The sequence below is a fragment of the Aquila chrysaetos genome, chromosome 8 (assembly GCF_900496995.4).
Source record: "Aquila chrysaetos chrysaetos chromosome 8, bAquChr1.4, whole genome shotgun sequence".
Classification (NCBI taxonomy): domain Eukaryota; kingdom Metazoa; phylum Chordata; class Aves; order Accipitriformes; family Accipitridae; genus Aquila; species Aquila chrysaetos.
Genome location: NC_044011.1, coordinates 1,250,322 through 1,312,025, shown reverse-complemented (window position 1 = coordinate 1,312,025; position 61,704 = coordinate 1,250,322). Strand labels below are relative to the sequence as shown.

General features: G+C 55.6%; 4 protein-coding genes across 7 annotated transcripts in view; 1 reads left to right on the top strand and 3 right to left on the bottom strand.

The window, feature by feature from the left end:
* Positions 1–997: 997 nt before the first annotated feature.
* On the bottom strand, positions 998–22,052 carry TOP2A (DNA topoisomerase II alpha). Of its 2 annotated transcripts, XM_030021958.2 has the most exons (35): positions 21,967–22,052; positions 21,458–21,604; positions 21,186–21,276; positions 20,646–20,709; positions 19,985–20,130; positions 19,508–19,605; positions 18,977–19,189; positions 18,598–18,771; positions 18,289–18,390; positions 17,655–17,792; positions 17,339–17,477; positions 16,898–17,055; positions 16,345–16,470; positions 15,764–15,874; positions 15,565–15,670; positions 14,826–14,935; positions 13,969–14,061; positions 13,374–13,488; positions 12,934–13,055; positions 12,213–12,361; positions 11,260–11,491; positions 10,996–11,130; positions 10,671–10,871; positions 9,904–10,099; positions 8,563–8,654; positions 7,826–7,972; positions 7,647–7,730; positions 6,823–7,020; positions 5,769–5,874; positions 5,329–5,469; positions 4,749–4,899; positions 4,546–4,607; positions 4,100–4,225; positions 2,804–3,027; positions 998–2,500 (listed from the first exon to the last, which is right to left on the bottom strand). In XM_030021958.2, the coding sequence occupies exons 1-35, from the start codon at positions 21,997–21,999 to the stop codon at positions 2,351–2,353; spliced, it is 4,680 nt and encodes a 1,559-aa protein (XP_029877818.1). In that variant the 5' UTR covers positions 22,000–22,052; the 3' UTR covers positions 998–2,350. The 2 variants fall into 2 exon arrangements, with proteins under 2 accessions (XP_029877818.1, XP_029877819.1); XM_030021959.2 differs by lacking the exon at positions 4,100–4,225 and having other exon boundaries at positions 21,967–22,044.
* A 1,538-nt stretch (positions 22,053–23,590) lies between these two features.
* LOC115344763 (collagen alpha-1(XVIII) chain-like) lies at positions 23,591–32,339 on the bottom strand. Its single transcript, XM_041125391.1, has 21 exons — positions 32,323–32,339; positions 32,021–32,111; positions 30,195–30,224; positions 28,888–28,905; positions 28,418–28,633; positions 27,833–28,141; positions 27,587–27,706; positions 27,449–27,502; positions 27,202–27,228; positions 26,692–26,793; positions 26,407–26,451; positions 26,152–26,232; positions 26,004–26,045; positions 25,865–25,892; positions 25,379–25,656; positions 25,152–25,214; positions 24,966–25,034; positions 24,719–24,787; positions 24,331–24,525; positions 24,008–24,120; positions 23,591–23,801 (listed from the first exon to the last, which is right to left on the bottom strand). The coding sequence occupies exons 1-21, from the start codon at positions 32,337–32,339 to the stop codon at positions 23,591–23,593; spliced, it is 2,178 nt and encodes a 725-aa protein (XP_040981325.1).
* Positions 32,340–33,440: 1,101 nt separating this feature from the next.
* IGFBP4 (insulin like growth factor binding protein 4) lies at positions 33,441–43,660 on the top strand. The gene is made up of 4 exons (XM_030023116.1): positions 33,441–33,921; positions 39,968–40,122; positions 40,285–40,419; positions 40,727–43,660. The coding sequence occupies exons 1-4, from the start codon at positions 33,459–33,461 to the stop codon at positions 40,853–40,855; spliced, it is 882 nt and encodes a 293-aa protein (XP_029878976.1). The 5' UTR covers positions 33,441–33,458; the 3' UTR covers positions 40,856–43,660.
* A 4,001-nt stretch (positions 43,661–47,661) lies between these two features.
* The window catches only part of TNS4 (tensin 4), a 19,593-nt gene continuing 5,550 nt past the window's right edge, over positions 47,662–61,704 (bottom strand). The window contains exons 2-13 of one of the 3 annotated variants that reach the window (XM_030021666.1): positions 59,866–60,497; positions 55,312–55,756; positions 54,671–55,101; positions 53,697–53,783; positions 53,051–53,170; positions 52,671–52,763; positions 52,238–52,315; positions 51,716–51,787; positions 50,343–50,511; positions 49,731–49,799; positions 49,440–49,466; positions 47,662–48,873 (exon numbers count right to left, since the gene is read on the bottom strand). In XM_030021666.1, coding sequence (XP_029877526.1) covers positions 48,744–48,873; positions 49,440–49,466; positions 49,731–49,799; positions 50,343–50,511; positions 51,716–51,787; positions 52,238–52,315; positions 52,671–52,763; positions 53,051–53,170; positions 53,697–53,783; positions 54,671–55,101; positions 55,312–55,756; positions 59,866–60,376 — 2,232 coding nt within the window. In that variant the 5' untranslated portion in view covers positions 60,377–60,497 and the 3' untranslated portion in view covers positions 47,662–48,743. Of the gene's footprint in view, positions 48,874–49,439; positions 49,467–49,730; positions 49,800–50,342; positions 50,512–51,715; positions 51,788–52,237; positions 52,316–52,670; positions 52,764–53,050; positions 53,171–53,696; positions 53,784–54,670; positions 55,102–55,311; positions 55,757–59,865; positions 60,500–61,704 lie in introns of those variants that run through there. The other 2 variants (XM_030021668.1, XM_030021667.1) reach the window with 2 other exon arrangements.

Here is a 61,704-nt window from a genome sequence, read left to right as displayed (position 1 = left end):
CTACACACTGACCCCCCCCCCCCCCCCATTTCTGCCAGGAGCAGCCAGAGCACAGCCCGCTGCATGCCCCCTGGCAGACAGGCAGCCCCCCCAGGGGTGCGACTCCAGCCCAGAGAGGCGATTTAGCACAAACCCATCACTTGCAAATAAAACTCTCTCCAGCCCAGGAGCGCTGAGCACATTGGAAACTTCAGCCACCGTTCACTCGCGGCTGCAGAAGCAGAACCTGGGGCAGACGGTCTGTGCGGGCAGACGCTGGGTGCCACACGGGTGTTCACAGGAATTTGGAAACCTCAGCTGTGGAGCCAAGGTAGCAGGTCCAGCCAGTGGTTTTTGCAAAGCCACGGCGTCAACAGCGAGGAACTGGCAGGGAAACAGCACGGGCAGCACCTGAGCCAGCTGCAGGCACTGTCTCAGGCAGGGTCCAGGGCTTGGGGGCAGCAAATGTTGAACCCACTCCCACCCAGGAGCTGCCCCTGGGACAGGCAGGACACCAGTGGGGTTTTCACCGGCCTTTGGCAGCTCCAGCTGAGCGACCAAGGGACTTCCAGCTGACAGCACCGGGTTGTCCTGGCCCAGCGCTGAAGCACCAGCTCCCAACCGCAGGTGGGTGAGTGGGAAGCAGAAGAGACACCATTTGAGCAGACCATGTCAGCAAAGCATGATGGAGCTCCTTTCCGTGGCTCCAAGCCACGGTGACCACCTACACCAACCCTACACACAGACCAGAGCTTCACGGTAGTGAAGCAGAGGGCTTGGCGCAAGCTGTGCAGTGGTCATTTCCATAACAATGCCAAAATTGGCTAAATCAGCACTGGAAATGGTTAAGACAATGGAGATGACCCATTTAGAGCAGTCTTGGCAGCAGAGGGTGGGAGCTGATGGCCTCTTGCTCCTGAGAAAGTCAGAGCTTCACGTACTCGCCCTCAACAAAGACAAGCCCGTGGCTTTGGAGAGCGGGCGCAAGGGAAAACCGAGGGAACAGGCAGCCGAGGACAACTTTTTATTGAGGAAAGCTTGAGTAAAAACACTTTTATTACATAAATATTAAAAAGGACAAACTCGGGACAGCAAGAAAACCACAGAAAATATTTACATAGACAGTCAAGAAATAGTGCTATAGAAATGGCTCTATGAAAAGGAAAACATGACTAGATAAATACTCCAGTGAAGTACTTCTAAGGGGAAGGGGAAGATGACACTTCCCTGCTTCTGCTGAGGAACCCGAGCACTGGAAGCTCTGACCACCCAGTGGCCCTGAGGTGACAAACAGGCCTCACCTCGCAGGGGACTGCACTCATCATGCAGGCTGGCGTGCAGAAGCTGAGGGGAAGTTCTTTGTCCCCAGGAACAAACAGGGAGGAGAAGCTTCATGCTGCTGAGCAGCCGCTCTGCACAACAGCCTTTTCCAGTGCCAAGTATGGCAGCAGAGAAGCTCAGCACGGGGGAACCTGCTGCTTTCCAACGCGTGCATTGGAATAAACGACCGGCTTTCCTGCAAGTTCGCACAGATCCAAAGATCCTTGGATGGCGAATGTCTGTCCTGCCTCTGTCGTCCTCACCAAGAGCCTGTGTCACGCAGCTGGCACGGCAGAGACACCCGTTTCGCTCTGACAGCACAAGGCCTTGGCAGCCACAAGCATCTCTTACCTGAAGATGACCTCTGGGCTGAACTAGCTGAACACGGGGTTTCTTGGCAGCCGGACAGAAGATAAAACTGCCAACACTGAGCACAGTGTGGAGACAAGTCTGCACAAACCTCCCTTACTTAATCTGAATTTAAAAAACCAAAGGCTAAAACTCAACATGGCAGAGGTTGAGCAACAAGGGCCTGCACAGACATAAAGGACTGCAAAAGAGAAAGAAAAACACTAGCATGGAGTTCTAACTGCCTACACCTCACAGGTCTCTACGGCTGTGGAGTTAAAAGCTTATACATTTTATTACTTCTTAAGATATCTAAAGAGAAAGGTATCTATATGAGAGAGTATTTTAAAGGATTTTATATGTTCTAAAGGTCTACTTTAACATTAAAATGACCACAAAGTTTCAAAAGATTCCAGCTAGCTAATGGGTCAGAGGGAAGCGCATCAGTGCTAACTGGACGCATGGCTCCAGTGTTCACGAGAAAGGAGTGGGGGGGTATTTCTGTTTAAACAAATCTAAGTTATTTAAAACCAAGAAAAATAGATCTGTATTCATTTGTAACAAACATTTTTTACTAACTTAAAATCAGTGAAAAGATTTCCCGGTCTGAGATGTTGTTCTTTGGTGAGAGCTTCTCAAGAGCTCTACTAAATGCTAGTTTGTAGATAGGTTTGGATCAGCAGTTTAAAATCTTCATAAAAATTCAAAACATATCGTCCTCATCAGACTCCTCCAAGTACCGGACAGGCTTTTTGACACGTTCAGGCCTGGTATGGGGCACGGCTGCTATGGGGCTGCCCGCACGAGCAGTTGAAACAACAGCAAAGCTATCGTCGTCTTCCCGCTTGGATTTCTAGAGGGAAAGCATAGTCAAGAAGTGAATCATGAACCTGAGCATAAACAGGGAACACTCAATTAGCATAAAACACACCAGTGTGTCACGGGTAAGGCGATTGTTCGGACTGATGAGACCAAACCCACCATCTGGGATAAGTACGTGTGCCCGACCCCCCTTTCTCACCCACCTTCCCCCCACCCAGCAATAAAGACGGGTGTGGCAGAGGGGGTTCTACCCCTACCACACTTTTTCTGCCAGAATAACCGACACCACGCTCCGCGGTACCCCCTCGGCTCTAACGGGTGGCAGAGTACAAACCTTTGCTGCAACTGATTTGGAAGGCTTCGAGCCAAAATCTGAATCTGAATCCGAATCCAAAAAGCTTGGCTGCCTTTTGCTAACTTTCAGCCCCTTGGTCTGGCCATGCTTCTTGTCACCCGCTGCTCTAGTGTCAGAATCCAGGGATCCCTCCACCGCTGTCTTCTTGGATTTAGGTGCAGCCTTTTTCTTGGCTAGAATATCCATGATGGACGGCTGGTTATCTGAAATAGAACTCTGTGTTTAAAGCCTTGTTTTGCTGCTTCTCTTCTCATTTGCAGTTTGTGAATTACTTCCAACACAAATACGGCTCTGCACTATACTGCGAGGTCAGCACACAGGTCGTCTTATTTTGAAGCATGGTTTTCTAGAAAGACTGCTTTTTACCAAGATTATGAGAAATGAGGTTGTTTATCTGCTTAGTTCCACTACATTTAGAGGATCAAATTAAAATGTACCCAAAGCAATTTACAGACTATTTCAGATTGAAAAGTCCCAAACTCTCAAGGCTGTGTGACCAATCTCATACCTTCAAAACTTTTGCACAGGAAGGGAATGAATTTATCATCTGTACTAAACAGTTACTTGTGGAGTTCTTTCTTACCTATATTTTGACATTTTTTTAACAGCATCTTGAAGCATGTCTCCAAGTTAAGCTGAAATGAGCAGGCCATTTCTGAATGATAATAGGCTTTCTCAATTTAGAAGTGGAAGAAACAGCTATTTTGCTGTGAAGTAACATACTATTTTACTGCTGGGATCAAAACCAGCTAGTGATGGAATATGCAAAACAGCTTTCAAAGTTTGACAAAGACTCTGGGCAGTTAAGTTTAAAAAAACCTGAGTCGAATGCTGTAGATTTATGAGGTCGAGCTAGCACTAAATAGATCAAGCTACCCCAAAGAAGCTTTTCTTCTTCCTGGGAAGCAAGCTACCAAGTAGCTTTCTTCCCAAAAAGACATGAAGTAGAACATTGACTGCAAGACACAAATTCCACTCGGATTATTTCTGCCAAGTATTACATAGCACTGTAGGAAGCATTCACTTTTCCTGTTCCCAAACTAAAATTCACTCCCTTCAAGCATGTCTGAGATGAACTAGAACATGGTATCTTTGGAAACAGATGACTTTAAAAATTACAACAACTAGGCAACCTTTACCACAAACCTCAGATCTTTTCTGAAATGAAAACTCAAGTTATTCAGGCCTCTGAATGCCTAGTAAAATCACTCAGATTTGTTTCCCACAGGAATAATAATTGTTAACTAAAAATGATCTTACTAAACTTTGCCTTACCCTTAGTGGCCCTGGCCTTCTTAGCTGCAGCGGGTATTTTAGATACGGCCTTAGTGCGAGACACAGAGACAGAAGGAGCTGCAGAAGCTTGACTCACATTTTCATTAGCAACATCCTGGACTTGAACTGAACAAAGAAAGCAGAAGGTAAGCCTGAAAAAGTCAAATTATCTACTCTGCCTATAAACATTAGAGCAGAAGGAAATAATTTTGATCCACTTTATAAAAAGAACAACTGTTAAAACTGGATTAATCACAATTTCAAGTCAGAAACAGACGAAAGGTCTGGTGCACTGAAACCAACTTGTACCCTAGCATCAAAGTTTCTTTGCAAGACCTTGTGACTAAGATCTGGCCTTTGTCAGTGTTAAGCACTGATCAGAGTGCCCAGTGCACTCTCGTGGGGTTTTAGGAAAATCAACAAGGTTTAGAAGGTCTTGTACTCACCAGGGATAGCGCTTTGCACTGGCTTTTTCTTCGGAGCTTTAGCTGCTCTTTCAGTGGTTCCCCTAGAATAGAAAACCCCAAGTATTTTTTCAACTTATGATGCACTAAATAGGTGCATTGAAGAAAAAGAGCTATTAATTTCTATATAGCATTAACACTAGAAGCACAACTAATTTCCAGTGACTATGTGGACAAATACTCACTTTGGAGCAGCTTTGGGCTCGGGAGAAGGTTTTTCTTTTGAGTTTGTATCCGATTCAGTGTTGCCTTCACTGTCACCCTGAAATTCAGACTCCTCATCTGAGCTAGAGAGATTTGCGTCTGAGTCCGAACTGATTATGGTCTTGACTTTGGCTGATGAAACAACACAGATGTATTATTTTACACATTTGGCAATATGCAGCTCAGTTTCTTTTTCAATGTTTTAGCTGCAGTTATTAAAAAAACAAAGATCTGAATAAAAACAAGCAGATATTGAGCCTGCCAGTGAGAAGACTCCAAATCACAAGTGCATTCTGTGCTCACTTACCAACAACGCATTTGATTTTCCAAGACAACTGTGTAATTAAAACCAATAACCTTATTTTTCTAGTCACCCATTTCTGCTTTTCTTTGAAAAGCATTGTGAAAATCTGCTCAAATGGTAGAAATATTTAGTTGTTATATACAGTAAAATAAAAATTATTTCTGACCAAGATCGCAGACTCTGGGAGCTCTCTAAATAGTCTGTTCAACTTTCTCCTCCACAGACCGCCCCTCTTCTGCATTTGTGTCGTCACTCACCTACTGCTTGGCGAACCAATCTCTCTCTTTGAGGAGGTGCTTCAAAATCAGACTCTGAATCAGACCCTGAGTCAGACCACGGGTTTCGTTTCTTCATTTTCTTTAATGGCTTAAATGGTAGAGTGGCCTGTCTCTTAGCACCTGAAAAACATTGAGAGGCAGGATGAACCAGCAAACTTCCACGTGTACTTCAGGCTCAGCAGTTCAAGCTCACCTTAGAAATACATCACTAAATTCAGAGGATCCTGGCTTAAAGATTGAAGAGAAATAGTAATCTATCCCACTTGACACTTATCCAGGATCACTTTCTCTCTCACCTAGTTTTTCCAAAAATACTGATCTGAGATGTTACTCGTCACCTTCAGGAAGAGGTCAGATAACCAAATTTACAACGCTTCCCCTTACTTTCCATTGATGGAATAACACATAAAAGCATTTACCTTGCTCAGTATTAAGCTTCTGCACTAATCTCTGCTTAAGGCCTGAAAACTCTTTGTCTCCTGATGTGTTTTCTTCCTGATTCTCATCAAATTCATTTTTTTCACTCTGAAGGTACAAGCAGATATCAGATAGCGAGTCAGCTCACACAATTAGAAGAGGCACACAGAGTAATGTAGAAAGGAGCTGCTTATTTTAGACATATGAAAGTCAGTGATAGAAGAAATCTCAGTTTGTGAAACAAACTGCGTGCAAAATTGATTACAGCCAAGTAAATCATGCTTGATCTGTCCCCAGATCAGGTGACTTAAAATGCAAAATCCAACATTAACAAAAACAGGAACTTTGTCCCCACTCCTGAGAGCGCTTTTGTACCGCCTTTGTGTGCTGATGGTATGGCTCTAGGGTGTGTTGAGGATGCAGAATTGAACAGGGTGGGTTAAAAACAACAATGCAAGTTATGTGGAAAAACTGTTAGATGGAACCATCTGTAGGAAAGGAGCAATATGTCTGGCTTACAGGTCAAAACAGGTGAGGGGATATTTTAATTTTCTATGTTGCAAATGGCTGAATGGCATAATGTCAACTAGCCCTATAAAAAGAGTTAAATCTTCTTTATCTCCTTGATATCAAGAACAATACTGTCATTAAGTGGCTGAAGGCCTTACTGGAAATGCAAAGGCTGATCAAGAGAAGTGAATTTACTAGCTGTATTTCCTGCCTGCTAGAGGATTTATAAAATTCCCAAGACACCTAGAACAACCTTACTTGCATCTGCCTTTTCATTTCTAAGCTACCAACCCATCTTTAACATTGCGATACAAGCTCTTGCCAAAAGATTTCCCTCTAAGCCGTCTCCTGATACGTTAGCGAATCTGTTCCCCTTTAGACTGAGAAACATCCATTTCCAGTGTTCCCCATGTCCTAGTATTCTGTCCCTCTCCCTGAAGAGCTGCTTCATCAGGAGAAGTTCAGCTAACAAGAACTTGCCTTTCTTTAGGACTGTATTGAAGAGGACGTAAAGAAAGCTTAAGCATTCAGAATGTTTCTTTTTACCTTTATTTTCTTTTTAGTTCTCTTCTCTGCCTCTGCCTTCATCTCTGCAGTTATCTGAGGAACAACCCTTATGCCATGAGGTGATGGCATTACTTCTGACAGTTGCACCTTCTTCACTTTCGTTTTCGCTCCTTTCACCTTTAAAGGTTTACCAACATGACCTGCAATCTCATCCTGAACTTGCTTGGCTTCCACCACCTGCAGAGGTGAGCATAAAAGAATACAACCATGAGAATACAGAAGAAAATGTACTACTGAAAAAAACCACTATCACAGCCCTTGCAGTAAAGCACTCTATACTTGCTGATAGATTTCCTACCGTCAGTTTAAATGAAGCTTCCCACTCTGCTACAGGTTTGCTCATTTTCAAGGAATGATTTAAGCCAGAGCTGTAGTTTGGCTACTTGGAGCGTAAGAAGAGACACAGGCAGTGACCAGGCATGTTGGTGCACAGACACCTGCCCACAATTAGGGCTCTGTTCAGTGAAGTCCAGCTCCTCCCTCACCTTTTCAGTGTCGAAAAAGCCCTTTGATCTACAACTCTTCAGACTATAACCTAGTACTGGTTTTCTCTCAAGCCCTCCTCACTACTCAGACTGGTAATTGACCACCTTCCAATGGCCACCTTGGTGTTTTGACTTCCTGGACCAAAGCAGTGCTAGTCCTATCCAAGCTAGGAAGGTGAAGAAAGCTTTCATTCTCCTCAATGAGTGCAAGACATAGGAGTTATCATTTTTTGTTTCCTTGTTATGACAAAAAAGTCAACGAAGATCTGTGGATAAGACTACAAGGGAGTCAGTCATCTGTACTGAAGATTGACATACATCAAGTTCTTCAACAAAGACAGCAAGGTCTTCCTTCCACAGATCAGAGGGACTCTTGCACTTAAGGTTTTCCAGCTCCTTTTCCTAAAGGGAATCACAGTTGATAATCAGTCACATATTTTAATCCACCATCAAAAAAATATATAACAATGCTTTTATAAGAAAAGGAAGGAACATACTTTCTTATCTCTCTGCTTACAGAGCTCATCTTTCTTCTCTTTAGTCAGATACCAAAGGGGCATGTTCAGCAGGTAGTTGAAGTCTGGTCCGGTAGCTGCAGCCGATTCTTTGTCACTCTCCTCCTCCTCCTCCTCCTTCTCCTCTTCCTGAATGTGGATTTAAAACAAACATTGTCAACAAATATATTGACATACTAGGGTAGGGTTATTGATCAAATTTGGACTACATCACAGGTACTCCATGTCCTTATGGTGTCCTAGGCTCTTCTAGAACTATTCAGAAATGGATAAAGTTACGTTTCATAAAGCCTCAGCAAGTATTGCACAAAGGAATCAATCTGAAAAAACAATTCTCCAAATCTCTCTTGCTCTACTCTGTTTGGCCTCTCTGTTTTGATAGTCCAGATTTTCTCCTCAGGCTACTTAAAACTGTCATCTTCCTCACAGCCCTTCCACAACTGTGTCCCACAGGTGGAAGGAAACCCTTAAGGAAGAGCAGAAATTGATGTGGCAAGAGGACTTGACCTGACAGACTCAAACCTGAATGACTAGGTCTCAGTGCCTTCTGAACAAGACACTGAATTTTTGCTTGTCTTGTATCTCCTGTCACAGACATACCAGACACGCAAATGAATCCTACAAATTGAAAAGTAACTTGGGCTTCTTCGTACGAATTATGAAGCTTCAGAGATAGGGGCCAGTTCGGATATATTTAGAGAGGATGACTGAAGTGTTACCTTGTTTTGCGATTCCTTCCAAGCCTTCACTGGATCAGATTCATATCCTCTCTGGATAAGAACTTGAATCAACTCTTTCTTGGGTTTGTTTTCTGTAAACAGACATTTCAGGATTGTCAGTTAGTGACCATTACCAATTACTGTTAGGAAAGACAGATGAGCTTTAAATTTTGGATCCCGTGGTTCTAGCAGCTCAGCATCCTATTGGGCTCTAAAATAGCCTTTCCTCATCAGAGGTAGGACATGTGGAAGAGCCTGAAATAATAAATACAGTTAGACCACTGGAAATATTTTTCTTCACTTCCATGTATGCATTTCCTCTGCCCTAAGTAGTTTTTGAACTTAGAAAAAAACCAGGTGTGATGGTATCAAAAAGGTTTCACAATAATAGGCAGGCAGGTGGAGGAAAAAAAACCCTGATAGCACTCAAAGGCTTTGGTATAGCTTGCACCTCATTAGACATCACGTAGGAAACTTATGCTGTAAGTACCCCAACTGGTGGAAATGCTTCAGCTGGAATTTGTCACTTTTTAAGGTATCAGAAGCAATCAACCACAAGACACAAATACAAATGAAACCAGCTCTGTCAGCCTTGGAACTACTTATTACAAAAACCCAAGAAAATGCATTTTGGGGGCAATTATTTCTCTTCCTGAGTCAAGTCAAACAGACACAGGCTGTTGGGATTATTGGGCTGCCTTCAGATACAAACCACGAAGTGCTTTGTCTAGCTGCATCCTCGATGAATGCAAGTGAAATACAGACTGCCTTTTAGACTGAGGTGGAAAAGTTGATTGAAAAATTTGAATGCTGGGAACAAAGATCTGTTTCTTTTTCTAGCTCATGATTCTCAGATGCTGCTAACTTCTTGGAGTATCTTCTAAGTTTGAAACCCCAATCCACTGAGAACATGATTTGGAATATTTTTGCAGAGGTTCACAAAGATAACAGAGGGACATGGGTTTTTAAGAAGTATGCATTTAAACAGAAAACAGTACCCTTTTCTAACCCCACCAGTACTTAACTTATTTCTACTGAGTCAGAAATAGATAGGAATTATTGCTAAACTATTAAAAAAAAATTCTACTCTCAAAATAGAGTCAAACACACAGTAAGAAGGCTGTACGAATATCCCATTTTGATTAACATGTCCATAATGCTCTATAGACCAAGGATACTCTGTGAAGCATTTTCTTCTTGTGCGTTACTGGAACAGAAAGATAAGCTCTGGTGTAGTTTGTTAAAAGCCAGTCTGGGGCTGAGGGGGTGCTGACAGAACTCAAGGGAACACCTAATTCTTCTCCCAGTTTCACAGACCGAGTAACCAAGAACAATGCATACCGATCACAATTTTGCCATCTATTTTCTCCAGGATGAAACGAGCCTGGTTGCTCAGTTTTGCAGACTCGGCACCTAGCATTCCAATAAGCCATTCTTTTCTCAGACTGTAATATCGGAGCCTGAGTTCAAAGAACTCTTTAAGAATATCCTGGGGAGAGTCGTACTTCTTGAGAAAGCCGACATGGTCAAAAAGAACCTAGATGAAAGAACACAAGCATTATGATGATAAAACTGATTTCCAAAAGCACTGAAAATTAGCTATAACACAGATGTGATAGCACAATTGAATTATTAGCCAACAAATTATAAAACCGTAGTGTTGTTTTAGAAATTACTTCGGTTTACAAGCTTGGCAGCAGAGACAATTTTAGAATTTCAAAGTTCTTGAAAACACATAGTAGGGTTAAGGTTACTTGAATCTTAAAGCTATCTGTAGGATAAACATCTTGCATCAAGCTTCACACATTGTCAGAATCCAGACATTCAATAGCGGTGCTGTTGTCACAACAAAGGTCTCTGTAAACTGTGTGATTTCAGATCACTTTGACTCCTTCAGGCAAAACCATACCACTCGGGGCCAGTTCCCAAGCCAGTCTCTTGACCTTTTGAAGGTATATTTAGAAAGCTGATTTAAAACCAGTAACAGCAGAAAAATTGAAGTGAATAGGTTACTGGAAGAGTATTTTTTGTTACACACAGCAATCGCAGCTGTCCGTACAGTCTTTGAGTTAAACCAAAAACTTCCTTCAGCAAAATCTATTACATACCATGGAGTTGCATGTTAAATTTGTTTGGAGTTTGAAGACCTTATGCAGCCCCACTGCTTTAGCTTCCGCTAGTTTTTCTTCAGTCATCTTCACTATAAACTTCACTGTCGTGTCTGTGTGATATTCTTTATAGTCTGTGATTAGTGGGGGTGTCTTCTCAGTCCCATTTAACATTGGCTCCAGAACTTGCTCTTTATAAGTCTGACAAAAGAATCGAAGTCAGACTTATGTTTTCCACAGAGATTAAAAGCTCCAAAACCCGCTAATCACTTTTTGCTTTGCAGGGCAAACTCTACATTCCCAGGGCAAATTCACTGTTTATTACCTGTGTCCATGTTCTGACAGGCAGCTCAGTGATCTCAATGGTTGTAGAATCAAGGATGGACACTTCACCACTTATCACATACTGATTAGGTCCCAACTCATCTATTGTGCCTTTGAAATTTTTGTAACTAGGAAGCTAAGCAGAAAAGGACACTGGATTCAGTTTTGTGTTGATGCTTCAATTTTTAAGCACTTGCATGAAATGCTCCAGTATGTGCTAAATAAACTAACGAGCAAGACATTGTTTTTTAAATACATTATTTACCATTGGCAACGGCTCTTCTCCATCCATCAGACGACGGATATTATTCACAACTTCCCTGATATCAAAGTTGGGGATCTTACAGGACCAACCAGTACCAATCCCTTCTGCCCCATTTATCAGCACCATTGGAATGATAGGCATATACCATTCCGGCTCCACACGTTGATTGTCATCATATAGGAACCTCAGGATATTGTCATCCATTGGTGGGAACAGCAACCGTGCTAGTGGGCTAGAATGAAAAAGAGAATTTAAGCCCAAATTCTTCTTACAGAACAGTGACCACCATGCAAAAAGAACCCCCCAGAAAACAAACAAAACACGTAAATCAGGTTTATTCCTATCAGCCAGCCTTAGCCATACAGCCTGGGTGTCTATGTTAGGAAACTAGGCTTCCAGAGTACACTCAAAACAGAGATGCATCTTCAACGATCTCACTGATCTCTACAGGTTCCATTGACTATATGGGACCCTAAAATCGTACTTTTACATATGTAAATTAGATGTTTAATGTCTGGGAAGACTTCAGTTCTCTGTATACCTTGCTTTAGTACAATCATACATGTGCTCATGTAACAGATTTGATCAAGTTCAACCTGAATGACCATTGGGCCATAGAGACCACAGCACTGTACACTTTCAGACACTAGAACTTCATTCTCCCAAATCAAGTTCATTTTTTATTATCCTACCCAAATTTCTCCCTTTGTTTTCATTCCCATTTCCATTTCCATATTCTCGGCTATACCTTTCTGTTCTCTGGGATGATAACCAAGTTTACATATCTGAATCTAGGATCCAAATCTCACTTCAATTGTTGCTATTCTGAGTATGCAAGTAGTCCAAAGTTTTAAAGGGACAAAGTAAATTCATTTTTCATTTTAGATGCTGTCAAATTGAGTCCTGTAGCATGCTAAGAACATTTAAGACAACATGAAATCTTTAATGCTGACCTGAGCATTGTAAAGATGTATCGAGGGCTGGCAGAGTCTTTCCCACCATGGAGCCTTGTGCCAAACTGACCAATAGGCTGTAGCAAGTTGAGGTTGTTACTGCCCACAAAGTTCTGAGCTAAGTTAATAATAGTCATCATCAGTGATGCCTGCAATAGAGGAAGGTTTAAAGCTAAAAATGCAGAATTCTTCACTGAATGGACAAAGTTAAAGGCAAAATTCTCACCAAGAACAGAATTGATACAGAAGATAAACTCAACTAATAAAATGCTGGAGGAAACTCTCACTGAAAGCGCTCCCCAAGATCCTCTAGTCTGGATGACTAGATATATTCCAGTCACCCACCATATATTGCTATGTACCTGTTCTTGAAACCTCCAATGAAAGATTCTATCGGTCTCCCAAGAGAAGCTTGTTAGCAAGCACAAGAAGTGCTAAACTTCTCCTATTAACATCTGCCTAAATCTATCACAAATAAAGCAGGTTTTTCCCTGTTCTACATTTTGAATGAAATATACTCCCATAAAGTCTAGGTAGGACAGGCAGACTGACCATGAAATTAATAATGAAGTATTAACAGCAGATATACAGCCACTTTGCTTTAGCTTTTATACTCAAACACCTAATCCTGCTTTAGAGACATCTTAACTGCCAAGTCAACAGAAGGGCTTTTTTGCCTTTCATTTAAAAAGCATTTTGCACAATTAGGCCAGGTTCTTACTTCACCGTGATGGTATGAAGACATCTCAGCTACAGAACCAGCCAGCTGAGCAACCTTCACCTCCCGCTTATCATTTCGTTTGAAACATGTGAAAAGAACTTTTCTTTGACCTGGCTTCAAACCTGTATAAAAAAGAAAAGACCTTGTGATTAGAACACACAATGTGTTTCAGTTAGCTTCTGCTCTGTAGAGACTGAGAACTACTTACATACCTAAAGATTCTGCATCAGGAGAGTAAGGTACTTGCAATAATATATTACAAAACGGACAAGACACTTAATCCAAAGATTAAGAAACTTGGGACAGCAGAAAACGGACTTCAGAACACTGACCCTGAAAACTCAGCAGGTTCCCTGATTCTGATGATATGACATACACACACCCATTTAGTAAGTTCTGGGGAATGCACTATGCAGAATCACTATCTTGAAATAACTTACCATCAACCAGTGACGGGATTGATCTTTCATTATCTGAGTTTGAGAACAGCACTAACTCCTTGTTGATGAAGTCATTGTATGTCAGGTTACTAGTATTTTTCCCATATAGGTATTCCTAAGAAAAACAGGTGCAAAATTGTCTTAATTTTAACAAGGTCTAATCTGTTTTTTAGCTCATACTTGGCTAGTTTCACTAAAACGGAAGCTCCTTGTAAGACTAGCTAAACACAGCTCAAGGGCTGACATTCTTAGCATGGCAAAGTGAAACATTGCTTCCCATGATGCAGGCCCATTTTTTGAGAAAAAAGGTCTTCATACAATCCTGCTCGAGTTACCATTTCCCTATTGACAAAGTAATTTGAAAGGTAAGAGTTAAAAACAAAATTAACTGTTGGACAATTGACAATGAGGCCACGCTGACAAGATGAGAGAAGCTGCTGCTCTGCAAAATCTTGCAACATTTTAAGTGTCCCGCAATGCAGTGACTGACTCACTGACTTGAAGCTGTGAGCAGCCCTAGCATACCAGAATGAAGCTGAGAACAGCCCCAGGGAGAGACAGGAAAGCAGTTTCCTTATATACATAAACCTTTTACCTCTGGCAGACCATGCAGCTTCCGTTGTCTTCTGTCCTCCATGAAATTAGTCAGCCACTCCTTTCGCTCCTCTATCTTCTTCTTGCTAAAGGCCTGTATATTACAAAATGAGAAGTAACTCAATTCTAAGACATTCTGTGGTGTGCCCTATTGGACCACTTGAGAAAAAGAAAGCATACAGGAAGAGTTTACCCAGGAGAATAATGTGCTAAACAGGCTGACTTAATAGCCCAAGAAGCGCAATAAAAAGTTCTTGTAGCTAAACATATTTAAGAGCATAATTTCCACCAGTCTTTAGGAGACACGGTAGTTAGGTTTAAATGTATAGATTTTTAACACAATAACATAAAACTAAAGCAGATTTGGGGGGAAATTAATATTTTGGGGAAAAACTTGTTTTTTTGGCATTGCCTAATATCTCGAAATACTTAAGAGTCAATGACTACTGCAGGTGAAGAAGTTCACAGAAGCGAGGACTGTTTTAATCCACTGGTGAACCATTTTACAAGAAGAAAATCTGGGGGAGAAAGGGAAGGCCTGACTTGGAAAAAATTGCAGCAGAATGTGCAGAAAAAGGTTAAAAGAGTATTTACTATTGTGTCTGAAAATGCCAATTGGTTTGTAGTGATTAATTTGTTCTGAGCTATATTTAAAAACCATCATTAAAAGGGTACTCTTGGCCTGAGGTCTGTGGACAGATGTGCTTCTACTGGTTAGATTAAAGCCGTAGCCTTGGTAACAAAGAGATTGTCTCAAGCCCAAAGGCCTCTAAGAGCATTTTAAGAGAAAATACACAGCAATCTAAACAGTGGAATACCAAAGGTAGTAAGTCAGCAATTAAATCAAGTGTTAGTTACCAGGGTGATCGCAGCATCATCTTCAGGACCAGAATATTTAAAACCAATTCGATGTTTAGCCATATCTGCAAAGTATTCTTTAGCCTCCTTCGATGTGCTGGTACCCAAACCTGCAGAGACAGTACTAGTTAATCCTAATAACTTCTTGCTTAAATTAAGTTGCAGTTAAAAAATACTTTGCTATGCCTAGTTTCTGTGACACATCATATAAATGTACAGCAGGAAGATGACTTACTGAAAACTTAGGTTATTTTAAAAATCACAAGAATTACAGCTAAGTGAGCAGTTGCATGTTGTACTTTTGGATTTTGTCTTTAACTCCTGTAGATATCTGAAATGATTAACTGCAAATTGGAAATGATTCCTCATCATCCATTGTTCTGCAGTTGGCAACTTTCTTGTTGGTATTAAGCAATTCTGGAGTAAGTACTTAGAGCTTACAATGCTAACAGTACACAAGGACTGTAGGGAAAATAGCACATAAAACTGAGCATAATTGCCTAAGAGGGCTGAAGTAGTTCCACTTTGAGAGATGTTATTGAGATTTTATCCAGTTAGAGGTTATTGTTTCCGGACTTCTATATTTTATTTTATGTTGCATGTATTTGTAACAAGAATATCTTAGGACGGAAGAGACACCAGGTCCAAACCCTTTCTGCAAAAGCAGGGCTAACTGAATTTAATCATGAATGGTCTTACTTGGATCATTTAATTTCACCATACTAAGTCTTCTACAAACCTTTATAGTACTTGATTTTCCATGAATTGTAGTTCTGTGTACTGTTTTTCCATTCTTCAAATTCAGGAATGCTGTAGAATGCAATTTCTTCTTTGTTTTTAGAGGCCTACAATGAACAAATATTTTAACTGTGAAATGAGAGACTGATTTGGACCAACGGATCCTTACTCATTCACCTTACCATCTAGCCAACCCTTACCTTTATGATGGGAGTAATAAATTCCTCCAAAAAGTTGTGCCTTAGAAGGGATGGCCAGTTGTGATGGATGAAGTTAATCAGCAAACCTTTGATATGTGATCCATCCTGATCCTGATTTAAAAAGGGAAAAAAAAAAAAAAAAAAGACATATTTTATCAGGGACATGACGGAATTGACAATTGTTAGCTTAATAGCAAATGATTCTATAATTCCTGCTGACCCTATTAACTTTCACTTCTAAAAAGGTGACCATGCGTTGTTTAACTACTGAAAATTAAGAGAAATGGAAAAGACACATTCTTGGTGAAAAAAGGTATCAAGGACTGGTCAAGGACCTTGAATCAGCAGACTGGAAAGACAGTATTTAGCTCTTTGGTGATGCCACTCCCCCCTCTACTTTATCTGTTTTGTTTTGTGGCTGAAAAGACATTATGACCCACTAAAATATAGAACGATAAAAAGAAACAAAGAGAGAGAATTAGGTACAACAATGGCAGTGGGAGAAAGGTAGTATTTTCTTTTTTCCTTTGTATTCAAGTGTTTATTTTCCTCTCTCAATTTTCAATTTTAGTGAACCTAACCTGATCTGTCATAATCATAATCTTTCCATAGCGAAGACTCTTTAAAGATTCTTCATCTTCATAGTTCTTTTTATATTGTAAACCCACAATCTTGATGATGTTGTTGATTTCAGCATTTTCCATAATCTGGAAAAGATCACACGGAATAAAAACTTGTCTTTCAGACTTAAAATGTAGCTCAAAAAAGTCTAAAATTATCCATAAGTATACTGTTGGCTGAGCTTTGTCTTGTCAGTGTTTTTTTGCTGTTTAGAAACTTACAATTTCTAAACTGAAGTCTAATGCTTAAATTATTCTAGATCATTCCAAACATTTTCTAGTCCACAGGACAAACACTATCCCTTCAGGCAAAACATCGAACAGGACTTAATCAATATTCCCACTTAACCAGCAAGGCAGGCTGAAGGTGAGACTAGACTCAGGCATTTAATATATTACTCCTATGAGTTAGTGTTCCAGGGGTTCAGCTGTACCGACTCAGTTAAAACACATTGCATTACACAAAGCATACCACGCCTTCTAACATGCAGGTTATAACGATTTTCCAACTAACCTGCTTATGAGAAGCTTCTCTGACGTTGAGTATTTTCCCACGAAGGGGAAATACTCCGTATTTGTCTCTACCAACCACTCCTAGACCAGAGACAGCCAGTGTTTTGGCTGAGTCTCCCTCAGTCAGGATAAGTGTACAATCTAAAGAATTCTTGCTGCCTTTAAAAAAAAAAAAAAAAAAAGTCAATTTTCTAATTACAAAGTGAAATCAAAGCCTGCATACTCACAAATAATAATAAATATCTTCTAACACATACAGGTTTTGTTGCACTGCACACAGTAAATGGGGATAAACATAGTAAATGGGACTGTAAAATGGGGGAAAAAACCTATAATTACAGGTTTTCTTGTTTTTCCTTAGGAGACAATTCTTTCGTTTGTCTAACAAACAAGTTTTAACTGTTTTTGAATGAATTGGTTACAAAGCATGTATAACACTTACCAGCATCATTGGCATCATCCAGCTTAGGAACACCCTTAATCTTAGTGTGTTTCACAGCCGAACATTTCTTATTCAGCTGGCTCTGAGCTTTAAATTTTACCCAGTTTAGGATACTTTCAACAATGCCACAGGCAACTGCCTGCAATACAAAAAATAACCCCAAACAATTGTGGGAAAAGCCTTAACAATGACAGAATTTTAAGTTACATATTTTTTCTTTAGTTCATGACATTACTTCAAAAGTATATATTTGCCACATTAAACATAAGATGCAGTTTTATGGACATCTTGATTATCCATGTATATCAGTACTTACACCCTTAATAAATTTTTCACTCAGTTTACATGTTGAGCCAAAGTTCTTTGCCTGCAGAGTCATGTTCTCCTTAGTCTGAGAGTCAAATGTTGGGTTTTCAATTAAGGCATTCACGAAAATCCACATGTGGTTCTTCACCTATAGTTAAATACAACATGCACCACACATTATACAGGCTCACCTCAGTAACAGCAGTGCATTCTGACATTTGCCTGTCAGAATTACACAGTGAGGAAAAACTCAGTGATCACTGTATGTTTTTGAATTTTCCTAGATGTCTCAAAAGAATTTAGGACAGCTAATGAACATTCATGAACAATGTTATATGATTTGGGATGTCAAGGAATCAGCAGCTCTCAGCCTAAATAGGTATTATCTAAGAGATACTGAGTTTTAGTGCATCTACACTGACTTAGAGTGTTCTGATTACAAAACGCAGCAGCCAAACTAAGAGAAGATTGTTAGTTGGCTTCAGCTGGACAGTACGAGACTTCTGTAATTAGCAATTTTATATATATTGTCTGTACAATGGAAATATGTATTATTAATTAATGTACTAATGCATTAAGCTGTAGTTACAATTTGCAATAATGCTAGAGTTGTGTTTCCCACTGGGGAAATTCTGACATTGTACCTGAAAAGGCTTCACTCCAACTCCGTTTTTGTTCTTCTTTTTCACAACGTCAATGATTTTAGTCACAAGCTGGTCAGCTATATAATCAACGTGCCTGCCACCCTAAGGGAAAATGGGACCAAAGACCTGGTGGTGATTCCATTAAAAAAAAAAAAAGTATGCATATCTATTTAAAACTTTAAGGATAGTCTTTGCAACATTAAGCAACTAAGTATTTTTCACTAACATGTATACATTTGAAAATAGCTAAGAATATTAATGATGAAGAATATGGCATTAGCTTGTCTAAATAAACTGAAGAAGAGTTACCTTTGTAGTGGCAATGCTGTTGACAAAGCTAACTTGCTGGAAGCCTTTTTCACTTAAAGTCAAACACACTTCCCACCGAGAATTTACTTCCTCATGGATAACCTTAAGCGCATTACCAGTTTCATCTACTTTGTCCTTCAGATAGAGGTCCACATAACTGCGGAATCCTTTCACCTGCATACGGATGAAAGCAGATGACTCGTTTATAACAGCTCCTATAAATACTTAATTCATATCCTCCTGAAAAGTGGGCAGAGAAATCACTCATGCAAATTTTTCCTTTGCTATGTATAATGACACAAATTGCTTCCACAAAATCTCACTGTTTAAATGGCATGAGAAATACAGATATCACCGTTTCTTTTAAATGGTCACTTACAGGCAGCCTCTGTCCATTTAGGAAAACTTTGACATCCTTCGTGGATCCAGCAATATCATATGCTCTTCGAGACATTAGTGCTACAATGTCTTTATCAAGAATTGTCATTTTGAATTTTGACAGATCAGGTTGGAAAGTGACACATGTGTAATCTTCTCCATCAAAATATTTCAGTTTCATTTCACCAGCCTTTCCCATGTTGTCTGTCCAGGTCTGAGAAAAGGAGGTTTTGTGAGGTGCAAGTCTAACACACATGAGCAACTAACTTAGTTTTTAAAAGCAGTAAGCTGATTTATGAGTTTTAAATACTTTCAAATTAAAAAAAAACGCTGGTTAAAAACTAGATTCTGATTATGTCTGCTCATTTCATTATTCATTGGAATTACATTTTGTGGTACAGTAACTGTGGGCCAAATTTATCCTAATCACAGTGCACTGATCGCAAGTTATGCCTAGATTTTTGGAACAAAAACTTAGGGTCTTATTTGAAAATCTCGTGTATAATCTTACTAAAATAAGACATGTTCATACCTGCTTGAATAACTTTTTGTATTCACGACACGCAGTTTCCACAGTAAATTTTGTGCTAAATATGTTGCACAGTTTGGCTCCATAACCATTTCGTCCACCTGGAATTAGAAGGAAAGCAGACTTGTGTTATTACCTTTGTTCAAAACCATCTAAAACAATTCCCAACTAACAGGAATTCAGCTACTTCAGCACAATCAAAGTACAACTGTCAATAAGCACCAATATCCTACAAACTCGGTACGCGACTATAAACCCATATTTAATTGGGATTAGTGTTCAAAGAGAATTTTTTCCTGTTCTCATGTTTGTACCATTATTATGATAAAATAGAGCATGGAGACTTCTCTCTGACGGACTTAGAACGCCGCTTTTACGTTGCACCAAGGACCCTCTCCCCCCTCCCTTTAGTTCAGCTCACACATTTAAACCAATCAGGCTGCTCAAAAATACTAGCACATATTTGAGAGTCTTCCCTACCTGTGACTTTCTTCTCATTATCATCGTAGTTGCTGGATGTTAGTAGCTGTCCAAAGATAAGAGCAGGCACATAGACTTTTTCCACTTTGTGTTCAACAACTGGAATACCTTTCCCATTGTTCCATACGCTGATTGTGTTATTCTCTCTAGGGGAAAAAGAAAACCCCATGTGTTTTTAAGGCTGCAAATGACAGAGCTATGAAACAAGTAGTATACAAAAGCTCTGGGGAAAGGCCACCATTTCATCAAGGGCAAATCCTGTTCAGCGAGCGCAGAAACAGCCAGCAGAGGGAGGACAAGTCAAAAAAAACTTCTCAGATCTGCAGATACCGTCTATAAAATGGATCACCAGACATAAAAATCCTCTATCTATGCTCAATGACAGAATAAAAAGATTGAGAGGAAGAAAAGAGGCAAATGGCCACAACAGAAAACAACAACAAAAAAGCAGTCATTTCACAAGTCAGCACTCTGTAAGAGACCAAGGGACTAAACAAAGAAAAAGGTTTTCACAAGTAGTGAATTACATTTGATCTAACTTGGATCGGCCACCTCACAGAGCCCTCCAGTACTACACCAGCTTAGCAGAACAGCATCTGAATGAGAAAATCTAATGCACTTGAGTTGGGAAGGCAATGAACAAAGATGAAATAAAACTTACACATCAATTGTAACTTTAATGCATGACATGCTTTTATCCCTCTGCTTGTTGTCTGCAGCATTGACTAGAATGGAAGAATTATTGTTATTATATTACATTCTCAATCAAGACAAAACTATTAACTATAAAGTGTCTCCAGTAGAATGAATGCAAAAATTCAATACAATGTGACTAATAATCATCTTGGTATGCAAATATTTTGCAAGTTACAAAGAGGAGTACTGCAAGTTAACATAAAAGGGACAATTTGGGGCTGAATTAAATTGATTTTGTAATAGCATGCACCATCATCCCATGAGTGGCTTACTATTAAGTAGCGCTAATGGAAGGACATTAGCATCCAATATTTTGAAGCACAATCGGCAAACACTGTACTCTGTGAACACCATCCATCAGATTACATAATAGACATTACTTGGTCAACAACGCAACCACGTAAAAGTACACTTGATAAGTTCTTATATTTAGTTCCAGTTTCTTAGACATTCAGCACCCATTAATAACTCACCAACCATTGACTCAACAGACAGGTCACCTTACCTAGAATCTCATCAAAGATTTTGTATAAGCCAGGCACGAAGGTCACATCTCTGCAGTTAAGGCCCACATCCTCATCAAAAACCCACATTTGCTGAAAAGAAGGCAAGAAATACATAAGCCCACAGGTACACCTCCTCTTTTGTACCATCAGTTTGTAAGACAGAGGTTTTGTGCTTTATAAACAGATGTTAATGACTTCTCGCCTGCACTGAGGAGTTCAGGCGGCTTAACCCCACGACCCTCCCTTGGCCCGGCCCGCCCCCCCCCCGCACCTGGGTGACCAGCTCCACGGAGCCGATGTAGGTGTCGGGCCGGAGCAGGATGTGCTCCAGCTGCGTCTTCTTCTGGTAGATGTGCTCCACCGAGAGCTGCTTCTTGGTGCCATCGCCCTTGAGCACCCGGAGGTTCTCGTTCGCGGGCTGCTCGGGGGTGGGGAAGACAACGGCAGTGAGGGGCAGCGGGATCCGGGAGGTGAACGGGGGGGCCCGAAGGGGATCAAGTCGGGGGGGGGGGGGGGAGTTGTAGTGGGCCTGGGAGGCAGGGGACCCCGACACGGTACCGAGGGAGAGGATCCGGGGTGTGGATGGGGGAAATCTCAGAGGAACGGGGGATCTGAGGAAACCGGGGGGGCTGAGGGAAGAGGCCGCGGGAGAAGCCCGGGGAGACCCTGAGGGAAGCCGGGGACGCCGAGGGGACGGGGCGGGGGGGGAACCCGAAGCCCTGCGGGGACAGGGGACCGCGGTGTGTGGGGCGGGAGAGGGTGGCGGGGCGCCGCACGCACTCGGAGGGGCGACGGGGAGTGCTGGAGCTCCATGGCGGCGGCGGACGCTGCTGAGCGGAGGCGATGGCGGCCCCAACCGCCCGGCGCCTTTCAAAACTCCCCTCAGCCCGCCGAAACCCTCCGCCAATCGCCGCCCGCGGGCCCCCAGAGCGCCTCCAATCGCAGCGGGAGGGCGGGGACACGGATGCCCTCCTCCCCTCCCTCTCGCCAGTCAGAAGGCGCTCCCGGTGCATTCAAACCAGCCACTCAGAAGGGAAAGCCGCGAGACGGGCAGCAAAATCAGCCAATAGAAGAGCGAAGGGGCGGGCGCTGTGCGGCTGGGCTCCACGCCTGCACGGTTGCCGTTGGTGGTGTGGTGTACTGGGACGCGCAGGGCAGGTCTCCGGGGCTCCACTGGGATACACTGGGCAGCTTCTGGCGACACGCAGGGACCTACTGGACAGGCCCTGCGGACCCACTGGGCTGGCCCTCATGTCACACTGGGGTATACTGTGCAGGCTCTGGGACCCACTGGGCAGGTCGCAGGGACCCACTGGGACGCATTGAGGGGGGGCCCAGGGACCCACTGGGATACACTGGGCAGCTTCTGGGGACTTGCAGGGACCTGCTGGGCTGGCTCGCATGTCACACTGGAGCATACTGTGCAGGCCCTGGGACCCACTGGGGAGGCCCCGGGGACACACTGGGGACACACTGGGGACACTGGGGCACAGCGGTACTGCCTCTTCAACAAGCACCGGGCCCTGGAGCGTGCCCCCCTGTACCTACCCCAGAGCCACCCACCGGGGGGCTGCCGCCCCGTGCAGGCAGAGACCCAAACCTCTCGGCTGCTGCCCGAACCCCCCGCCCCAGCCCTGCCTGCGCACCCTTGCCTGCCCGCTCCTCTGCAGGGAGGGTGATGGTGCCCGCTTCTTGTGCATGGTGCCTCCGTCCGCTGCTGGCACTCCCGGAGGGGCAAACCGCGCTGCCCGCAAGCCGGGAGAGGCGAACCCTCCTGCCTGCGCTCTGGGAGAGGCTGCTCTGTTGACGCGGGGCCCGGCAACCCTGACATCACTGGAAATGGAACCCTGTGACTTCACCCCCCCCGCAGTGGTGTTCCCTCCACCCTGTCCCCCTGTTTGTGCTGATCCCAACGGGGCTGAAGCCCACGCGTGGCTCCAGAGCCTTTCCCCATTCCCCGGGCTGGCTGCAGTGTGCCCCCCCCCTGCCCCTGCCATGCCCCTCACTGCAGCCAGCAGGCAATGTCCTGGGCAGGCCCCCCCCCCCCGGCCCCATAACAGAGCGCTGGGTGTCATCCAAAACACCGACTTTTTTGCGTCTTTATTTCTGGGGCAGTGACAGCATTCGCTTCGCTGGACGTGCAGGGAGGTGGCCGGGCACAGCCTGGCATCACCCTGCCGCCCCGCGGCACGGGGATCTGCAGGGACAGCACAGCCGGGGACGAGTACGGCACAACCCGGCCACGGGGTTGGTGTCCTCTCAGTGGTCTCGCTCCAATGCCGCAGTTCTCCCCGCCGGTGCTGCCCACGAGGCTCCCGGGGCTGTATCCCCATCCCCGCAGGATGCGGGGGGGGGGCTGCGTGGGGCATGCGGCAGGGGGGTCACCGGTGCCTTGGTGCCGGGGTCACCACATATGCCGGTAGGGAAAGGCCACCTCCACGCAGAGCACCACCAGCGCCTCGGAACAGTTGTGCCGCTGCCCGGCCAGCAGCTTGCCCTCGCCCAGGGGGGCGGCCAGACCCTCCCCAGGGCCAGAGCTGTGCCAGCCCTGGCAATCCCGCTTGCGGGCTTGGCCGCCCCGCTGCGTGGATCCGTGCCAGGCCAGCCGTTGGGGCCTGCAGACGGGGATGGGGGTGAGAGGGGCTGGGGGGACACCCTCCGGGACACCTCCAGCTCTTTGCAGCAGCTCCTGCATCCATGCAAGCGCCAGGGGCGGGGAGGGGGGGAACCGACTGCAGCCCCCCTTACCCACCCCGGTTCCTGGCATGGGTGCATTTGCTCAGGGATGCCCTGCCGGCGATCACCCTGTGGCTGGACTCACCAGAGGGGATCCATCAGGACATTGCGCCCGTTGAAGGAGTAGATGGGGCCCCGTGGGGCGGCACCAGCCTGGCCCTCGAAGAGGGAGCTCCAGGACTTGGCCAGCAGCTGGCCCTGCGGGTGCAAGCAGCGGTGCTGAGCCGGGGGCCGGGGCGATGCCCTTGTGGGCAATAACTTGCCCTCGGTTCCTCCCAGCTCCCCAAAATGCAAGTGCCAAGCACGGCCGGCGTGCAGCAGGACCGGGCAAGGATCCCCCCACCGAGGCTCACCAGGGGCCACAGGGCTTTGCTGCCTGCAGCCCCCACGGGGGACGGGGGTACCTGCCTTCGTGTTGACGACGGGGAGGGTCCTGTCTGTCCTCTTGACGATGGAGACCAGGTCCTGGGCGGGGGCCGACAGGAACGCCCGGAAAGTGCCGTAGAGCCGAGCCTCCTGGGACTGCCGGTAGCACTGTAGGTCGGCACCTCGGATCCCGCTCATGTCGCCAGCGAGGGGAACGTTCAGGGCGGCCAGACGGAGCTGGGGACGGGAGGCAGGGCAGCGAGGAGGCTCAGGCATGGCCAGACATCGAGGTCTCTGCTCCCCCCTTCCTGGGAGGGTGCGAGTCTCCGACGGTGCTGGCCAGGCATGGAGGGGGTCCCCCGGGCACCTCTCCCCGCTCTCCCATGGCTAGGCCACTTGTCTCCCACCCCCAGGGCCGGGCGTTGCTTACTGATGGGATCCGCGGTGCGATGGTGGTTGGCAGGATCTGGGGCAGCCCTTGTCCCTCCTCCTTCTGGACCTGGAATAACACAGCTCAGGTCAGCCCAGGGACACCCATCCTTGTGCCGTGGGTGCAGCACCCTCCCCAGACCAACACGACCCCAGGCTCTGCGTGTGCCGGGCTGGCACTGCCCCGCCAACAGCCCGTCTCCACGGCACGTCCCTCCTGGCGCGGCCGGAGCCGCAGCAGGGCTCACCAGCGAGTCCGTCGGGGCCAGCGCGGGCAGCCCCACGTCAGGACCTCTCGTCTTCACCTGCTTCGCCTCCTGGATGGAAAGGAGACGACAGTCCCGCAGGGGCCTGTCCCCCCCCCGGCAGGCAAAGGAGGGCTCTTGTCCCTTGCTGGGACGTGAGCGGACCCGGCGGCTGCCCGCACCCCTCACCTGGTACCGTGGGGTGGAGGCGGAGGGGTCATCACCGACAAAGAGCGATTCCGAATCCTCCAGCTGCTCAATGCAACGACCAGAGAGACGGGTTAGGAGGGAACCAGCTCCTTCCCCGAGCTCTGCTGTTCCAGGGCCAAATCCAGCCCGGTGCCAGCTGCCAGGGCTGGAGCCCGGACCCCCCCTCCCTGCGAGGGACCCCGAGGGGCGTCCTCGGTGCACGGTACCAGGAGGCGGCTCCAGCCGGTGGGGGTCCGGAGGTAGGCACTGCTCCCTTCCCGCACGTAGACCAGGCTCCCCTCGGGCACGGCGCTGCCCGACTTCAGCATCAGCTCCTTGGACCTGAAGACCCACGTCTGGCGCTGGGAGGGATGGAGAGGTTCACGGCCCAGCCGGGGCGCGTGGGGCAGCTGGACAGCCTGGGGGGCTTGCCCGCGGCCGCAGCCAGGACGCACCCGGAGATCGGCGTGGGGGTCCGGCGGCTCCGTCTGAGGGATGTCAGCATCTAGAGAGCCCGGAGAGGGTGGGGGGTCACAAGGTGCCCTGGCACAGGGGCTAGATGCTCCCATGGGAGCCGGGTGGGAGAACCAGCTGCGGTGCCAGGGACCCATGCAGGGTGGCGTGGCCCTGGCACCCGGGAAGGGAGGCAAGACTTCACAAAAGGTGTTTCTGTGGAGGCTGGACCCCCCGAAACACCTGAGAAATGCCCTTACCTGCTGCCCAGCCTGCGTCGGCAGCTGCCTGCGAAGGCAAGGGGGGGGGCCTGTTACTGCTGCCGTGCACAGGGATGCCCGTCCCGGTGCATGGGGAGGGGACAGGGTCTCTCTCGGGGACAGCGAGGCCGTGGCTTACCGGCTGCTTGCAGGGCGGCGGGGCACGGATGGGGTAGATCCTCTGGAAGCAAAGACAGGCAGGTTTGTGGGGAGCCCCTCATGCCGTGCATGCTCACGCATATGCGTGCTCTGGCACAGGCATGTACACAGCCCATGCTGGACCTTACGTTGAGGTAGAGGAGACCTGGTGCTCCGGGGGGGCCGGGGGGGCCAGGTGGGCCAGGGTTCCCGGGGGGACCTCGAAGACCCTGCAGTAGAGCAGTGTGGAGGTTGGACTGGGCTATTTTGGTGCTGCCTTTTGGGAGGGCAGCTATAAGACACCCCATTGCTGTCCCTCATCCTTCCCGCTCCGTTCCCCTCCCGGGGCTGAACCTCCCCGGGCCAGGGCAGCGCGCAGATGCAAGCCAGGCAGTGTCTCTCACATGGGGTATGATCGCTCCGTAAATTTCTGGCTCCTCTTTGCCACCCTGCAGAGAAAGAGAAGATTGAGACTGATCTCCATCCTCCCCCTCTCCATCCTCCATCCCTCCATCTTCCATCCCTCCATCCCAGCTGGGGCTGTGAGCCCTGCGGGGCTGCTGGTGGGGTCAGCTGTGCTGTGGGGCATGCAGAGCCGCCTGGGCTCCGGCAGCAGGGTCCCCAAGGCCAGGCTGGGGTCCCTGGGCAACCCTCGCCATGACGGGGCCCCCCGAGCCCTGAGGACTCACCGTTTGGTACCCACTGATGGGCACCCAGGAGCCGGACTGGCTGCCAGTGCTGGGGAAAGGGAGGTGGCCTGGTTTGCATCCGTGTTCCCCGTAGCAGCACCCCTGGGTGAGCCGCAGAGAGAGGCACGATTAGACCCTGTGCTGGGTGGTGGGGACGGATATGTGTGCACGCTGTGTGCGTGCACAGCTGTGCACAGGTGTGTGCTGTGTGCATGCATGGGTGCACTGCATGCTTGCATGGGTGTGCACGCTCCGTGTGTGCATGAGTGTGTGCATCTGCACGTCCCCCAGGGGATGGTGTGACTCGCTGCCTGCCCCCCCCCCAGTGCCCCAGCCCATTTGGGGACTTCGACAGTGCCACCGGGGTGAGCCGAAGGCTGGCACTGCCCTGGCAGAGAGAGGGCAGTGGGGGAGCGGAGGCAGCGCATGGGGCTCGGGTTCACACTCAGGGTGTGCGGACAGGACCCTCCCCAGCCAGCTCCCCCCGCGCCGGTGCCTGCGGCTACAAACCCGCTCTCCAGGGTCACCCTTTTCTCCCTGGAAGGAAAGCAGAGAGTTCCCATCAGTGTCCCTGCTCCAGGGCTTCCCGGGCACTCCCGGCCCCCTGGCACAGCACCGTGTGTCGCTCCACGGGGTGACACCCGCCACGGAGCTGTGTGGTCTGGGCGCCGGCACTGGGGAACGGCCACAGCCGATGCCGTCCCTGTGCCCCCGCTCCTACCACCCGTCACCCACGGTGCCCGCTCCCCCGGCTCACCTTGGGGCCCGGTGGCCCGGCCGATCCACGGTGCCCTGCGTGGCGCGAGTCGCACTGGAAGGAGAGGATGTGCCGGGGTGAGCGTGAGGGGCTGCCCCCCGCCCCTGAACACCCACAGCCCTGGGACCCCCTACTCACCCTGTAGTCCCCCGGTGGCCCCGGCGGCCCCATGGGACCGGGCATGCCTGGGGAGCCCGTCTCTCCGGTCCGGCCAGGGCTCCCCGGCATGCCCGGTAGTCCACGTTCGCCCTTCTCACCCTGCCGGCACATGGCACACGGGGTGGTGAGCACGGGGGCTCAGCACCCCGTGTCCCCCTGGGCCCCACAGCGGCAGGGCTCTGGCCCCAGGGCCATGGATGGGCTGGGGTGGGAATCCCCCCTTACCTTTAGTCCGGGGAATCCCGGCTCCCCTCGGAGCCCTGGTTTGCCAGGGAGCGATGCAGGTCCTGCGGGACCAGGGGGTCCTTCATGCCCAGGCACCCCGGGGGGACCCTGTGGCCCTGGGAGCCCTGGTGCCCCCGGGGGTCCGTCTGGCCCAGCCGAGCCTGGAGACCCTGGAGGTCCTTCAGCCCCAGGGAAACCGGGTGGTCCCACAGCCCCCTGCAGACCAGGGGGTCCCGGCTGCCCCTCCCGCCCAGGGACCCCTGGGGGGCCTTCATGGCCTGGGTAGCCTGGGGGTCCGGGCAGGCCAGGCTGCCCGGGGGGACCTGGGGGTCCTGGATTTCCCACAGGGCTGGACGCTCCCAGCTGCTTGTTGGGTTGGAGGGAGAGAGGAAAGAGAGAGCAGAGTCGGTGAATGGCTGCGTCCCATCCCCTGGTCCCCCTCCTCTGGGCTGCCCACTCCCACGGCCACGCACCCCAGCCCTCCCCATCCCTGCCAGTCCAGCCGGGGATGGACACAGGAGCCAGCACCGGCATCGCCCACCCACCCCGGCATCGCCTCCCTGTGCCCCTCACTCTGGCTCTCACCTCGTTCCCCAATCCCTCGGGGAGGGCGGCGGGCACGGGAGGGCTCCTGGCTCCCCAGGCGCCCGGTGGTCCCGGGGGCCCTGGCGGTCCCGGAGGACCCGGCGGACCCCGGGGCCCCTGGTGACCTGGCTGCCCTGAGCTGCCGGACTTTCCTCTCTCCCCAGGGAATCCAGGCTGGCCTCTCTCTCCCGGGGACCCTCGGTCGCCTTTCTCTCCCTGTCGGGGAAAGACAGAGCCTGGCTCCCAGCTCCCGGCTCCTCATGCTTTCCGCCACCGGTGCCCACTGAGGGAACCTGCTGCCCCCCTGCCAGGGGACACCTGAGTCACCCCCCCGCCCCAGACCCCACAGCGAGAGTCCAAATCCTCAGCAGAAATGGTTTTGCACGGCCAAAACAGACATGGGATTTCTCCCAGTGGGTCACTGTGGGTCCCCGCACCCCTATGCCTCTCCACGGGGAGGACCACCTCACCTTTGGGCCGGGAGGGCCGGGACGCACGGGGCAGACGCAGCCGGAGCCGTTGTGCATCTGGAGAGGGAGAGAGTGGTGAGCCACGGGACGGCAGCCCCGGCTGCAGGGTCCGGCATGGGTGCCCTGCACCCACCTCTCACCTGGAGAGCAGGGTCCGTCTCCGGGGCTGGGGGCAACCGCCGGGGCAGCCCCTTCGCTGTCGTCTGTGCAGAGGAGAGGAGGGGCTGAGCGTGAGACCCCCCCAAGCACTGACCCCGTCCCACCCTGTCAGCCCTCCTCCCCCAGAGCCCCTTGCCCAAGTGCCCATCCTGGGCTGCCCCTCGCAGCCCCCGTGGGGACCAGGACCCCTCCACCACCTTGATCTGCAGGAACTCCTCTTCCTCCGCGCTCCCCTCGAAGATCTCTGGGGTGACCATGGGTCGGTGCTGCTAGGACGGACGGAGAGAGCTCAGTGCGGGGCTGGGGGGATCCCGGGGGGCACGCGGGACCCTCCCGCCGCCCGGGGTGGGGGCTGAGCCCCAGCTCTGCCATGGGGCTGTGCCATGCGGGTGGACGCCGGGAGCTGCCACAGCTCCTTTCCAAGGGGGCAGAGGCAGCTGAGCCGTGGCTGGGGGCTGGAGCAGGGCACGCTGCCCTGCCCGGGCTGGTGCGGCTGTGTGGGCAGCACACAGATAAGGGGGAGGACGCGGCGAGGGGCCCGGCAGAGGCTGGGGAGTTTTGGGAGGGCTGGGGGAGCAGGGGGGGGATGCTGCCGGGGAAAGGCACCTGGCCTCGCGTGCGCAGCGGAGCATGGCCCGGACCCTTCGCTGTCCCCCTGGCGAGGGGCTCCCGGCGTCTGGGGGTCATCGCCAGCGGGGGTTTGCTCAGCAGCACCTTCCGCGTGGGCTCCACGCTGCGGGCATCTCCGTCTGCAAGAGCAAAGGGGCAATAGGGTGGGAGGTGGCAGGGCTGGAGGGGGACCGGCGTGGCACGGCAATCCCAGTTCCCGGCACTTGCCGTGGCCGCAGCGGTGCCACCAGCAGCCCTGAACCTTGGCACCCCACACCTCCTTTCCTCCTCCTTGGTGGGGTGCAGGAGCCGGGGGTGCCGGGGAATCCATGCTCTCATCCTGCCATGCCTACCTTCCTCCCCATCCAGGGTGGACGCTGTGGGGGCCATGGGGCTGGTGCCCGGATCCGGCGTGGTGTCCTCCAAGCCCAGGGGGTAAAACCACTGGGCCGTGGTGGGGGGCAGGCGTCCGGCCAGCACCGAGAGGATGCAGAGCACACGGAGGAGATGCTGGGGGCCGCTGCACCCCATGCCGCTGCCTCGGGGCCAGGCTGCCCAGGACGTTGGGGCTTGGCTCATCCCGCTCGCCTGCACCGTCTGCTCCCGCTGCCCCGGCACGGCTCCCACTGTTATCACGGCGGCCCCCGCGCTGCCCGACACGCCCCTCACCCGCCCCAGCACCCGTGTCCCACGGACCGCATCCGGCGGGGGCTGAGCACCCACGCAGCCATGTCACCCTCTGCCCTGCGGCCAGGGACAAGGAGGGCAGCCGGGAATCGCAGGGAAGGGAGCCAGGGCCAGGAGGAGCTGCTGGAAGTGAGGCAAGGGAGGGCCAGGGAGGAGATGCTGCTTGGAAATGGAGAGTAAAACCAGCGAGGAAGGGAGTGGAGGAAGGGGCTGGCTGAGAGCAAGGGGCATCAGCTGTGGCGAGAGCAGCCGGGTGCTCCATGGGGTCTGCCCGGCCACTGGTGCCTGGCGCCGGGAGGGGATGGAGACCAGCTCATGGGTCAGCCAGGCTGAGCCCGGGGGACGAGGCTGTGAGAGCCCAGGAGGCATCAGGGTCCTGCAGCGGGCACGATACCTGCGCCCTGCAGTGTGTGCAGTCACCATGTCCCACACTGGGCGCAAAGGGCCCTGTGTCTCCCCAGCTCCGTCAGGGCCACCCTTAGCCGGGGGTCTCCAGCCCTCTCTGACCTCCAGCCCCTCTTCTGCCCCTGACCTGCAGCCTTTCCCCAGGGCTGGGGTTGCTCCAGACCCTGCTTGGCAGAGTTACAGGGAAGCAGCCTGAGCCCCCCACATCCTTGGGAACCCCAATGAGCCACCGAGGTTGGGAAAGAGGTGTTGGGAGCCCACAGAGCCCCGGGCCTGGGTGCACGGGGCTGCCCCATCACAGGCGGGGGAGCTGGGCTGCACCGAGCATCCTGTACTGTGCACTGAGCACTGAACACCATGCACCGAGCACCCTCCTTGGCTGCAGGGTTGTGATGGGGGTGAAGGGCAGCGTGGCTGTGGGGGTGCACCAGCCCAGCCCCTCTCCATCTCGCAGGATGGTTCTGGGATGGGGACCCGGAGGAGCGGTTCCTGGCCAGAAGAGGGGGGGCAAGAGCATCCCCATCCCTTGTGTGCGCCACCGGCCCCCAGCACTGCTCCGCTGCCTCCACCCGCAGACACAACAGTCTCCCCAGCAGGCGCTCAGCGCTGCCAAAGGCTGATAAGGTGCCGCAGCCTGAGCGGGGCCGGGCACCTGTTTGGGTTTGGTCCCTGCTTGGACACTGTGTCAAGGCTGGCGCCTCTGCCCCGAGTCATGGCCACCACGGTGCAGCAGTGCCAGCCAGGGCAGGGGCTCTGGAGCGGTGCCGGGTGCCAATGCCTTGCAGGGCCCCCACACTGGCTGGGAGGGGAGAAGGGGGGCTGGGGAGCAGGGGGGGACACAGACCCTGCCTGCCCACCTCTAGGTCCCACCTGCCTGCCTGTGTCCTGCCTGCACACATGGTGCTGACCGGCTCACCTGCACCGGAGAGAGAAGATGGTCCTGGGAGCCCCCACGGCCAGTGCCACCAGTGCTGGCACACAAGCCTCAAAATGCTGGTTTGAGCCCTAGATGTACTCACCCATGAGATGAGTTTGGGGTTCTCAGCCCAGGCCCTGCATTACAGTCTGGCTCTGCTTCTCTCGTCCTACCCACTACACCGAGCCCCACTCCAGGGCCCTGCAGCGAGGCCCAATGTTTAATGACTGTTAATTGCCATGTACAAGGTGCAGAGCGCAGTCACAAACCCCAGTGGCTCCCGCTGCTCAGCCAGGTCCTCGGTGGGTCCAGTGCAGACCCTGCGGGATGTGGTTGTTCCCTGCATGTTGTGCTCACCCTGCAGTGCCGCAATGGGCCAGGCTGGCTCCTCGTGTCCCGCACGGTGAAGGTCACCTTCCTGACAGGCTGCACCGTCTCCCTGTTGGTGCTGGTAGTAGGGGATGGTTGTGGTCATCTCATCAGTCTTTGTGGAGCCTGGGGTGGCGGATTTGCTGGCCTTGCCCAGGGCCAGTGTGGTGACGCGGCCAGCACCCAGATGCTGCTGTGGCGGTGTGTCCCTGGGCACGCGGGACAACGCTCCCTGCAGCACACAGCCGCTCCTCGTTCCACGGCACGAGTTCAGCAAGTCTCTGCCTTACCCCTGGCCACAGCGCATCCTGTCCCCGGGACAGGGAGAGGGGCTCTCTGCCACCTTGCCACCCCCTGCAGCGAGCCGGGCGCGTGGGGGACAGCCCGTGCGAGGCCTGCCCGGGCGCCGTGGCATCTCCCACCGGGCAGGGTCTGCGAGGCCGTGCTTGTGCCGGCGCTCACCCACCCCGGGCCGTGCCCACGATCCCCCTACCCCATCCAGGCAGGTCCCCTCGTCTGCCCCGAGCCCGGCGCTGGCTGAGATGCCCCTGGGGCCAGCTCACGGGTCACCCGTCCCCCCGGGTGATGCTCGGGGACCGGTCCCCCCGGGCACAGGGACGGGTCCCTGCCGTCTCCCGGGGCCTCCGCCCTGCCGCGGTGCTGCCCGGCCGTCCCTGCCCGGGCGCTGCAGGGACTGGCGGGGCCGGAGCCGCGGGGAGGGATGCTCGGGCTTCCCGCCCGGCTTGCCGCCCGCTTTTCCTCAGCAGCCGCTAGGTGCCGGCAGCCTTCAGCTTATCCCGGGGCTGTGGGGCGCGGGGAGCCGGCGGAGCCGTCCCGGGGCGTCGCTGGCCAGACTGGGGCTGAGCTGCCCGGGATGCGGTGCTGCCGGCAGCGCTTTTGCTCCCCCCGCTCCCGGGAAGTGGAGCCCACCCCGGGCTGCTCCACGCTGGGGGTCTCAGCCCCCGCGATGCAGCCCCGTATGCGCGTCCCCCAGTTCATCCCAGTTGCTCTCAGGACCGGGCGGGCGGCAGCGGGCAGGGTGTCGGGGCGGCTGCGGGGGGCAGCGGGGCTGCGAGGGGGTGGTCTGCGGGGACGGGGTGTTGGGGACGGCTCGGGGGTCTCCGTGCTGCCTCTCCGCGCTACCCGGCGCCGGAGCTGCCCCGCCGGTGGCGCCGGTGCTGAATCCACCCTCCCCGGTGCTGAACCCGCCGCCACCGGGAAGCCACCGGGGAGAGCCGCTCCCCCGCCGTCGGCGGGGGAGCGGCTCTCCCCGGTGGCGGCGGGGGGTGGGGGGGCGGCCCCCGCCGGTGGCCCCGGTGCCGGCGGGCGGGGAGGTGTGGCCAGGGGCCGCATAAAGCCGCCGCCGCCGCCGCCGCCCCGCGCCCGCCGCCAGCCGAGCGCCGCCAGCCGCGGGCGCGGAGCCGCCATGCGCGGGGCCGCCGGGCGTGCGCTGCCGCCGCAGTCGTCCTCGTCGTCGTCGTCGTCGTCGTCGTCGCCGCCGTCCTCGTCGTCGTCGTCGCCGTCGTCGTCGCCGCCGCCGCCGCCGCCGCCGCTCTTGCCGTTGTTACTGCTGCTGGCGGCGGCGGCGGGACCGGGCGGCGGCGAGGAAGCGATCCAGTGCCCGCCGTGCTCGGAGGAGCGGCTGGCTCGTTGCAAAGCACCGCAGGGTTGCGCGGAGCTGGTGCGGGAACCGGGCTGCGGTTGCTGCGCGACCTGCGCCCTCGGCCGCGGCACCCCCTGCGGCGTTTACACCGCCCGCTGCGGCGCCGGGCTCCGGTGTTACCCGCCCCGCGGCGTACCGAGGCCCCTGCACACCCTCATGCACGGCCAGGGGGTCTGCACGGACCTGGCCGACGTCGAGGCCATCCAGGAAAGCCTCCAGCCCCCAGGTAAGGCCGGTCCCGGGCGGCAGAGGGGCGAGGGGTGGGTGCCGGGGGCTTCTCGCCCCTCGCCGGGTTGGTGGCGCAGCTCCCCCACCCCCCCCGCCGCCCCTTCCCCGGGCAGCCCCGGTTTGCGGCGACCGGCTCTCCGCTCGCTTGGCGGGAGTTGGGGCGACGGGGCCGGGAGCGGGGCTGGGGGGTTCAGGGGGGGACCCCGCGGCAGGAGGGTATGGGACAGCCCGGGGATGGGCACACACGGAGCGCGTCCCAGGGAGGGAGCGGTGCTGAGCTCCCGCAGCCGGGTACCAGCGGGTCCCATTTGCGCCATCCTTACCCACCGCGGGCGCAGCAGTGCCGAGGCCAGTGGCACCGCACGTGCTGGAGTGGGGTGCTTCGTGGGGACTCATCACCCGCCGTGCCCCGGCTGCAGGGTGCCCCTGGATGGCAGGGCAGCTCGGGGTCCCGCCGGCACCCACGGCCCCCGGGGACAGGTCCCAGCTGCCAGGGAAGCTCCCGTTGCACAGTGACCCCTGCGCTGCCCCTTCCCTGGGATGCTCCCGGTGGGAAACAGGAAAGAGGCCTCGGGGCACCTGCTTCCCTCGCAGGCAGGTCAGGCTGGGCTCTGTGCCGGGGCTCTGCCAAGAGCCGTGTCCTTCCCGCGGCCGGACAGGGCAGCACAGTGCAGGCAGCAGGCAGGGCCAGGCCGGAGAAGCCTGTTGCCTGTAGGCTCTGCCTACGTGTGTCTGCCCCAGGACCCTCTCACAGGTGTCGATCGTGGCCCCCTGCCACCCCCCTGGTGCTCGGGCAGGGTCTGGGGCCGGGAGTGGAGCCCGAGGTGGGAGCCCAGCCCCAGAGCTGCGCTGGTCGCACCGCGGCTTTGACAGTGGGAACAGAACCACTCCTGGGCTGAGCGTGGAGTCCTGGCCCGTGGGGCTGGGCCATCAGTGGGTCTGGATGCTGTGCTCCCCCTTCCCTGTCCTGCGGGCTGTGATCAGGACCACGTCCCCTGGAGATGGGGAGCAGCATCCCGCCACAGGACGGTCCACAAGCTGTCCTGGCCCTGTGTCTCCGCGTGGGGTCACCCAGAGCTCCCCGACGGGCAGAAGGGGCTGGAGCGGTGTCTGTCCCTGTCCCCCCAGAAGGGCTGGAGCCCAGCTCTGCTTCCCTCCTCGCATGGCTGGTCCATGGCAGCTCCACCGGTGTCCCCATGGTGAGGAGGGCCCTTCGCGGATGGGCCCCTCCGGCGACCCCTCTCCCTGGACAGGAGTTGGCCGTGAGTGCTCGGCATGGGGTGCGCTGCGGAGACCCCCTACCCTGCCTGTCTGTCCTCATCCCACATCCTGCAGGAGCTGTCTGGGCTCCCTGGCCCGGGGCTGTGTCAGGCTGCCAAGGCCTGTTGGTTTTGGCCGTGCCCCGTGTAACGCAACATTTTTTCCCAGAGCCTTTAGGAAACAGACTTGCAGTTTTTTCCCTTCCTTCCCGCCGTGTTTTGGCCTTGCTGGGGATGGATGGGTGGCCGTGGGAGCTGGGCTCGCTCACCAGGCACCGCGCCTGCCTGCAGCGTTGCAGGTGGCAGGATGGGGGGAGTGGGCAGCAGCGAGCCCCTTCGCCCAGGACAGCCCGGCGGGACGTGGGCAGGAGACCCCGCAGCCCATTGCTCGGTCCGGCCCTGGTGGGAAGGTCCCGGTGGGACATCCGAGCCGTGGGTCCCTGTCCCGCTCTGGCAGCCCGGAGCCAGTGGGAGTGTGGGGCTGGGGGCTGCAGGCTCCATCACTCCCGCCACAGCCCTGCCTGGCACAGCGAGGGCACCCCGGCACGGCCGGTGCATCCAGTGGGTCCCCTGCGGGTAAGCAGAAGGGAATTAAATGCCTATTTAGGGGCAGAGAAGTACGGAGCAGGTGCCCCCCGGCTGTGCCTGTGTCCCCCGGGGCTGAGCGGGTGCCGGGCCAGTGGAGGCTGCAGCGGGCGGGCGGCTGGGAAGCAGTTAACATGCAGCTTGTACAGTAAACACTTTGTCTGGGGGCTCGGCCCGGGGGGGGGGGGGGGGGGGGGGGGGCTCCGCATTCCAGGGAAGAGGCTGGGATCGGCAGGGGGCTGGGCTTTCCGAAGGGTTGGGCGATGGCTCCCTGCTCCATCGCCAGAAAAGAGCCTCTCTGCTCGCCCGGGACCCGCAGGATTTGCTAGGAAGAGAGGGAGCGGGTGGCCGCTCTTCTGACCCGAGACCCTCTCCCATGGCTGTGGATCTGGGCACCTTGTGCAGGACCCTGGTCCCTGCCTCCCATCCCAGCCTTGCCAGCTCCGGGCTGGCTCCCGGGGCATCCCACTGCTGGGCCAGAGCCCTGCGACGGGGCCAGCCCCGCGAGGTTCCAGCCGCGGCTTTTCGGCACAGCCTGCGGGTGCCTGGGGGAGGTGATGGCTGAACCCGTGTGTGGCAGCTGGGAATAGGTGAGGACGTTTTCCCCAGCACACACGAGGAGTGATTTCATGCTGGGTAAATAATTATGTCTGGGAAAAACTGACCCCATGGGAGTTGCATTCATCCCGTGTGGTTGCTGTAAGCAGTGGCAGGGACGGATCCTGTTCCCTTCCTGTGTGCAGTGGCCAGGAGGGACAGCGATGGCCGAGCCCCACCTGGACGGCACACGGGCAGCAAGGACAGGCTGGGTTCAGCCCCCGGCGGTGTCCGCCCCGCATGCATCCATCACGGCCCCTTTCCGCCCGGTCAGGGGGACAGGCGAGGCTCTTGCCCTGTCCCATCTGTCCCCTGGGATGGCGTCTGGCCTTCACCCATGCTTGGGTTTCTCCGGGCCAGGTGCTACTCCTGGCAAGGCTCTGGTCCCTATGGGGAAGTGCCCCTCACTCCCTCTCCTGCATCCCGACCTCTCCTCCATCGGGCTCACATCGGGCGCTGAGCCGGGAGGTGCAGATGTGCTGGCTGGTGCCCCTGGCCAAGGGGGAGTAGGTGCCTATGCCCCAGCCACCCCCGTGCTCCGGCTCCCCACGCTCCGCCGGGACCAGCGCTTGGCAGGACGAGCACAGACTTCCCCGTGCCGGCGCCTGCCAAATCGAAAGCCCCGGCAGCCAAGAGAGCCGGTGCTGCACCGTGGCCCTGCCAGGACCACCCGCAGGCGACACTGGGGGTGCCAGACGGGGAAGCAGAGGGTGCTGGGTCTCACCACGGCTCGTGCCACGTTGGCCACAGACACGTGGATGCGTCCCCTCTGGCCCACGGGGCACGTGGGGTCCTTTGCGCCTGGGTTGGTGGAGTAGGGGGGAGCGGGGCTGGAGCTGTGGGGACCCCTGACACTTGTCCCTCTCCCACGGAGCGGGGAGGCTCTCCTCCCACAGGAACCGCGCGGTGGAGCCGGAGCCCTTCCCTGCTCCCTCGGGCTCAGCACGGTGAATCACAAGTTCAGCATGTGACCAACCTCATTTGCTGCTCCCGTTAATTGAAGGCGACGCTGAATGACTCGTTTGTGTCTCCTGTCCATGGGCCGAGCAGAAGGCTGTGCAGAAACCCTCCTCCTGCCGGGATGGGGCGGCCGGTCTGCATGGTCGCCGAGGGCAGCACCCGTTCCCATCCCCTTGGCACCCACTTCCATCCCAAACCGAGCAGAGGGGCTTACCCCAGCCCTTGGCCAAGCGGGCACCCCCCCCTCCGCTCTGCCTGTCTTCCCCTGCCGCTGGGAGACCTCTCTCTGCCGGCACAGCCCCAACCGCAACCGGCAGCACCGGGGCGGTGGTGGCCGGTGCATGGGCTGCCCTGCGTGGCCAAGGCTGCCAGGCAGAGCGGGACCGGGGAGGGAGAGATGTGGGGAGGTTTGGGGGCACCGCGTGCTGCTGGGCCGGCATCCAGGTGGTGCTTCCCAAGGGGCTGGGGCAGAGCAGGCTGCACCGGGAGCCGTACGGGGGGCTGGCAGGTCGGGGGCCTCCAGGCTCCACAGAAGTTGCTTTTTCCATATCTTTGTGCATGAGTGCGAGGAGTTCCCTCGTCCAGCTGGTGCAGGAGGATCGCCAAGGGAGGCGAGAGGCTCCTCGAGCTGCCGCGTGTCGCTTAGCGGGTGAGAAGATCACCCCAAGGACTGCAGCGATCCCCGTCACAGGGAGGGATCCCGGAGCTGGTGCATGAGTCAGGGGACCGTGGGTCCCAGAGCTCTGTCCCCAGAGCCGAGTGCCGGCAGGAGCCGCCTCGCCGCCCAGAGGCACCGACAATTCATGTGACCTTATGAAAATGTTATTGGCATCTGGTTTTATTTAAGCTGAGAGATTTGACGCTCTGAAGGTGGCTGGCGGGGGGAGGAGGGGTGTTTGTCCATGCTGGGGCTGGGTGAGGGCTTTCCCCGGGCAGCGGGCAGTGGCCGGTGCCTCCCGGTCCTGCCTTTCCACGGCGCAGGAGCAGCGCATGGAGGTGCCGGGACTTTGGCATGGTGGTCCCCACCAGTGCCAGGTCTCCCACCCGGCTCTTCCTTGCGTGTCTCCCCGAGGACGTGGAGGGGGGAGGCAGGGGTGGGAAGGAGCATCCCTGCCCGAGCCCCCGGCTGGGCTCTGCCGCCAGTGCCTGCGTTGCGCCATGGCCCCGTGGCTGGTGTGTGCCAGGGCTGGCATCGCTCTGCACGGGGTCCTGGAGACTTTGGGTTTGTGTTTCAAATTTCAAGGGCATGAGCCATTTCCTGGAAAAAACTGACAGATTAAACAAAAAGCAAATCAACACAGACGAAGGAGAAGGCTTTGATTGGGGCTTTGCTGTGAACTTTAACCAGGCTGCTGGGAGCTGGTCCAGGAGCCCTTCATCGCAGGGGAGCCACCGCATGAGGTGCCGATGGGAGACCGGGGCTGGGATCCCATGGGGATGCGGCGGGCAGGAGGCTGCAGCTCTGACCCCACTGCCTGCCTGCTGCCTGCCTGCTGCCTGCCTGCCTGAGGGAAGGGCTGGTGCTGGGCATCACCCTGGCAGCCTCCGTCCCTGGTGCTGTGAGCCCCTGGGTGCTGCTTCCACCCACTGACCGCCCCCCGCCTGATTTGGGAGCTTTTTCCCATTGCTGGCTGCAATATTGATGAATATAAACCCAATCCCGGGATAAACTCAGGCAGGGAGCCCTGGCCACTTTCCTCTTACAGCCCAGGCGGGTTGGGAATCAAAATGCTGCTCAGGCTGTTCCTGACGTGGCTCCGAGCGCAGGCGGGACCCTGGCTCCCGGGGGCGTCCCCCCTCCACAGAGTGTTAACGGGCCCCAAACTGGAGGGACCGGCAGCTTTTTAAAAAATAAAGTCGCGCCGAGAGCTCGAGTCTCATGACGCTCCGTCCAGCTGCCAACATCTGGGATCGCAGTTTGGCTGTGCTCCTGGCGCAGGCGAGGATGCCAAACGCCGCCTTTTGGGATTGGCCCCGCGGGAGATTAACTTTCTTATTCCAGGAATTTCTTCTTTCATGTCTTTGCGGGGGCCGTGCCCCATGGCAGAGCACAGCTCTGCTCTCAGCCGTGGCGCCCGGTGCCGCCCCAGGCCTGGCGGGTGCTCAGCACCGCCCCGGTGCAGCCCCGGTGCCCACGTTCCCACTGCAGCTCCTCGGAGGCAGCTTTTTGGGGGCACCGGGGGCTTCCTTGGGCTTCCTGTGCATCCCAGGGTCACCTTCGAGCCCCGTGGGTCTGGTGCTGTGGGTGTGCCTGGTGGCACATGGCTGGCCAGGGCACAACCAAACTCTCGTGCCACGCAGCACACTGGAGCAACTGCCCGGCGCTCTCGCAGCGTGCGTTTGCAACCCTACAATAACAGACACATGGCAACAAGCCCGTGAATCGTGGCTAATGAGTCGTAAAAACTCCCAGGAGTTGCAGGGAGAGCTCAGCCCAGTGCGGTGGCAGGGGCAGGAGGGGAACCCGGGGCTGGGGGTGATGCCTGTGGGGACCGGGGAGGGCGGTGTGGGGGTCCGGCAGCACCGGCTGCACGTTGTGCCTGGGGGTGCAAGTTGCTCCACAGGGGCCAGGGCACCGTGGCGGCACCGCCATCCCCGGGGCTGCCCCGTGGCACTGAGCCCCCCCCGTCTGTGTCCTTGCAGAGAAGGAGGAGGTCGACCACCCCAACAACAGCTTCAGCCCCTGCAGCATCCACGACCGCAAGTGCCTGCAGAAGCAGCAGGCGAAGCGGGTCAACAACGGCAACAAGATGCGCAACAGTGGGAGCCCGTACCACCGCGAGGAGACGCGGCCCATAGTGAGCACCGCGGTGGGCGGCTGGCACCGGGGCGGTGCCGGGCTGGGGAGGGCAGGGTGGGTGCTGAGCAACCCTGGGCCGTGCTCCAGGGTTGGGGTCCCGGGGCGCTGGGGCGGGGGCACGTGCCAGCCCCGCTGCCGGCTCAGCCCCCGCTTCCCGCAGGCACAGGGCTCGTGCCAGAGCGAGCTGCACCGGGCGCTGGAAAGGCTGGCCGCCTCGCAGACCCGCACGCACGAGGACCTGTACGTCATCCCCATCCCCAACTGCGACCGCAACGGCAACTTCCACCCCAAGCAGGTAGGACGGGCTCTCACCCATCATGGGGGGGCCACTTGCGTGGGGGCATTTTGCAGAGCCAGGGTGACACCAGGAAGGGGGAGGGATGAATGGACGAGCCGGTGCTGGGGCATGGCAGGGCACCCGTGGCTCCTGGCTTCGGTGGGAATCACCCTTCGGGTGTTGTGGGGCCCTTTGCAAAAGCCCCGGGGTGGGATGGGGGTGGGAAACCCCCCCGAGAGCTCTCGGTTGCCCCGGCCAGGCAGCCCATGGGGATGGGGCCGTGGGGGCCAGGCTGGGCACCCCCTCACCGAACCCGTCCCCTCAGTGTCACCCGGCGCTGGACGGGCAGCGGGGCAAGTGCTGGTGCGTGGACCGCAAGACGGGGGTGAAGCTGCCGGGTTTCCTGGAGCTGAAGGGGGACTTGGACTGTCACCAGCTGGCGGATAGCATGTGAGCACGACCGTGGCGGCCCCGCGCCACGCCACGGCCAGGACACCCACCGGGGCTGCATAGGAGAGGAAGAGATGGGACGCGATTGCCGAGCAGCTCCCCGGTGCCGGGGGACCGCGGCACGGGCCCCGGATCGCCGCTGTGCTCTGCGCCATGGGCTGCCTATGGCACGGGGCACGGCACGGCGACCTGCGCCACGACCACTAGCCAGCCGCCACTGCCGAGGGGTCCCCGGCACGTGCCAGCGGCACCTCCATCCCGCACGGACGCTTGCTTGGACGGATGCTGCCCTGGGGCTGGTGTCAGGCCGCCCGAGCGGAGCGGGTGGAGAGCACCCACGATGCAGCCGCCCCTCGGTGCTGCTCCCGCCGGCTCCGATGTCTGCCCACCCCGCGGTGCCCCCCCCGGCTTTCGCCCCAGCCCCTCCGTGCCGCGGCACTGCCGGGGGACCCGGAGGCCGATGGCTGCGGCAGAGGCTCGGCTGCTGCCCTGGTCCAGCCCGGCCCCGCAGGCGGCCACGGACACGCCGGCTCCTCGTGGGGTGCCGCGGCGGTACCCCTGCCCGCAGTGCCTTGCCGTCCACACCAGACCTCTGCGTGCGGCTGCTGGAGAAGTGCCTCATCCTGCCCTCCCCGGTGGCGGGAGGCTGCCCAGGCAAGGACCGGTCGCGGAGGGGGGCCCGGAGAGACCCCCCCCCCTTGCCACCGCCTGCCTGGGACCCTCCCCGCCTCCATCTCACCCAAAGCGTGTGCGTGCGATGGGCATCATCGCAGCCGCACAAAGCAATAAGAGACCTTCCCCCTCCGTGCTGCAGCCCCCCCAGCCCCATAGCCCGGGTACTGCCTGCCCCACAGCCCAGCCCTGTCCCGCTCCCTGCGCAGGGACAGAGCTGGCGGCCGCAGCCTTTTCCTCCCGTCCGTCCCGTCTCCCCCTGCCCCGTCCCCAGCTACCGTCCCCGGGGCGAGGGGGGGCAGGCACCCCCAGGCGTGCGGGGGTGCGTCCCTGCGGGCGCTGGGTCCAAGGGGAGGGTTGGGGGGCAAGGGACACCCAGGAAACACCTCCCAGCAGGAAGGGCTTCTTTTGTTTGTTTTTTTTTTTTTTCTTCCCCAAAGATTTTTAATATTTGAAAAATGTTGTTGGTGGGTTCTTAAAACTGACTGTGTGGCCCCTGAGGCAGAAATCCTCCATCTCCACGGAGCGGGGTACTGCCGGTGATGGTTTCTGTCTTCTCTTCTTCCAACTTGGCCAGCGTGACAAAACCGGGCTGAATTTCTGGAACGTCTCAGTGACAGGATCTGCAGATTTCGCCAGCACAAAGTTCTCAGCTGAGAAATTGTCACTATTTTTGTAGCTATATTTTTTCTTCTTTTTTTTTGAGCTGGGCTGGAAATTTTTCACCTAAATGTCTTTTAGGCGAGAAATGGCCGTGCTGGCTGCCATGGCAAGTGTGCCAAAGACGGAGGGGATTTTGCCAATCCCCACCCCCCAGCTCCATGGCCACAGTGGGAGGTTTTGGTTTTCCGTGTGGGTTTGCCCCGTGCATGCCAGTGGGTGCCAAGGCCCCTGATGGGAACGAAATGTTTCCGTTTTAGTGAAACACCCTCCTGCCCCGCGCCGGTCCCCGACAGCTCCCCGGCATGGCAAGGCATGGCATGGCACGGCACGGCACAGCACGGCACAGCAGCTCCCTGGCACTGGTGGGGACGTCCCCATGTCTCTTGGCAGGGGCGCGGGTGGCACGGGGATTGGCAAGTGCTGCGGTCGCGTTGGCCAGGGCTGGCTGGACAGCGAGGATGGAACGAGCTGGGGTGGGGGCTGGCACCAGGCTCAGCATCGCAGCTCATCGGCACGGCTTCGCCTGGCTTCTCACCTGGGTGACAGTGTCCCCGTGTCACGCCCCGTGTCCCGAGGTGCACGTGTCCCAGTGTGGCCCCAGTAACTCCCACCGTGTGTCCGGTGGGGCTGTGCTCCTGCCCCCGCCCCGCTGCAAACCGCCGTCCCCGGCAGGGTCCCACAGAGCTGTCGAGCCACCGGCTGCATCCCTGCTCGGTGCCTCACCGGGCTCCTGCCAAAATCCCCCAATTGCCCTGGTACCCCGCCAGACCCCCTGCCTGCCCTCGTGCCCTGCCGGACCCCCTGCCTGCCCCGGCGCCCGCCCGGCTGGCTGTGTGTGGCCCCGCTCGGCGGAGGCTGCGCACAACTTCCAAACTGAGTCAATTTGCCAGGATGGTGGTCGGTGAGGACGGGGGTCCCTGCCCCTGCCGGAGCCCCCTGCGCCCCAGTACCACCGTGGAAAGGATGGGTTTCCCAGGGCGAGGGGAGGTGCTGTTGGGGACCATGGCCGGTCACGGTGCTGGTCCCGTGTGGCCGTGCCGGCAGCACCACGGTGGGGTGCAGGATGCAGTGGGCAGCCCCAGCCCGCCGGGCTCAGCCGCCCGGACCCTCCCTGCATGCGGCCAGGGCAGCGCTGGCAGATCCAGTGGAGCCTCTCCTGGTTTTGGGGTGGCCGGGAGGCGGCCAGGCAGGGGCCGGGGATGCCAGCGCTTGCCAGGGCATGTTCTGTGTCCAGCTCAGAGGGCTCCAGCATTTTGTATCGTTTCTCCTGTAGTTTAAGGCTGTATTTACACATGATCATATACCAGCGTAAGGCTCCCCAACCCCAGCGGTGTTTTTCTGCGCCGATGTGATTTCTGTCAGTTCCTCCTGGGCCAAGCCTGTCCCTTCGGACTCCCATGTAGCACCAACCCTCTTTTACAGTAAACTTGAACCTTTGTATCATCAAAAAGAAAAAAAGAAGATAATTACTGTATTTTGCTTTCCCTGATATTTAATGTGTTTCTATCGAGTGTATTTTATCGTTGCATTGCTTTAAAGAAGAGAGGGGAAGCAAAGCAGAGGAGGAGCGAGGGGTCTGTGGGGATCCCACCCGGCTGGGCACTGCGTTCCTGCAGTGCCGGCGTGTGCCATATGGAAACGCTCCCCTCCAAACAAGCCAAATTAAACCAGAAACTGCCTGCAACCTCGGCACCCTCCCACTGCCATCTCGAGCTGTGGCAGAGGGTAGAGGAGTGGCACTTGCAGCCCTGACCCCTGGGGAGGTTTAGCTCCTGGGCTGTCCAGCCAGCCTGCCCTGGCTCCAGAGCCCCTGCAAACTATGTCCCTGGGGACCACCGGCAGGACCAGCCCCAGCTAATTAGCCCTGGGAAGTGCCCGTGCCGGTGGTGGGAGCAGAACATGCCAGAGCCGGCTGGTGCTCCAGGATGAGGGGTTTAAGGTGTGCACCCGTGAAAGCCTGGCTGAGGACTGTTTGCTGTAGCTACGGGGGCTGGCGGCCGATCGGCTGCGGATGGCTCTGTCTCCGAGCTGCCAGCAAAAATATTTGACGGTTTCTTTCCACCCGCCGCCGGGGACGGGCGCTGGGGAGAGCAGCGTGGCTGCACCAATGCCGGCAGGGCGAGCGGGCAGGGATCCTCGGTGGCAGCGAGGGACATTGCCCAGGAGCACCCGCGGGTCCCTGCTCCCCAGGAGCCCCTCCGCCCCCCTCCCCAAGCTCCCCCGGGTGCAGCTCGGTGCCGGCTGGGCCCTGGGCTGCTCCTCACACCCACCGGGCAGGGACCCCCTTCGGCCACCTCCAAAGGCACCCGCCTGCCTTCTGCCAGGGGCCGCGGGCACGGAGCAGGATAGGGGAGGCCGGGGCGGAGGGAGCGGGGGGCTGGATCACAGGGGCTTAGAAGTGGAAAAAATGCCTGAGCTGAGAGCGTCTGGTTTGTAGATCCCGGGACTGGGCTGCGGGAGCGGGGCCAGCGCCTCCCTGCGCTCGGCAGCATCCATGGGGCTGGGGGCCGGCACTGGGCATCCCGTCCCTGGGGTGGGAACAGGCTGAGCTGCACCGTCCCTGCCTGGGTACGTGGTCCCCCTCAGCCTGGGGGATGCCCCGCTGGGTTTGGGGTTCAGCAGCCCTGAAAACCCAGGCACCCACAAAACCTCAGCAAGAGCTGCGCCAAGCAGGGATGGGGCGGGAAGCAAACGATTACGTGCCTCCTCGTGAGTCCCAGCTCAGGCTCCGCTCGGTGCCACCGCGAGGGCAGTGAGGATCGTCACCATCGGCCCTTCACGGCGGCGCAGAGCAGCGGTGGGGGCCTGGAGACGGTGCCAGGCTGGGACAAGACACTGGATGGGCTTCAAAGTTCAGGGGAGGACAGGGACAGGCACCGGCTCGCACCAGGGCGACGTGCTCGTGGCCGGGCAGTGCTGCCGGCCTCGCAGAGCCGCAGCCCGCGGCACGTGTGCGTGTGCATGCCAGTGCTGGTACGCACCGAGCATCACCGGCTCCGCTCAGTGTTTCGGGAGGGCGTCAGGGGACGCAGCTGTGAGATGCTTGGGCATGGGAATGCCAGCGGCTGCACACCTCCCAGCTGCCCGGTGCTCCTTGCCACGGCTCAGCTTTCTCACGGTGTTTGCAGCAAACGCGCTCACCGGGGCGGCTGAAAGGTGGCATCGCCTGCGGTCATGTTGCAGGAGGACGGCTGGGTCCCCGGTGTCGCGGCTCTCCGGGGCCGGAGGTGTTATCCGGGGCCGGCGCCAGCCCGATGCTCCGGTTACTGGAGCTGCGTGGCCAGCGGTGCTCGGGGTTGTGCAAACACCCCGGAGGAGCTGGGACCGAAGGCAGCCGTCTGCAGCCAATGTAGACAAGCGCTGTAATTTGCTGGCGCAGCAGATCGGCAGCCGGACCAGGGAAGACGCCAGCTCTCCTGGAGCCCGGCCCAGCACCCCGGTCCCGCGCCAACAGCTGCCCAGGGCTGGGGCTCCCCGGGCTCTCCTTCGGGGCCCCCATCCGTCTGCCCCCAGCCCTGGCTGCTGCGGGGGCACCGGGCTGGGCTTGGGAACCGATTTGGCTGGAGAAACGCATGTGCGTGCATTTGGCACGGCCGCTGCCGGGCTGCCGGGAATGCGGGGGCTGATGCCACAGAGCCCAGGGGGTTGTTTGCCCCTTCCCGTGACACTTGCAGACCGGAGGCCCCCGCCTCCCCCCCATGCCGCTGCTCCTCCCTGTCGGCCGAGGGAGGGCTGTGGCCCTTTCCATCTTCTGGAGGTCACCGGGAAGCCGGCGACAGGAGAAAACCGAACCCTCCCGCACCCGGAGGTGCTGCCGGCTGGGACCCCCGGGAAGGGCTGTGCCGGGCAGCGACGGCAGGACCCCGTTGTGTCGGGACGGGGGAGGCGGGCGGTGATGGGGACCCCCGGCAGTGTCCGGTGCCAGGTCTGGGTCCCGGCTGAGCCGGTCCGTGTCTCATCGGGGAGCGAAGCTCTGCAGACTCTCCACCTGCGACAGCTCCCCGGTCCCTGTGCAGAGCGAGGATGTTTCTGTGCAGAAAATCCTGTGGCCGCCACGCTGCCGCCAGGGCTTTGTGTGTCACCCACACAAGTGCACACGTGTCCGTGCACCCACGTGCACGGTGGGTGGTCACTGGTGTGATCCGCGTCCCCGCCACCAGGGACAGCCTGGCCACACGCTGCGGCATCGGTGGCTTTCAGGGTCTTGCTGTGTTTGGGGACATGGGACATCACCCGCTGGCGGCAGAGGCTGCTGGGAACAAACCTGCGAGCCCGGCCAGGGCAGGGGCTGGGTGTGTTACAAAATGGCTGGAACCGGACCCAGGAACCAAAACCAAGAGCCGTGCTTCCAGGAAGCCTGGGACAAACTTTGGAAGCCACGAAGAGCTCAGAGAATTGTTTGTTTTTTCCTGAATCCAGGTGGTTTTGGCTGAACTGTCCCCACGGTGTCTGGGCCCGTGTTCCAGCTATGCTGCGCTGGAAAAGGGTTTTCAGTGAACTAAAAATTCCACGTGCGGAAGACGGTGCTTGGCGACGGGCCTGCTCCCCATCCCAAAGTGGTCCCAAAGCAGAGAAAAGCAGCCGTCGCCCCGTTCCCCAGAAGATGAACCCTCCCGGTTGTGGCTGGGGTTCTGCAAAAGGGAGCTGGATTTGACGACACCGGGGAGCAGCGTGCAGGGGCCCGGGCTCGGGGGCGGCAGCGCGGTTCCCCCCCCCCCAAAAGCACCGCTTGGAGCCAAAGCCTTTGAATTTTCACATTCCCCTTGTGCTTACGGCTGCAGCCTGAAGAGCAGTGCGGTAACAGGGCCGGGGGCCCGCACCCTGCACAGCGCTAATTAAGTGTTGCTCGATGAAAACAGCTCTACGCGCATCGGCGGCTCTGCCCTTATTTATGGCTCCCAGCAGACGGGCAGGGCGCAGGCAGGACACAGGCAGGGATGGACGGTGTGGTGCTGGGGACCCTTGCTGGCTGCAGCCCGCACTGCAGCGGGTCGCATCCTGCACACCCCGAGGCGGGGGGCCGGGGGTCCCTGCGAGGCCGGGGGGTGCACAAGCCCGGGGTGCCGGGGCTGAGCCGCGTCCCCCCGAGCTGCCCGTGACCTCGGTCCGCCGCGTTCCCCAGCCTTCGCAGCACGACGGGACGGCGGAGGGGTGCGGAGCCCGCGGGGTCACAGGCTCGCCCAGCTCGGCCCCAAGCCGGGTGCTGGGTTTTGGCTGAGCAGAGCTTAGGGCAGGGAGACTGGGGGGACGGACACAAAACCGTTAGTTTCTCGTCCTGGAGCCGAGCACTCCCCCCACCCCTCGCAAGTAACTCCAATATCTGTTTTTATCGTTGCCAAAGAGCTGTTGCAGCCGGATGCCGTTTCACAGCCTGGCTGGAGAAGAGTGACTTTTTCTTTATGTGCAATGCCTGCAAATGCTTGGCAGTTTAAGAGAGCAGAGTAACGTATTTCAGTTGCTAACATCTCTGCAGTGTTTGTGGCGAGATAAATGATGCACTGGTTTATTGAAAATACCCCTAAGCAGGGTTTGTTAGCACGGGGTCCAAAATTAAAACAACGTACAGGCACCAGATAAGCAAGTGCTCAGGGAGACGACTGTATGGTGGACTCGGAGCTGCTCTATTCCACCCTGAGATTACAGCAAGAGCTGAATCTTCAGCTGGTGTAAATCATGGCAGCACTGACTTCCACAAGGCTGCGCCAATTTACGTCATCTGAGGATCTGGCCCAAATTCATGCAAGTCATTTCCAAAAACCCAATGTTTTACTGTCATGAAAATGTCAACATTTATTTCTCAGCTCGCTGTGATGCCTGGAGGTTGAGCTAGCCTGTAACCCCACTTTGCAAAAAAGGGCAGGAGAATTTACCAGCACCAGGCAAAAGTACGTTGCTCTGACATTTCTGCCTTTTGATGCTTCTTGCTCTTTGAGGAAAGCAGGATTTTTCGGCAGGGCCTAGTGATTTTATACGCTCTGATTTGCTAAACTGCCTCCTGATGCTGGTCTATCCTCAGGGAGGTGAGTCGTCCCCCCCCGCCTGCACCAGACCTCCCCTCCCGAGGCATTGGGGGGGGGTGTAGGGCTGAGTCCCCAAAGGTGGGAGCTCAGCTCCACCAAACATGCCTCGGCTTGGACACCCCAAGCGCAGGCATCCCCTGCTGCCGGTACAAATCTCACCCAGAGCATCTCAGTCCTCTAGAGCAAAACGAACGGTGCGTGCCGGGTGAGGGAGGTGGCGGTTCCGTACGGTGAGCACAGCTCCCGTCCCGCAGCTCCGCTCCCAGCCCGGCACAGCTCCCTGTGGGCAGCCGTCCTGCGCCGGCCACCGCGGCGAGCGCTGCCCCGCGATGCCCTGCGGAGGGTCTCAGAGGAACATCTCATCCCACCAGAGCATAAAATCTTTAACTGAGACTCTTGACATGATGGTACGTAACAAAAAAATATAAATACGAGCTGTTGCCAAAAAATGCAACCTGGAAGCAGGAAAAGGTGAGCAGTAAAAGCTTGGCAGCGTGTGGGCAGCTGCCAACCCTGAGCCGTCCCGGGGTTTGTCCTCTACGGGCCTGGCAGGAGCTTGCAGAGAAGGTCGATGACAAGCGACGCTGGCTGCACAGTGTCGTACTCTGCAAACAGGTGACAGAGGTTCTCCGAATCTGTCTGGCTTTTGGCCACGAACCCAAAGATTCTTTGAAAAAGGAGAGAGACTTACTCAGTTTGCATCCAGGAATCCAAAGGAATACACTTAAACTAGCCCCAGCCACAAAGCAAAATCCTGGTTCCAGCAATTCTACCTTGGCCCGCTCCCCAATCACGTTTACTTGGAAGCAAAACAGCCGGCAGAAGTGTTTCTGGCAAGGCTTCCCCAGCTGTGAAAAGTTTCTTGAATGCAAGGTAGAGCCAGATATAAACTCACTTCCTGAGCCCAGAGCAAGCGAGTCACTGGGAAGGCTGACTGATTTGGATGGGGTCTTTCTACATGAGGAGATGCGGAGAATTGGGCTTAGCCAAGCCTCTCATCAAAACCCACAGAGCAAACCCCCCCGTAGTTTCACCCATCTGTCCCACGTCTCATCCTGCCACCATGTTAACTTTTATCGCATCCCCTCTTCATTTTTAAGCTTTGATTCTTTGCTGCTCTGCAAAGCTTTGCAATGCACCCGCTGGAGAGGCAAGGCTGGGCCAAAGCAGCATCTCCCCCCCAGGTTTCCACCGGCATGCTTCGGCTGCCGGAGGTCCCCACGCAGGTCTTACCTCGAGGACTTGCAGTACTTCTGCCACCTGAGGGAAGAACAGAATTGGATTTGCTCAAAGACTGATATTTAACTCATTCCATCAGCTGCAAAGTCAAGGTGTATATTTAGCTAAACACAGCGTCTTAAGCCCAGGGCAGGGGCTGCACAGCCGATGGTTGGGATTTGGGATTTTAAGCAGTGCAGAGACAGGAGCAGCGGAGCTGTGCTGGGAACCGCAGGGAAGGGAGCACGGCACAGCGGCTCCAACCGGCACGGACGCCCTCAGCCCCCAAAGCGGCCGATAACTCACTTTCTGTTCTCAGGATCCATCCCGCAAAACCTGATGGCAGCCAAGGGGTAGTGTCGCCTGAAAAATACCCTGTGCGGGGGAGGAGGAGAGCATGGCATTAGAGGAGGAAAGTGCCCCGGCAGAGCTGGTGGGAGAAACAGGCATTTGCAAATTCAAGCCTTGCTCGAACTGTTGTGGCTGCTGGGGAATGGGGGGTGTGGGGGACAGGGGGTATGGGGGACGGCGGGTGTGGGGGTCCCGCTCCCCGGGGCTGCCTGCAGGCAGGCAGCTGGCAAAGCGCAGGCAGCTCTTGGGTTCAGCCGGCTCCTGCCTCCCACTCTTGAGATGTTGCCACTAACTTCACGTAAAGCAGCATCACGTCCTGTGCTGTAACAGAAGGGGTCAAGTCCATCCCTGGATTGCAACACGGATTTGTCCTAGCAGGCCAGTTTTTCTTGACGTGCTGCAGATCAGCGCGTTGGCAGGCTGAGAGGCAGCGAGAGAGCTGGGCGGTCACGGGCGAGCTGCGTTTCCATCAGCCATTTCGCTCTCCCCTGCACCTTGCCGCTGGTGAGCCCCTGGCCGCGGCAGCAGCCCCACAGCCCCGTCCCGACCGTCCCCAGCGGCTCTTACTTCCTCTGGATGTCCGTCAGCGTGACGCCCTGCTCCGTCACTCTGAAGTGGACGAGGGTGGGTGTGGGCAGCGTCTCCAGCTCGAAGGTGGAGGAGATGGCTTTCTGGATGGCCGGTGCTCCTGCGAGCGTCTCCATGCTCACCGAGTTGAGGTACAAGACGTTGCACACTGCAAGGACAGCACGGAGCCCGGCTCAGCACGGGGCACGCAGCACGCCGGTGCCTCGCTGCGCTGAGCGTGTACAGCACCGAGCACAGCGGGGCCGGGTCCAGGGCTGGGTCCCAGGCATCTTCCTGCAGGACCGGACGCACGTACGTAGGTCAGATTTGTTCTGAAGGAAATTAAAGACTTGGTGACTCAGAAATTCTTCACAAATTTATTTTGGTTTACTTTAATTCTTTGCACTAATTGTTTTAAAGTCAAAGTATTTAATTTCCGGTTTCTAAATGTCACATTTTGATTTTTTTTTCTGTTTATTGCATATTTCCTTTAATGAAAAGCAGAAATACCCCAAGCCAACTAACGGCTGAAGGCCAACCTAAAACATGACATTTCAGGCTGATTGAGCTGTTTAAAGGCCTGTTCTGGGTCAAACTAAACTTTTCAGCTTGCCAACTTATTTTTCAGAATTTCCAGCAAAACAAAGCAGTTCCCGACTCCCCTGACTGCGCCGTGACCCATCTGTGCGGTTTCCCACCCATCACTCTCTGCTCTCACCTGGAGCCCACCCACCGCTGCACCCAGGCTGGGGGCACCCAGGCGCGGAAGAGAAGCAAAGACCCTTCCCTGTCCTGCTGTGCCGTTTCCATGCGTCTCCCATAACGTCCCTCAGCAATTTAACCAGCCCCCGACCGCCCCATCCCTCTCCTAGAAACTCCAGATGTTCAGTAGCCACCAGTTCAACACTGATTGAAGCCAATCAGGAGAGAGGCTTAAAAATCAGGGGCTATTTAAAAATGTGGGTCTTTTATCAGCCTTGTGACCTCAAGAACTGTCTTTTCAAGCTTTACTTCACCATCGTGAGGACCAAAAGTCTCCTTTCTTTAAAAATATCAGGTTCCCTTGCAGGCCCATGATCTGAGGATGCAAAGAAAACCTGCAGGTATCTCCAGCCTGGTGATAAAGCCAGGAGGGGGACATCGCACCGGCACCCACAGATGCACTGGGGTGACCTGCAGCTTTGCGCAGGTCCAACGACCGCGCTGGCTTTTCAGCTTCTGCTGCGAATGGTGTCAGAATGGATGACATAAAAAAATAGAGCCTGGCGTTTGATAGGTAAGGACTAAAGCCCAAAGCATGGGGGCATGCCCAGAGCTCTAGCTATTGCCAGCTCGACTGTCCCCTGGTGACAGTAGCCTGCTCCTTTCCTCACCAGCAGTTTTCTTCAGGAGGGATAGCGTGGATTCTGGAGCGCAGTCAGGGCTATCTTCTCCATCAGCAAGATCTGCACGAACAACAAGCAGGAGGCACTGATGCCACAGTTCAGGCTGCTCTGGGTCACCACTTTGCAGTGGGTGGTGATTCCTTATCTCACAAGAGGCCCAAAGGCCCAGGACCGCTTAAATTGCGGTAATTAATTTAATTGTCCTCCACCACCCTCTCCTTGCTCTGTTCATCCCTGATCTCGCCACCCCTCCTTTCCTTGCCCACCCTCAGTGGTCTCCTGCTCCCCGCTGCTTTGCTGACCACCCTCCATCCCCAGCAGAAGCAAGTCACCACCGTTTCGTACTCCAGGCAGCTCTTGCAGTCTCTCCTCCGCCTACAGCCAGGGCAGTCAGCCCCGTTGCAGGGGCACCCGGGTGGTTCAGCCCCCTCCTCACTGCAGGACCGTGCCCACCTCCCCAGACCGGCAGGAGGGACTGCTCGGAGCATCGCTCCTGCCCCGGACACCTACCTCGGGTGGGGATGCTCAGCTTGCAGGGCAGTGCCAGCGGGGTGATGGCGTGCTGATACACGAAGGCAGAGAGGCTCCCTGCAACACAGAACCGTGAGTCGGGGGGGACCCGGGGGCCTGACACCTTCCATCCACATGCCTCTGGTCCCGCAACAGTGTCCCAGGGAGCTCAGAAGGAGGGAAGGGAGGGCTAAGCTGGACTATTTGGGGCCTCACAGCGACAAACGTGGGTTTTCCGACCCCCACCCCATGTTCCTGCTTCGGAGACTACTACCACAGTCTCACTGGCAGAGAAGTGAGGGCAGGAGCCGGGGGCTGGAGGGCCCCCGGGCCAACACGCTCACTGCAGGGTCCTGGCCCGTGCTTCGAGGGGCCTTTTGGAAACAGCTCCTGGGGCTGCCAGGGCTGCTGCGGGCAATGGCACCGTTCTTACCGAAATACAGCTCCTCGCTGGCTCCTTTCAGGTGCACCCCTTTGGCAGACGACTCGATGAGGAAGTGCCGGACGAGGTCACTGCTCTCATCGCCTGTAAACGGGATGGAAGACAGCGTCAGCACCGGCAAAAGCGCCGTTGGTTTGCCCCTGCCCTCCCCCGCCCACCCCGGGGCCCCGTCCCAGGGCATCCACCGGAGCTTCTGCTCTGCACGGCGAGCATGGTGCCAGCCCCTGTGCAGGGGTGGGATGGGCACGCACAGACCCCGCTGCCAGCATCAATCACACAACCAGTCCTGCGGCTTCTCAGCTTGCTTTAGTTTGCCTGCTTTCAGCTAAATCCTTGAAACAAACCCCACCTTTCCGAGCGAGTCCCTGTACCTGTCTGGCTGGCGGATGGAGAGACGGGAACCTTCATTGCCAGTCCAAAAGACCCCCGGTATGACGTGCTGTCCCGCACAACGAACGTGCCTGGCTCCTTGTCCTTCAGCAGCTGGATTGCTGTCAAAGCACAGGCAGAGGCTCAGCCAAGCAAAACAGGTGGAACCTCCCCACATTGCATTTTGCATCCGGCCGATGCTCTCGCAGGGAGTTGTTCCTTGGCAGCAGCGAGAAATACTCAGGAGCGTTTGCTGAGGACACGCACGTCCCTTGTGCGGGTACCGACTGCAGTGCCTCTGCGGACTGAGGGGCCCCGGCTCGGTCCCACGGGTCCCTGCGGTCCCCAGGGCAGAGTCAGCCCCTGCCCTGGCCATGATGAGTACAGCACAGTCAGAGGCAGGAGCAGCTTTGCTGGACTTGAAGGGGGGGACAGAGGGGCCGTGGCGCAGCCCGTGTTTCTGAGCCTTCCCCCTAGAGCTGTGAGAGGGTCTCTCCATGCCCGTCAGCCCCCACTATGCTTTGAATTGCCATCACTGAGTCCCCACAGGAGCTCAGCACAGGCAAAAGCTGGACTGAGGTGCTGCGGGGAGGCAAACTCCAGCAAGTCTGAGATGGGTTATCCCAGCAGAGATGCTTGCTGCCTTACCTTGGTCCCTGGTTATGCTCGGCTTGAACCAGTATTTCGATGTGTCCATCACAAACTTCATGGTCGGCTGCCCAGCCCTGAGGGGACCTGCAAGAGATCTTAGGGCGTCAAGGCCAGCGAGGGACCTGAAAGACCTTCACAGCAGACATCACTGAGCAGGACAGAGCCCTAGTGAAGATATTTCTTTTTCAGGCTGGCCAGGGTTGAAGTTTTTTTTCAGTCCTTTTGAACAGAGCTTCCTTCCTACTCCTCAGAATAACTCATTCTCCACGTAATTATCTCTCTTGGCAGGCTGCGATGGAGCGCAGAGAGGCAGCACATGGAATTCCCCAGCAGTGCCAGTCTGCCCAACCCTGCACAAGTCCACTGGACCATGGGGATTTACAGCAGCTGAAGACCTGACCCACAAAGCTCTCCTGCTATTCCCATAAGAATCCCAATTAAAACCCTCTGCCCCAAGAGCTGCCTCTGCTAATCTCCTCCGGAGAACAATAGCCCTATTGTTTACCCTTGAATGAGGGACCTTATAAACTCTGGTATCTTTAGATGTCCTCCAGAGCAAACTGGAACCCTAACCCCTCCTCCCCACCCGTTCTGGGCCCACAGACAAGTATGAAATGACAGAATTATGGTTCTCACTCTCAGGTGCTATGAATAAGCATATCTGCGTCTCCTTGAGGGGACCAGAGCGTTTCTGCCTGCTCAGCACGTGCCCCAGGACCCTGGTGGGCCAAACGCCGTGGCTAACGCAGGGTCATCAAGCAAAGACCTGGAGACCACCGCAGAGCCCTGCAACTCGCTGTGCAGAGACGGCGAGGGTCTCCAGCCCCAGCAAGGACCTCCTGTCCTTCACATCTATAACCCACAGATAAACCAGAGTAGGAAATGGTGTTCGCCCCCCTTTCCTGGCAACTGTTGGGGTCTACAGCTCCTTCCCCCCCACCGACCTGCCCTATGGCAGGGAGGTGACTTACTGTCCGAGACGCAGGAGAGCGCCGGTGCCGACAGCGCGTTGTTCAGGCTACCGAGCCTTGAGGGTGGGCTGCAGCTGGGAGGGGGGGTCTGCTTGACAGAGGCTTGGGGGGCTTTGGCCAGCCTGGAAGATGCATCTCCTTGTTCCAGGCACCCGTTCACCAGCAGCACTGGGATGTCGGCTGCGGAGTTGAGGATGGAGGGGGGGCAGCTGCTGGCCTGTCCCTTCTGGGACAGGGAGGTGTTGGCTTTGGTGGAGCAGGCTGCCCTGGGCTGGTGGGGACTCAGGCCAAAAGCTTCTCCCGAGTGAGACCTGATGCTCGGGGAAGGTGGGCAGGGGCTGCCCAGGGAGCTGGCAGGGGACGGGCAGTCAGCGGAGCGGCAGGCAGAGGGGTGACCGTCCGAGTCGTCGTTGTGGAGTGAGTGGGTGCTGCTGCAAGAGGGAGACAGAGCAGGAGGAGATCAGCGGGGCGGTTTAGCCGGGGTGCGATGCACAGCCCACCCCAGAGACCGGACCAGCCCTGCGGAGCATTGACTCCCAGCCTGAGGAAGGGGGTCTTGGATAGCGGGACTTGGGGTAACCGCCCCACGCCCCTTCCATCCCCATCGTCAGCCCGAGACTGGGACACGAGGCGGCATTTACCTTCCAAGGATGTAACTGGTGTCCGAGCCGGGGCTCGTGGAGAGCAGGGAGACCCAGCTGCTCCTCTGCTGGGCCCTCACCACGTGCACGGGCTTCAGCAAATTGTCGAAGCCCGGGGAGGTGCTGAGAGCCCCGGGACCGTAGGAGATGCTGTCCGTCTGGCCGGCCGTGCACTGCCGGGGGACAGCGATGCACTCGGATGCTTTGCTGCAGGTCGGGGAAGCAGCGCAGCTCGGGGTGCCCGAGCGGGGGCTCGTGGGTCCGGGTGGGCTCGAGAAAACCACGCTGCCGCTGGTGCTGTAGTTGCCCCTGAGTCCCCCTTTTTGGGGCAGGAAGCCGTTGCCCTGGGGGGACCTCGAGAAGGGCGTACCCGAGGGGCTGGGGGAACCCTGCCGCAGCTCGGGACACGTGGCTCTGCCTGGCGTCATCTCTATGTATTTAATGTCTGCAGGAAGAAAGAGGAGGTCGTTACTAATTCAGTGTTTGAGTCAGGATCATTAGCTAAGCTCCGTGGGGGATACGCGTCTCTGCTCTTCTTGCTATTAATTTTGGCTCCAGTTTGCATGCCCTGCAGGGCTGCTGGGCCCAGGGGAGGACCCCCGGGCTCTGCAGGGAGCCCCCCCCCATCGCCCAACACTGGCCTTTGTTAAGACCCTATGAGGGCTGATTTCTTCACAGACACCAAGCCACAGTGACCCACCCCAGTGCTGGCGGGCTCCCAGGGAAAAGGGGTTACACACGGTCACGTCTGACTGCTCAGAACCCCCTCGCCAGCATCGCACAGCCGGTGCTTGCCGAGACCTGCAGCGAGAGGCGGGTGTTTTCTCCAGCAGCCTCTCTGTTTGTACCTGACTCAAGAGAAAAACATCTGGCTGCTCCCCCCCCCACCCCGGGGATGACATCAGGTTCGGAGGGTGCCCACGGCAGCAGGCGCATGGCCCTGCGCACCCTCTGAGCTGGCTGGGTGGAGGAGCACGGGGGACGTCACCCGGCCCCCAGGCATGGATGGAGATCCGCACCACCCGCACCGCGCCGTGGAGCCGGAGGCAGAGGGAAGCCACGCAGGACGAGGGCAGTTACAAGGCTCTAGGCATCAGCAATGGGACCGGCCGTGTCAGCTGCAAGCGCGCAGCCCAGGGCAGCGGCCGGCTGCTCTCCCTTCCCTTCTCCCATCCTGCACAAGTCTCTTTAGACAAATAATTCCCAAGGCAGCTTCTGTGCCCGTGTCCTGCTGTGGGTTTCTTCCTGCTCTTCCATTCCTGCTCGGGGCAGGCAAGGCATCTCCTAGCTCCTTTCCTTGCCATTACTTATATGGTAACACATCTGACAGAGCATCGCTTGCTCCAAGACCTTCACTGAAACCTCACGGCCGGGACAAGGGGGTGCCTGGCTCCCCAGGTGTCTGATGCTCATTAGTCACCGCGTTCCTTGAACAAGGACAATTTCTGGCTGAGCTAGAAGACGCCTTTTAGCAAGAGACACTCAGACTTGATTTAAGGGCTTGCAGCGATGGCGAATTCATCACCTCCCCAGGGAAGCTGTTCCCGTGGTTAATCACCTCCACTGCTAGAAGCGTGCACCTCCTTTCTTTCTTGTCTCAACGTGCCCAGCTCTGTTTGCAGCTCCTGGTTCTTGCCCTACCATGGAGTTCAGGAAAGTTCCCCTTCTTAAAGGTGTTTCTTGGAGAGAGAAAAACCTCTTTGCTACGGCAATGAAAACTGCTCTTAACAGCCCTGAACTCCCTGGCCGTCGATGTTATGTGCCTCGTTCCTGCCCCGGGACCTGCGGGTGAGGGTAGCTGGCTGGGGCAGAGCAGCTGGCTCCAGACTGCCAAGCACTGCAGCCCCTGTTTACTGCAAGGAACAACCAGCCCTCTGGGGCATAAAGCTTGATGAGCAGGAAAAGCACAAGTCTGTACAAAAGTTACTCTCTGAGCCACTTCTCTACGCTGATCCCAGCGCGGGATTGCATCGGCACGGCCAGCGGAGAGCCGCCGAGGAGGCGCCGGGTAAGCCAGAAGGGCTGGTCCCCAGTGGGGACGCAGCTGGACCACGCACAGGGAAGGAGCCAGGACCGCAGCCTTCCCCCTCCACACCCTTACTGCCACTGGCAGCCAGCAGCAGCTCCTCCAAAGCCCGTCCTCGGAAAGGCTCCGGAGCCACATGGTTCTGGTATCAGTGTGCAAACCCTTACAGCAAGCTCTTGGCCAGATGCTTTTTGTCAGTGTCTCCCTCAAAAGGGGAAAAGAAATGGGGATTTTAATTGTCCTTTAAAGTAATAACTGAAAAGCATCTGTGCGCTGGGCTAACGAGGCCTTTTGCCTCCTACTTTTCTGCCTTTGCTTCTGCTTATCAGGTGCGGTTAAACCTCAAATATTTGCTCAAGACCTTGGTGAGTTTTTCAGCATCAAAGAGTGGCAAAAGTGCCACAAACAGGGAGCCCAGCTGTCACGCAAGCCGAGGTGCTCTCCTCTCCTCCAGAAACAATCAAGTACCAGAGGGAGTTAGTGACTCTCATGGACGTGTCTCCTATTGCTACAGCATCCGTTATGTTAAGAGCTCTCCTCGTGGTTTCCATTAGACAAGAGCAAGACCCTCTCACAGACTCTGGGCACCATCAGTCTCCTGCCAGCCCTCACATCGAGTGACCGTGCTTGCAGGGAACTTACACCTTCGGCAAAAAGTAGGGGTGTGGAAATCATTCAGAAAGTGCCAATGGGGCTCTGTGCAGCCTTCTCCTGCACAGCCGAGGGGAGGAAAGGGAGGCAGGAGCCTAATGGGAGCATTTCCATGGGGCCAGCTGGCATAAGATGGGAGCAGCGATGCATGCACAGGTCGCACGGCCGGAGCAGGAGGAGGTGGGTGAACAGGGATGCTGTGCAGCAGTAAGAAGTTTGTGTGAAAAAGAAGAGCTGTTACACGAAAATAAAAGCTGAAGTGAGGCTTTTCCCACTGAATTCAGGGCCAGATTTCCAGATGTTCCGTTCCACACTTGGAGCCAGATTTTCAAAACCACTAGCACGTTACCTGCTGAGCTGCTCAGGACTCCAGCCCTTGCGTGGTGCCTGAAAGAGAGGCATCTGAATCCCACTAGGCTGAGGAGCCAAGAGCTGAACTTGCCCTTTGTGATGGTATTTTATCTGCAAGGCCACCCCCGTCGACCCCAGCGGGAAGCAGGGATGCTGTCTGCTCCAGAATCGCCCAAGCCCCACGGCGTGCTCGTGCCGCTCCGGCCCCTGCGCTGCCTGACTCCGGCTCCGTTGGAGCATCAGGACCCTCACACCTGCCAAGGCTGCAGTTCAGTGCACTTGCAGACACACACCTCATCCTCCTCCAACCCCACGTTCCTCATGCAGATGTTTGCATGAGGGCTCAGGGACAACTGAATTTTTTTCATACCTTTAACATCCTCTCATTTGACCTTCCTCTGGAAAGAGGCCTGGGGACAGATTTTCAAGGTATTTCTGTGTCTAAAGACATGGATAGGCAGTAAGGCTTTTCAGAAGCAGTGAGACTGTATCTTCAGGCACCTTAACACATCACGGATCTGTCCTCCGGCACACCAGAACGCTTGCAGCAGTGTGGAACATGCTGTCTGCTGGTGTTACCCTGTGCACAGTGTGTTGAGCAGCTAACGCTGCAAAAGAGCCACAGGCAAGAGAGCTTGGATCAGAAGCAGCACACCCAGAAGAGCTTTGGATCACCGGGATGACAGAGAAGTGTTGCAAAAGGGTTCACGTAAGGCACCCAGGCATGAGAGCAGAAAGAGGGGGTTGGTATGTGCTGGTGATGTTCTGCCTTGTGTATGCCAGGTATGCTGCTGGAGGAGTGCACAAGCCCTGGAAAAAGAATTTCCCTGGCAAAATGATCGGGAACATTTAAATGGGATGGTTGTGTAACGATCAGTACCTTAGCCCAGGGCTTTGGAAATCTGGCTTCAAATCCTTGTGCTTCCACAGGTCAAGTATGACCCTGGGAAAGGCTCCACTGCCCTTTGCTAGAACTGGGGCTCCGCTGCAAGGGTAAGCACAGGCTGCACATCACATCTAGAGGTCAGTGCCTGTCTCTAGGCACTGATGGTAATTACTTGGATTAGGAGTTTTCTGAGAGCTACAAGTCCCGTTTCTAATGAGAAATGTTTTCTCCAAACACAGGGAAACAAACATCAGGTTGAATTAAAGGCTGTTCTCCCTGCTTTCTTTTGGATCCTGTTGAGCTAGCTGGACACGAGACATTTCAAAAGTGATCAGACCAGGGCCACCTAAGCACGTGAGTCAGGCAGAGAGCCTGGACACACAGTCTGTTCTCCTGCTCCTTTATATGAAGCCCTGATGTCAGGAGACAGTATCCCACGCTGATCCCACTGGGGATGGTGGGGCATGTCACTGATGCCCATTTCCAACCCTTCACAGGAGCACTGGACCTCGTCCTGCCCCCAGGGGCTGGTGTGTGGCCAACCTCTCTGCCCTGGACTTTCACTCTGCCTCTTGCAGATGGTTTTCACTAGGTCTGAGCTGCGCTGGCTCCACCGCACGACCAGCTCCTTTTGCCTCACCTATTGCCTCTGGATGTTGTTTCTTGGTGCCAGCAGCGTCACCCTGAGAAGCAGGTTGGATCGCATCCTTCACCGGCTTGCACGTGAGTGGCTGAAAGGTTGGATCGATTTCTAGGATCAGCTGATTGAGACTCTCTATTGATATGTCCAAGGTAGGAGACACCAGGTGAGCCTCAGGATCCTTGCCGGCGTTCTCCTCCTCCTTTGGCTGATACGGGGCGGTGGGTCTCTCCAAAGAGGTATCCTGCTGCCCCTTCCCCTGCGCGTGAGCAGCCACATGCTCAAACACGGGGTGGGCTCCGTACAGCCCTCCGCCGGGGAGAAGGCGTGCGTTGGTGTGCACCATCGTGGACGGGTCAGACCAGCCCTCCGTTGAGTAGTAGGCGTACTTCATCGGCAGCGCGGAGCAGCCCGGGTACCCTGCCGGGTGCAAGCTCTTGCTTTCCTCCTGTGAGGAAACACACACGGTCTGTCCAACACGCAACACGTGGTTTTGTATGACCTGTGACATGGTTTGGTTTTCTGGTTTGACGGCTTAGAGTCCAAGGGAAACCTCCTCCTCCTCGCCTCCCTTTCTCCACCAGGGACCTCAGACCCCTTCTTCAATCCAGCGTCTCAAGCGGAAGAAGAATCTAAGGAATGCAGAGAGAGGAGCGGTTACACAGGCATGCCCCGGGCAGGAGCAGACTTCAGCGGAAAAGTCTATAAAAACGGGGATTTGGAGTGCAAAGCTGGAATTCAGCTCATAAGAAAGCAAGTCATCCTGTATTGCTTTTCCACCCCCCTCCAGCCTCTGCTCCCGGTGCCACTGTGCATCTGGGCAAGTGCAAGGAGGATTAATTTGCAACAGCTTTTCAGGATTCAAAGGCCTAAAAAGTACATTCTCCTTTATTTGCACAGTGCTTATTTTCTTGGTTAAGAATGAAATGAAGCATCACTCTAACAACTTTTGCGTGGGACCCTGACCCTCGGGAGCCATCCAGAGAGGCAATGGCAGACAGCGAGCCCAGAGCCATGCAGGGTAGACTTGCAGTGGGCCGGAGAGACGGAGCTGCCTGCCAGAGCAATGTTCTGCGAGTGGGCGTACATTTAATCTGAGGGTTTATTTTGCTGGTACAACGTGAGCTGAGCCCTGGAAGCCTGTGTATGTGGCTGCTTTCTCAGTCAAGGCGTTGCTCTAGGAATCCGATTGCTATTAAATTTTGAATACTCTCTGGCTTCGCTTTAGAGAGAAAGTATTTTTTAATTTGCCATTAAAAAAACCCCACAGCAGAAAGTAGGCTTCCCTTGGGGGTTCTGGGCGCAAGGTCTCAGGACACCGTTTGGCGGTGGGGAAGTCGTCCAACTGCATCAGCAAACAAGTGGGGTCCCCCCAGCTGCTGCTCTCCCTCGTGCTCCTCTGCACGCCGGCACGGTGGGAGCTGCTGCTCAGCAAAACTCACTGCCACCAAACGCACTGGGGGAACCTCGCTCACTTCTCTCCGGATGAGGAAAATAAGCCTGCCTCCCTCCGTACCTGCTGTGGCAGCCAAAACCCAACATCTCGGTGCTTGGGGACATCAAAGCCAAGCACATTCCTCATGCCCGTACTGTGCCGGCTGCATGGGAACGTGCCTGTCCTCTCTGTTCCTCGGGGAGGGCAGCACCCGTGGGGACCACGGGATGTCTGGAAAGTCAGAGCGAAAGGCTTGCTGGCAGGAGTTAATCCTACAGCTCAGGGCTCGCTCCTCCATACCCTGTGTGGATCTGGTGCGTAATACATACAAACAGTGAGCTACACTTATTAAAATATTTGTCCTTTCCTGCATCAGCCTTGAATGACTGGCTTATTTACTCGCC

What these genes read in the sequence shown, in the direction of transcription:
- TOP2A (XM_030021958.2), bottom strand. Translation starts at nt 21,999, where the DNA reads ATGGAGCTCCAGCACTCCCCGTCGCCCCTCCGA. An exon ending in GGAAGGAATCGCAAAACAAG is followed by an intron (nt 7,973 to 8,562) that starts GTAACACTTCAG and finishes ATCCACATTCAG; the next exon opens with GAAGAGGAGAAGGAGGAGGA. An exon ending in TCTTTGTTGAAGAACTTGAT is followed by an intron (nt 7,021 to 7,646) that starts GTATGTCAATCT and finishes TCACCTCTGCAG; the next exon opens with GTGGTGGAAGCCAAGCAAGT.
- LOC115344763 (XM_041125391.1), bottom strand. An exon ending in CGGGATTCCCCGGACTAAAG is followed by an intron (nt 27,707 to 27,832) that starts GTAAGGGGGGAT and finishes ATGTGCCGGCAG; the next exon opens with GGTGAGAAGGGCGAACGTGG. An exon ending in CCATCAGTGGGTACCAAACG is followed by an intron (nt 26,452 to 26,691) that starts GTGAGTCCTCAG and finishes CTTTCTCTGCAG; the next exon opens with GGTGGCAAAGAGGAGCCAGA.
- IGFBP4 (XM_030023116.1), top strand. Translation starts at nt 33,459, where the DNA reads ATGCGCGGGGCCGCCGGGCGTGCGCTGCCGCCGCAGTCGTCCTCGTCG. An exon ending in GCGAGGAGACGCGGCCCATA is followed by an intron (nt 40,123 to 40,284) that starts GTGAGCACCGCG and finishes CGCTTCCCGCAG; the next exon opens with GCACAGGGCTCGTGCCAGAG. An exon ending in GCAACTTCCACCCCAAGCAG is followed by an intron (nt 40,420 to 40,726) that starts GTAGGACGGGCT and finishes CCGTCCCCTCAG; the next exon opens with TGTCACCCGGCGCTGGACGG.